Source organism: Pleurodeles waltl, chromosome 2_1 (genome assembly GCF_031143425.1).
Source record: "Pleurodeles waltl isolate 20211129_DDA chromosome 2_1, aPleWal1.hap1.20221129, whole genome shotgun sequence".
NCBI lineage: Eukaryota > Metazoa > Chordata > Amphibia > Caudata > Salamandridae > Pleurodeles > Pleurodeles waltl.
In genome coordinates, this window is record NC_090438.1 from 238361104 (window position 1) to 238433192 (window position 72089).

The 72089-nt window shown below is 46.0% G+C and overlaps 1 protein-coding gene across 4 annotated transcripts; it reads left to right on the plus strand.

The window, feature by feature from the left end:
- The first annotated feature begins 36590 nt into the window (after nt 1-36590).
- Nucleotides 36591-44878, plus strand: SLITRK4 (SLIT and NTRK like family member 4). 4 transcript variants are annotated; one of them, XM_069212423.1, is made up of 3 exons: nt 37020-37274; nt 37779-39384; nt 40977-44878. In XM_069212423.1, exons 2-3 carry the CDS (start codon nt 39382-39384, stop codon nt 43536-43538), a joined length of 2565 nt encoding a protein of 854 aa, XP_069068524.1. In that variant the 5' UTR covers nt 37020-37274; nt 37779-39381; the 3' UTR covers nt 43539-44878. The 4 variants fall into 4 exon arrangements, with proteins under 4 accessions (XP_069068526.1, XP_069068524.1, XP_069068525.1 ...); XM_069212425.1 differs by lacking the exons at nt 37020-37274; nt 37779-39384 and adding an exon at nt 36591-36808 and having other exon boundaries at nt 40977-44598; XM_069212424.1 differs by lacking the exon at nt 37779-39384 and having other exon boundaries at nt 37075-37274; nt 40977-44598.
- Nucleotides 44879-72089: the final 27211 nt, after the last annotated feature.

Consider the following 72089-nt stretch of genomic DNA (forward strand, 5'->3'; position numbering starts at 1 on the left):
GATTCCAACCGGTACAAGGAAGCCTTTCAGAAAATGTTCGCCAAACACCTCTTCGTGCAAGCCAGTGAAAATGAGTTGCTGAATTTGCGCCAGAGAAACAAGGATCTACTGTCCTATATCACCGCTTTCAATCGGCTGGTGGCAGAGACTGAGTGGCCCGAGGAGAAGAGGACTTCCCGCTTCTATCGTGGCCTTCGGGACGATCTCAAGGATGTTATAGCCCAAATTGTGGAACCTCCTACGGAGGGTTCCGAGTTCATTGACCTGGTGGTACGATTGGCTTGCGTGAACGTAAGGGAGAAAAATTCCGGGGTGACACACACTTAGTGGTGCTCAAAACTGAGAAAAAGGAGTCCACCATTCCCACTCATGATACACCTGAGCCCATGCAAATTGGCAGTGTGCGGGGCCCACTATCTAAGGAAGAGAAAGAATGTAGGAAAAAATGTAAACTGTGTTTATATGGAGGTACGGCAGGGCATTTTGCTCAGGAATGTCCTAACAAGCCTACTGCTCCAAAGAAAGCCATCGGAGCGGTAACAGAACCTGAATTCTCTCTTCCTGACCAGGCAGAAAACTAACTGGCTCGATAACTTCGGAGACCAATTTATTGAGCGCTTCTTTCAATATGGTCTCACATCTTCTGGCTAATACCACCAGTCCAGTACCTCGACACCTAACTCTTATTGTGACGTTAGTGTTGTCCCCTCAGGTTCGCAAGGTCATTCCCATATTGCTTGACTCTGGGGCTACCGGAAACTTTTTAAACTTGGGTTTGGCTAAAACCCTAAATATCACCACTGTCAGAAAAGACGTCCCTGAACCAGTCAGAGCCGTGGATGGCTCAGAATTCTCTTATCGTTTATCAAACAACACCCATGTCCATGCTTTGTGCAAACAAAAATACAGAACAAATTCAGTTTGACCTCATAGATACCCCAGTATTTGCTGCCATTTTGGGGATACCCTGGCTTCAGTTACACAATCCCAAAATTGACTGGGCAGCAAGGACACTGACATTAGACTTTAAACATTTCTGGCACTCCTGTTACCAAGACAAACCATTACTAGTGACACCCTTGCTTTGTGGGTCTACACATAGTACGGCCATCAAGCCGCATGACACATTGACCACTCCTGCACTGTATAAAGATTTCCATGGTGTCTTTAGTGAACAGAAAGCCACCCAGCTGCCGCCACATAGGTCATACGATTGTTGTATAGACTTGATTCCAAGGGCACCATTTACATGTGGTGGGGTGTATGCTCTTTCTGAGCCTGAGAATCGATACCTGCAAGACTACCTGGATGATCTATTGGCTAAAGGTTTAATTCATCATTCAATGTCACCAGTATTGTTGTTCTTCATGCCCAAGAAGAATCGCGAGCTGCGCTCCTGTATAGATTATCACGCAGTGAACAAAGTGACCATAACAAATCGGCATCCACTTCCGTTGATCCTGGTACTTTTAGATCAGGTACGTCAGTCGACCATTGATACTAAACTCGACCTCTGGGGCGCCTACCACTTGATCTGAGTGATGAAGGGGGATGAGTGGAAGACGGCATTCCAAAGTAAATTCGGACTCTTCGAGTACACAGTGATGCCCTTCGGGTTGTGTAATGCTCCTGCAGCGTTTCAATTTTTCATCAATGAAGTGCTGCCGGAGATTCTGGATATCTGTGTAGTGGTATACATAGACCACATTTTGATCTATTCGTCTTCCACTGAGGAACATAAAGGGAATGTAAGAGCAGTTTTACAATGGCTTTGAGAGCATCATCTCTTCGCCAAGCTGGAAAAATGTGTTTTTCAAGCTACAACTGTAGAATTCCTGGGATATGTGATTACTCCTGATGGAATTGCCATGGATAGGTCCAAGGTACAGGCCATCCTGGATTGGGTAACCCCAAGATCCATCAAGGAAGTGCAGCAGTTTTTGAGTTTCGCAAATTTTTATCAGAGATTTATAGCCCACTTTTCTACTGTGGTATCTCCTCTAACTCGTCTCCTTTGAAAGGGGGTTAAGTTCCTCTGGCATGCTGAAGCTGAGAAAGCCTTCCAACATCTTAAAAACACATTCACTGAAGCACCCATTTTCCATCATCCCGACCCGGCTTAGCCATTTTTTGTGGAAGCAGACGTTTCCCAAATGGCAGTGGGTGGTGTCTTGTCCCAACGAGATCCTTAGTATGGACATTTCCATCCAGTAGCTTACTTCTCAAAGAAATTGCTACCCGCAGAGCAAAATTACTCAGTGGCGGAGTGGGAACTTCTGGCCATCAAGCTTGCCTTCCAGGAGTGGCACCACCACCTACTAAGAGCTAGACACACCATAACTATTTACACAGATCACCGTAACTTACAGTTTTTTCAAGTGACCAAGGCCCTGACATCTCGTCAATTACGCTGTCTTTTATTCTTTAACGAGTTTGACTTCGTAATCACCTATCGGCCCGGTACTACACAACAAAAGGCAGAGACATTGTCTAGGATGGGTTTCTCCTCTGATGTGGTGCTAGAACAGGTCAGAAGCATTATACCCCCAGAAAAAATTGTGGCTGTGTGTACTTCCCAAACGTTCCTTGAGAAAATACGGGTAGCCCAAAACCAGGTTCCCTGTTCAACTGATGTGTATGAAAAAGAGGGTTTACTATCCCATGCTGATCAGTTGTACGTCCCTACCAAAGAATTATGGGATACAGTGTTAGATTAGGATCATGATTCTGTCCTTGCAGGTCACCCGGGTGAGAAAAAGATGTTAGATCTCTGTCAAAGATGGTTTTGGTGGCCTACACTTGTGCAGAATGTCAGAAGCTACCTCCAGACTTGTTCCACCTGTGTTCGGGCTAAAACCCCACATACTCCAGCCACAGGATTGTTACTTACCATGCCAATTCCGGTGGCCCCATGGCATACCATAAGTATGGATTTTATTTCTGATCTTCCAGCTTCCAATGGACACACTGTCATATGGGTGGTTGTAGATTACCTAACTAAAATGACTCATTTTGTTCCATTAAAATGCCTCTCTACGGCTTCCAAGCTCTCTGATTTCTTTGTCCAACACATTGGACGGCTTCATGGGTTGCCCACCACAATTGTTTCTGATCGTGACCCCCAATTTATATCACGGTTTTGGCATAGCTTCTGTTCTTCTATCGTTATGGACGCCCTCTTGTCTTCTGCATATCATCCACAAATGGATGGGTAGACGAAACATGCCAACCAATCGCTGGAGCAAATCCTGAGATGTTACATTGACACATGGTCTACTGAGTGGGATAAGGCTTTACCTCTTCTTGAATTTGTATATAACAACCGTGTCCACATGACTACAGGAGTATCCCCATTTTCCTGTTTGTTTGGTCTGCACCCAAGAATGCTACCTATAACTGGGTCCCAAACATCCACAAGAGTGCCATCAGTACAGAAACACCATAAAGAGTTACAGGAGATTCAAAAACAAGTACAACACCATTTAACACTCTACCAAGCTCAAGTAAAAAAACAAGCAGAGAAAAGAAGGAGACCTGCTCCCTCTTATCAGATCAGAGATCAGGTGTGGCTCTCATAAACAAATCTCCAACTTGTAGGATCCAGAAAATGAAACCCCCATTTTCTAGGCTCCTTTCCTATTGCGAAAATCATCAATCCTGTAGTAGTAGAACTGACATTGCCATATGATTTCAAGGTATACCCCGTGTTTCATGTGTCGTTACTCCGTCCCTATTCCTGTGATACCCGAGATGCCCCACTACCTCCCCCGGTAAAAGTACAAGGGTAATGGTATTTTGAAGTGGCCAAAAGTCTTTAATCCAAGCGAGTCTGTGGTGTTCTATACTATTTATAGGCTTGGAAAGGCTATGGGCCTGAGGACAATTCCTGGGAGCCCGCATTCACAGTTCATGCTCCACGTCTTACTAAAAAATTCCATCTCCTGTACCCTGCCAATCCCCGACATTTGAGAGGGTCCTTGGCAGGGAGGACTGTCAGGAATCCCCAAGGTGCCTCCTGCGTTATCTGTCAGCATCCAAAGGAATTAGGGTTAACTCATATCTCTTTTCTTGGTTAAACCTTCATGTTTCTAAGTAAACATAATGTGCTCTGTTACACACTTGGTTTTATCAATGCTTGTTTTACCAATGCTTGTTTGCTAATGTAAGCAGTGTAGGAGGCTGGCCTGGCTTATAGTGGGTACCTGATGGTACTTACACCTTGTGCCAGGTCCATTTATCCCTTATTAGTAGATTAGTAGTGTTCTAGAAGCTTACACTGATAGAGGTAGCTATAGCAGAGCAGCTCAGGCTGAACTAGGAGTCATGCAAAGCTCCTTCTATACCACTTATATCCTATTGGTACTATATCACAAGAAACACAATATTAAGAGTTGCTAAAAATAAAGGTACTTTATTTTAGTGACAATGTGCCAAAAATATCTCAGAGGATATACTCCCTTAGGAGGTAAGTGAAATACACAAAATATAAAAACAAACCAAAATCAGGTAAGTAAACAGTTAGAAAAATAGGGCAAACACTGTAGAATACAATAGGATCCAAAAGGCATAGGGCCAACAAAAACCATATACTAAGAAATTGGAATGCAAACCACTTAGGGACCCTTGGCCTAGTGTAGTATGTAGAGGGTCTCTGGGAGTATAAGAAAACACTAAAAGTGTCCAAAATACCCCATCCCAAGACCCTGAAAAGTAGGAGTAAAGTGATACTGCTTTCCCAGAAACACACTAACCTTGTGATAGGAGTTCTGCAAAGACCACAACAGACTGCAAAGCACTGAAGACAGATTCCTGGACCTGAGGACCTGCAAAGGAAGGGGACCAAGTCCAAGAGTCACAAAAGTGTCCGGAGGGGGAGGGGGCAGAAGCAAAATGGCTGCCTCTGGATGGAAGAAGCTGAAGATTTTGCAACAACGAAAGGTGCTAGGAACATCTCCTTTGTGCAAAAGATGTACCATGTGCTGGAGGATGCAGAGTTGTTTCTTTGGAGAAAGTCTGCAAAAAAGCCTTGCTAGCTGCAAAGGTCACAGTTGAAGAAAAAGGGTGCTGTCTGAGCCCAGGAAGGACCAGGAGGTCGCCACTTGAAAGAGGAGACAGAGGGGTCCCTCAGCAACACAGAGAGCCCACACAGAAGAAGGCGGCACCTGTAGAAGTACTTGAACACGAGTTCAAGAAAACTGAGCAAGGTGGTCATCTCAACACCACAAAAGAGGGTCCCACGAAGCCGGTACTCAAATCAGTGAGTTAAGCAATGCAGGAAGGAGTGCTGGGGACGTGGGCTAAGCTGTACACAAAGGATTCCTTGCAAAAGTGCACAGAAGCCCTAGCAGGTGCAGTTCACGCAGTCTACAGGATTACTGTCTGGCGAGGGGACGCAAGGACTTACCTCCTCCAAATTTGGACAGTTGGACCACTGGACAGTCAAGGTCACTTGGGTCTACCACCTGTGTTCCAGGGGCCATGCTCGTCAGGATGAGAGGGGTCCCAGAGTACCAGTGATGATGACTTTTGGTGCCTGCTGGAGCGGGGGAAGATTCCTTCGACCCACAGGAGATTTCTTCTTGGCTTCCAGTGCAGGGTAAAGGCAGACAGCCCTCAGAGCATGCACCGCCAGGAAACAGTCCAGCCGGCATGATTAGGTGCTACAATGTCGCTGGTAGCCTTCTTGCGACTTTGTTGCAGTTTTGCAGGCATCCTGGAGCAGTCAGCGGTCGATCCTTTGCAGAGGTCGAAGAGAGAAATGCAGAGGAACTCTGGTGAATTCTTGCAAGTCGTTATCTGAGGAAAAGCCCAGAAAAGAGACCCTAAATAGCCCTCAGAGGAGGATTGGCCACCTAGAGAGGTAAGCACCTGTCAGGAAGGGTCTCTGACATCACCTGCTGGCACTGGCCACTCAGAGGCCTCCATTGTACCCTCACACCTCTGGATTCAAGAGGGCAGAGGTCTGGGACACACTGGAGGAGCTCTGGGCACCACCCCTGGGGTGGTGATGGACAAGGGAGTGGTCACTCCCCTTTCCTTTGTCCAGTTTGGCCCCAGAGCAGGGACTGGGGGTTACCTGAACCAGATGCAAGGACTTACCTCCTCCAAATTTGGACAGTTGGGCCACTGGACAGTCAGTGTCACTTGGGTCTACCACCTGTGTTCCAGGGGCCATGCTCGTCAGGATGAGAGGGGTCCCAGAGCACCAGTGACACTGAATTTTGGTGCCTGCTGGAGCAGGGGGAAGATTCCTTCGACCCACAGGAGATTTCTTCTTGGCTTCCAGTGCAGGGTAAAGGCAGAGAGCCCTCAGAGCATGCACCGCCAGGAAACAGTCCAGAAAGCCAGCAGGATTAGGCGCTACAATGTCGCTGGTAGCCTTCTTGCTACTTTGTTGCAGTTTTGCAGGCATCCTGGAGCAGTCAGCGGTCGATCCTTTGCAGACGTCGAAGAGAGAAATGCAGAGGAACTCTGGTGAATTCTTGCAAGTCGTTATCTGAGGAAAAGCCCAGAGGAGAAACCCTATATAGCCCTCAGAGGAGGATTGGCCAACTAGAGAGGTAAGCACCTGTCAGGAGAGCTCTCTGACATCATCTGCTGGCACTGGCCACTCAGAGGCCTCCATTGTACCCTCACACCTCTGGATTCAAGAGGGCAGAGGTCTGGGACACACTGGAGGAGCTCTGGGCACCACCCCTGGGGTGGTGATGGACAAGGGAGTGGTCACTCCCCTTTACTTTGTCCAGTTTGGCACCAGAGCAGGGGGTTCCCTGAACGGGTGTAGACTGGCTTATGCAAGGAGGGCACCATCTGTGCCCTTCAAAGCATTTTCAGAGGCTGGGAGAGGCTACTCCTCCCCAGCCCCTAACGCCTATTTCCAAAGGGAAAGGGTGTAACACCCTCTCTCAGAGGAAATCCTTTGTTCTGCCTTCATGGGACTGAGCTGCCCAGACCCCAGAAGGGCAAAATCCTGTGTGTAGGGTGACAGCAGTGGTAGCTGCAGAGAAAACCCCAGAGAGCTGGTTTGGCAGTACTGGGGGTCCATAGTGGAGCCCCGGGTTGCATGGGATTGGCACCCCAATACCATATTTGGCATGGGGGGCCAATTCCATGATCTTATAAATGTTACATGGCCATATTCAGAGTTACCATTGTGAAGCTGCATTTAGGTATTGACCTATATGTAGTGCACGCGTGTAATGGTGTCCCCGTACTCACAAAGTCCAGGGAAATCACCCTGAACTATGTGGGGACACCTTGGCTAGTGCCAGGATGCCCTCACACTTAGTAACTTTGCCCCCAACCATCACTAAGTGAAGGTTAGACATATAGGTGACTTATAAGTTACCTAAGTGCAGTGTAAAATGTCTGTGACATAATGTGGACGTTATTTCACTCAGGCTGCAGTGGCAGTCCTGTGTAAGTATTGTCTGAGTTCCCTATGGGTGGCAAAAGAAATGCTGCAGCCCATAGGGATCTCCTGGAACCCCAATACCCTGGGTACCTAGGTACCATATACTAGGGAATTATATGGGTGTTCCAGTGTGCCAATTAGAATTGGTGAAAATGGTCACTAGCCTATGGTGACAATTTTAAAGGCAGAGAGAGGATAAGCACTGAGGTTCTGGCTAGCATAGCCTCAGTGACACAGTTAGTCACTACACAGGTACAAACATTCAGGCCACAAACTATGAGCACTGGGGTCCTGGGTAGCAGGCTCCCAGTGAGACAGGCAAAAACAAACTTGCATACATGTAAAAATGGGGATAACATGCCAGACAAAATGGTACTTTCCTACAAGCAGGTGTAGACATGTGCTTCTAATTGGGTGTGGTGTAGACATGTGCTTCTAATTGGGTGTGGTGACTCATCCACATGTGGAAACTCAACTGCTTTACTGATTGGCTATAAATAGCAGAGTGAAGCATGCCTCCCTGCTTGGCTTTGTTCTGCTTCCTGATCTCAGCATCTGATTTGGCAGTCCTGCCCCTGCTATCATCCTCGTATTCAGGACTTTTGAGGCAATTTTTTTCTTCGTTCCTGTACCAGCTCATACAAGGCGTTCCTCCAGCACTCCAGAAAAGACTGCCGCTAAGTGACTAGTATTCTCCAGGGAGTTTGTTCTTTGAGCGCTGCGCTTTCCTAGAACAGCTGGTGTATTTCAGACCTCGTATTTTGGCAGAGTTCTTATCTTGAAGAGACAAATGCACTTCTGAACATTCTACATTATTATTATAGTTGCTTGCCTAAATGTGCTTCAGGAAATCCGCTTGAGCTCAAGTACTACAAAAAGTGACAGTGCAATTTCAAAAGAGCATTTACATGACTTTTCTTGTGTCATTCATGCCTGTGTTTCAGTTTTGAGGAATTTGATTTTGAAGGGTTATTCACATACACAGTGAAACCAAATCAAACTGTGCCACCCTAACTGTTTAAACCCAGAATGGAGTGGACATTTGTATTTCTTGGATTGTTTTTGTTCCTTTTAGTTTAACCCTATGCATGCAGGAAAGTTGTACGTGATATAATGAATGCCCTTGTTTGTCTTTCTTGTGCATGATAAGTGCCACCACAGTTCTAATTGTAGTGTGCAACAGTGAATCTCTGTGAAGCCAGCCCCAGTGTCGCAGTACTTATTGTTATGGTACTCAGGCCCATATTTATACTTTTTTAGCGCTGCTAATCGGTGCACCCTTACAAAATACAATTGTATTTTTGTAAGTGTGCGCCGCATTTGCAGTAAAAAACGGCACAAGTTTGGCGCTAAAAAAGTATAAATATGGGCCTCAGTTTGGGTTATTGGTAATACAGTGTTAGTAATTGTGCCAACAGTTATTATTATCCAAGAAGAGTGTTGGAGCATCCCGGTGTTCTTCTACCGCTCCCGTGCCCATATCAGAAAGAGAGATTCAGTTTCACGGAAGTTGAGTGCACTAACTCTACTATCACTCTGTCAACAATGACCTGCCCCCCCCCCCCGAAGATACAGGGTGCCTGGCTGGACCGGTAAGACGTGGCAGTGTTTTGTCTATTTCTCTTACACTCCCCCTTTCCTTTTGGGACACCTGCTGGAGTTTCTGTGTCCACCAGGAAGTGCCGAGAGGTGTTCCAGGAGGTTGGGGCATACCATCGCCCCTGCTCTTCAGGTGAGTTACCCATCTTGACAGGTGGCCAATGGAAAACACACTCACACACACAGTGGCCACACAAAAGAAGGCATGATACCACTGAAGAAAACACTGCCATTAATTCAACAATGCCAAACACATAAATTATCTGAGCTATGAAAATTTCACAACAACACACATCCCCCAATGGCATTAAATATTACCCCACATATACACTTTTTGCAGAAAATAAAAATGCAAACAATAGCCAACATTTTTTATTTAATCCACTGCTGTCCCTGCTCTAAATGAAATTTCGAAAACATATACCACAAAAACAGTTCTTTCATGTACTGATGACAACTAGTACTGGGTCTGCTAGCTAGATGATGGAAATCTAGGCCACGGAGTAAAATAAATGAATGTTGCAAATGTAACAAACATGGAGAAACTGAATTGTGCAACATTTTTCCTTTATAAAAGATGAAAAATGAAATGCAAACAAATAACTAGCTCCCTACTTAAACTCCATGCCACCCAATGAAATTTAAAAACGAAATAAAAGTACAAAGAAATAAAAACAAACAAAACCATTATACAACAGTTTTATTAATGTACTTTTGTGATATCATAAAAACAAAGTTCTCAAATCAAAAGGTATATATCTAGCAGACAAATAGAGTGATCCTTCAACCTCAAAATCCAAGTGAGAAGTGACCAGGAAATAGACGAAGTACTGGAAGGAGACTACTGGACAGGAACTGGAAACTGGAATCTCTGGGATACTTCCTTCCTTTTTTAAAACAACATTTCAAAGAATGCTTCTCGCACTAAATAACAATCTGAATTGATCATTGGAGAAGAAAATCCACTTGAAAACCTCTTTTTGAGTATATTTAGCTGCTTCTTGAGTGGAAAATCTATTCAAAGTGCATTTTTACTTGCGAGCAGCACCGTATTGGCGCTGTTGCAGCTGGAAGCCATGCATGCGGGCGTGAAATCTAGCATGCTAGCGGCCAGAAAATATCATGGCATTCATGAGCAAGTACCAAAACAAATCTTGCACAAACAGAAAAAATTTCTGCTTCATACAGGATGGCAAAATTCAGGAACTCTACGCTTCTCTGCATACTACAGTGTCCCTGAATTCTCAAAGACTGTGAAGGACTCTGAGCGGAGCAGAGTTTGTTGCACAGGCCTACTTTTACCTTTGCCCAACCATTTGGTACATGCAGCTTGAATTCTTGGTCGAATGACTAGCTGTAGCTGGCAGTTGTTTTCTGTGTATTGCTCCCAGACTGTGTGACAAAGGAGGATGTTAGAAACTGGGGCCCTGATTTATACATTTTTGTGCCGTATTTGCGTCATTTTTTGACAAAAAAGTGGCACAAACTTACAAAATATCATTGTATTTTGTACGTTTGTGCCGCTTTTGTGTCAAAAACTGACGCAAATGTGGTGCAAAAAAAGTATAAGTCAGGGCCTGGGTCTCTAGTTGGTAGAGGTATGCACTCTGTCCAAGTAGGGACCGCAATCCTATTCAGAGTAAGTCATAAAACAACCTAAATTATTCTGTGTTAATCTTCCAGTAGCTTGGCACAGAGAAGGCAGGCTTAACTTTAAAGGCAATGTGTAAAGTATTTGAGCAATAACTCATACAGTAACACAGTGAAAGCACCACAAAAAGTATTCCACACCAGTTTAGGAAAATATATAATATTTTTTCTGAATGAAATAAGATTAAAATATCAAGAATGTACACAAGTAAAAAAAAGTAATTTGTCAAGGTTAAATCCTATTACAGTGCTTAGAAACAAAATAATCCAAATGGGGATATTACGAAGTTTTGACGTAGTCGTTCCCAACAGTCTGATGCCGCTGGTGAGGGAGTGCAGGCCGGTCATGGAGTCACACCAGCCCCAAGCACAGTACCTGGAAAACGAGGAAACAAAGACGTTGCACAGAGTTGGAGAGCTGAGGTGTCACTGGAGCTGATGAGGTCTTGGATCATTAATGCCAAGCAGGGCAGGTGATGCACTCTTCTTCTTATGTTGTGTTTCATTTTATAACTGTCTAACGTGCTGTAGAAATACTTTATACATTGCCTCTAAGTTAAGTCTGATTTCTTTTTTGCCAAGCTATTAAAGGGTGAAGGACAAGTTAATGTGGGATTTGCTTGTGGCTTCTCCCTGACAAGGATTGTTGTTGCTGCCTAAGCAGGGTTTTACCCTTCTTAACCAGTAACCCAATTTCTTACCTTGGTGCTGAGCAGTGAGGATTAGAACTTGTTTTTGTGCAGTGCTGTACAATGATTGGGTGTATACTGAAAATCCTATATAAGTAATCCAAGACCAATTCAAGCCTTTTTAAATTCTCTCTGTTTTTCTGATTGGTGGTCTTTCCTTTGTCTAAATTTAAAAATTCCCTACCTCTTTGTCTTGTACCATGGAGATGTTCAATTTGGAAAATCTCAGCAGGGCTGAGGTGCAAACACTCTGCAAGGAGAGGGTTGTGCATGCAGCAAAGAAGACCACAAAGCTGGACCTTCATATAGCCCTCTGTGAAGGGCCCAAGGGTTCAATCCAATCCTGAGGAGTATGTGGAGGAGGATCTTAATAAGAAGGATCCTGATGAGGAGGGACTTGATTTATGTATGTACGTATGTATGTTTATATTTATAAAGCGCATTCCGGCTCACAAAGAGCATCGAAGCGATAGCATAGGTAAAAACGACACTGAACTCATCAGGAAACCCCCAACCCGCAGAAAGAAAAACGAAGATTAGCTAGGAGAAAGAGCCATGTTTTAATCAATTTCCTAAAGCATAAATAACTAGTTTCTGCCCTAATGTTTAGAGGGAGGGTGTTCCAGCACTTGGCTGCAGCTACAGTGAAGGCTTTATCACCCCACTTCACTCTATTAGTCCGGGGAACCTGAATATTGTAGGCTGAGGATGATCTAAGATGTCTCTTTGGTTTGTACCAACATAATTCAGCGGACAAGTATTTTGAACCCTGGCCATGCACTGCTTTATAAGACAAGCAAAGAGATTTAAAAATAATCCGTTGAGCCACCGGAAGCCAGTGTAATTGTCTGAGACTACTTCTCACTGAGGTCCAACGAGAGAGATTAAGAACAGCTCTGGTGGCTGAATTCTGAATCAGCTGCAGCCTATAGAGGAGGCCTTTATCTTGATTAAGAAACAAGCCACTGCAATAGTCTACTTTAGACACTACCAGAGCTATAGAGGCAGCAACCCTCCATTTGTTCTGAAGAAAAGGAAAAACGTTCCTTAGCATTTTAATCAACCACAAACATGTTTTAACCGTGTGGTTTACCTGTTATTTGAAAGACAGTTGATCATCAAACATAATACCCAGGTTTTTACCAACATTGGTAAGGATAGGAATGGAGCCACAATCTGATGGCCACCAACGTGGATTCCAATATTTAATACCAGATCCAAAGCAAAGAATTTCAGTCTTAGAAGCATTCAATTTCAGCCAGTTGGTCCCCATCCAGTTACTGACCTCCTTCATACAGTGGTTAAAACGGTCCGCCACCTCCTCCCAGTTTTTATTAACTGGGATAATAAGCTGTGTGTCATCTGCATATGAGGTGGGGATAAAACCAAAAGATCGGACCAAGTTAGCCAGCGGGTCAACATAGATATTAAACAAGGTAGGGCTCAGTGAGGAACCCTGTGGAGTCCCACAAGGTAATAGATAGGGTGTGGAGTCAAAATTACCACATCTTACAGTGGTCCATCTATTAGTTAGAAAGGATTCCAAAAGTTTCAAGGCCCTACCTTTGACGTCTACTTGATAAAGACGGGTCATCAAAATCTGAGGAGATATAGTATCAAAGGTTGCCGACAAATCAAATAGGACTAGAATGGCACCTTGATTTAGAAGTGGAGATGGCCCTGAGCAGGAGCTCCCAGGGCTGGGAGATTATCTGCCCACTGAAAGAGAGCCCAGTGTGAGGGAGTGAGCAATGTGTCTTCAAGGAACTTGTCACCAGAGGAAGTAGAGGACAGGAAGGCAGAAATGGAGCTCAAGCTGGGATTGTCCAAAATGTAACTGGAAGCAGAAGAAATGAAGGCTGAGGATGAGCAGGGACTTGGCAGAAATTAAAATGCTGCTGGAGCATGAGATAAGCCCGAAGGAGAAGGAGTTCAAAGCTCAAAGCCTCAGGGTCCAGCAGCAATGGTGGCAGTGTTAACCCGGTGACCACTGGAAGAATAGGGCCCTCATCCCAAAAGATATGGGGCCTCATTTACTAAGTTTTGGGGGCAGGGCAGCACTGCAAGCCTTCTTACTGCACTGTCTTGCGTCAAAAGAAAAGGGCAGGAATGAGCCGTATCTTTACGATACGGCACACCTCTGTCCTATTTCATAGAGCTGGAGCTCAATTGGCTGCCACACGCCAATGCAGACACCCATGCACCATGGCACAAGGGTGTCTGTGTTGTAGGGATGATTGATTTTGTGCAGGAAGGGACACCTTCCTAGACAAAAACAATCAACGTAGGTGAAAAAACAAGGAGAAATGTTATTTCTTTTCATTGTGCCTCCCTTACACCTACTCTGAGGAGGCATAGACTTTTGATCCATTCCCAGGTTTACAGCATGTTGTAAATCTGGGAATGTGTCAAATGGCATAGGTGTTAACTGGTAACACCCACTGTAATATCCATGGCACGCCTCCCTATTGCATTGTAAGGCAACGCAGCAACCTATGCTGTTTTGCATCACCCCATATCTGCAAGGGTGGCTTCATGTAGCCTTGTAGATATGGCTCTGCAGTGATGATCCCGCAGTACACAGGGCTTGTAAATAAGCCCCACTCTGGTGGTTACCTTTGTTATGAGTGATGATATGGACAAGGCCTATATTAAGTTACCTTAGAGGTGAACAATGTCCCTGAGGATGATTGGATGGCCGGTCTCAGGAGGCATATTCCCAGTGAAGGGAGAGATGCTCTGTTAGCACTAGGAAAAGGGCACATGATGAGGTATCCCCTCATGAAGGAAGATCTGGCCAGGTGGGTGGTGGTCCAAGGTACCCCATTTCCATCTCTGCTGCTTTGATTGTTTGCAGTTAAGACACAAGGAGGGGGTACTCTGTCAGCCCTAAGAAACTACAGGGGTGGCCAAAATGACCTTAGGCGTAAGTAATCCCTAGGGAGTAGCAGGGAGTAGACCATGCCCTCATCTCTCTTATTTGGGAGGTGAGCTCAAACAGTAGACCTTTGATCCCTGAGGGGTGGGTTATCACTTCCACCCAGTCAAGGTGAATGGGGTATCTGTCATTGCTCAGAAGGATACCAGGGCCAGCCAGTCCATGTTAGTAGAAAGACTGGTTTCCCCAGTGTAGTACACCGGGTCATAGTTAGTCCCAGATGCTCACTGACTCTATCCAAGCTTAACATGCGGGAGCCCAGATGGAGGTGCAGGGTGAGGAGAGTCTCACCGCTTTCACCTATTCATTTGCAGGGCATAGACCCTGGGATGAAAAGCTAGTCTCAGGACACCACCAATAGACGAGTGGGAGGTAGAGTGTGAGTAGTGTGCCTCCCCTGCCAGGGCTATAACCCCCTACTCTGAGGAGCTTCAGAGGTCAGAGAACCCTGGATGACCTGGGGCATGTTTCTTGATATTGAAAGCTGTCAGTGGCCTCTGTTGGTTGCTGTTCTTAAGGGCAGAGTTTTACTTGGGTTGGGGACCAAAGTCTGATCCCAGAGGTGGAATGGGCCACATCATTTTGTTGCCCATGGTGGTATTGTCTGTCTACTGAAATGCATCTGTTAGGCCAATGATTAGCAGAAGGAGAGTAAAATGGAGTACTGAGAAATGTCCACATGAACCCCCTCTACTGGAAGATATCATGGACAGATTTGGATCTATAATTATAGATTTCCTGTGTGTTGACAACGAGAAAGTGATAGTAGGTGATGGTGGAGGATGAGGCAGCACTATGGTCCAAAACCTTTGGAACTAAAATTATGGACTCTAAGGGAGGGAGATGAAATGCCAGGGCTAGTTAGAACGATGATGAATGTTATAAAATGAAGGGAGCTGTTTTTCTCACCTTTGTACGGTGTCATTCCAGCCCCAAGTGCAAAGTGTCATTTTGGGAGTGCCGGGGGGATATACAAGCACCTTCTTATAACTAGGAAATTAGCACTCAGGAAGGATCTGACGGGGCCTTACATGGGAAAGATATCAGAAGGTTTTGGGAATGGGTAACATGGGTCGAGAAGGAAGCTGTAAACATTGTAAGAACCCATATTGGTGCAGTGGTGTGAATCAGTCATTTTAGCTCCAATCCCACAGCTCCGTCAGGCCCTAATCCACTTCAGGAGAGTGTTTGCATTGGCCCCCATGCAATAGATATCCTTGTACCTGAGGTTGAGAGAGCACTGAAAGAATTGATAAAATTGAAGAGACACAAGGCCCCTGGCCCTGATTTAGTGCCTATTGATATCTATCGCGAGGAGCCCCACCTCTGGACCAGCATCTTTACCAAACTGTTCAATGTTGCATTAGCTGGCAACACCACTCCCTCCTTATAGCATTCCACCATTACTGTGCCAATCTATAAGAATTACTGCCCGATCTCGCTTGTGGACAGGGTGGGCAAAGTGTTAAGGAGTTTTCTGTGAAATCGCCCTCAGGGATGGGTAGACGATCATAAAATCTTACAGAAATTCAAGCTGGCTTCTGGTCGCAAATAGGGACCATTGACCAGGCACTCAGCCTCTACATGATTGCTTATAAAGTCATGATAGTTAGGAAGCCATCATTGTACCTTACATTTACGGATTTGAAAGTGGCTTTCAATTTAGTTGGTGGGGAGAAGTTATGGCAATCTCTGGTGGATAAAGGAGTAGATCCAGCACTGGCAATGGCTGTAAAGGCTCTTCACACTAGGAACATGGCTAGAGTCAAGTACAGTCCTGGTGGGGAATTGTTGGAGGCATCACATTCTGATTGGCTGAGGCAGGACCCTAGCCAGGCAGGACCCTCAACTCCTGCCAAGAGTAGGTGATTACACTTACTGAATAACCAGGGCTCATTCTTAGGTAGCTTTGCACAAAGCAGTATCACAGAGGCAATGTGTAAAGCAAAGACACAGCACTACCCTGCCACCACCTCACTGCAAAGCACAAAGGAGACTTCACACACAGTGTATTTATAAAAAAGATTGCATTCAACATAAACCTTCTCAACACAGTGAAGGTATAATGTAACTCTGGACCTATGTCCCAATTGCGATGGAAGTCGCGATATGAGGCCCAGCTGTAATAAACACTACAATTGTATGCACACATGAGGAAAACTATATGGCTCCTCCCCACACCCACATAAGGTGCCAAACTTTGTAAGCACAAGACCCAACCCACTGTAGAATTTCCCACAATCAGTGTAACACATAAATTCAGGGTGCACCCCAGTTCCCAACACTAGCAGCAAAATGTACACACAAGGTTTATAACACTTTCGCGTAGCACTGCCACTGAAGTCGCACTAGTAAGACATAATGCCAACTGTAAGAACTGACAGGTACTGCCTTCGCACTCACCCACAGTAATTTCCGCACATCCACTCTTCACCACTGAGCAGTGCCACAGGTATCAGCCGGCACGTACACACACTCACTCTAGTCACTCACTTCCAGCATCCTAATGTGGTGCCCTAAAATCCGGATAGTGGATGTCACTGTTTTTGCAAGCAGCCTGGCCCCCAAACTGCCCCTCACCCACCAGCTAGCTTCAGCTATCCCACCTCCCATGAGCCAAAGATCGCATCAACCTTTCCCTGGTTACTGGGTCACTTACAGCTAGGTGACCTGTCTCAGGGTTCCGGGATCAAGGTGGGGGAATGGAAAGATAACAGTCGGTAAACAATTAAGCCAGAGACGTTCAGCCTCCTCACTGGAGGTTCGCTCAGAAGTCTGCAAAACACTGGTGGAGGGTCACTTCGGCTGCCGTTAGACACTGAGATACCCAGCCCAGCCAGATAGTTCAATGTTACCAAATAGTTATCAATTTCAGCACCTTGGAACGGAGAGGCACAGTTGGAACTTGTTGATGAGAGTAACCCTCGATACTTCCAGTGGCACATGACAAGTTACTAGGCCTGCACCACCTGTACCAGGAGACGCATGCGGCATCTGGGGCACAGAGACTCAAATGACCCCACACAGTTACATTTCCATGTGAAAAGTGCTCAGTGCTGTACCTCCACAAAAAGAAGGCACAATGTCAGGTGTCCGCTGATCTGAGTCACCCTGACCGTATGGTCATTCACAAGCCAATTCCTAAGGTGGTACCTTCTCAGGCAGAGGCACCAGTCTCATGCATAATAATTTGAACTGCATCAGACCCTCCTGGACTCCCCCACAAAGGATGTAAATCACACACCCCTCTGGGAAGCACAACATTGAGTACACAACGATTTAAGTCACACTACAATATCTGATCAGACTTGGAACTTGGTTTCCGTACCTCTTTGGAATGAAGCGCGCTGCCTAGTACACAATGACTTGTAGTCGCACCACACTCTCCTGTCACACAATTCCACGCAAGTTCAGTCATGCCTTATGAGGCCAAGTACAGCACAACTCATGGTGCACTCCAAACCTCCAAGGTTTGCAACAAATGAACAGTGCACCTCACACAATGAGCATGCAGCTGAGACTTACAAAAGAGAAATGCAACACACTTGACAAAAGCAGCCCCACAGGGTCCCGCACCAGGTGATCATGTTCACACCAGCAATACATTTCCGTGTATAGTGGTCCCCATGGTGAAGGCCCACTCACCTGAAGTGTGGGCAGTCCTTGGCAAGCTCGGCACCAGGACATTCTGGTCTCCAGACACAATACTAAGGCCATGCTAATGCCGCTCCGAGGTGAACTCCAGCAAATGATGTAGACGCAGCTGAGGGCACAGCTCTCCAGATATTACAGGTCATCAATGTGAGTACCTCTCAGGAGGCATTTGATGTTTCTGAGACCTCCTCAGAAAACAGGGGGAAAGCCAACCTGCTCTTGAAGAGTTATCCTTTGGGATGCTAGACAGCAGCAGGCAATCAGCCCCAGGCCAGTTTCTAAGCAGGAGAGGAGCGCAGATCCCCTCCTTGGACAGTTATCCTCCTGGGCACAACAGATTCCTCTGACATTATAGCCACATGGTCCAGCAGCACTGGTCCTGCATTGCCATAAAGGTTACTTTGCCATGCAGACATTAAGTACCCCTAGTTATACTAGATGGTTCATTTGAAGTTGGGGGTGGTTTAAAGGGTTCTCCTTTGAACCACAGATCCACCCCTAAATGTCCTCCTTGTCCATCCTGAGGCTCTGGAATGCAGATCTTTATCTTTAGTGGGGCCATGCCCTGGCTTTGAGAGGCCAAGTGTCACAAGCCTCTCTCTCAAATCTATCTATCCAGGCCCCAAATGGCAGGGATCTGTCATTCTGGATGTCCGGGTTTTATAGCGGTCACGTGGGAAATGCACAAATATGCTCTACCCCCGTGACCTGTAGAATGAAGCCTAATTTACAAGCCTAATTTCAGCACCTAGGAATGCCCACTTCCTAGAAGTGGCATTTCTAGGACATTGAAGACAAAACCACCTTTAACTCAGAAGAGGGTCTTCATTCTGAAATCAACAATACTAAGCATCTTGAGGTCAATTTTCTGCACTCCACTATTGTAGCCAGAATTAATAAGACTCATTCTCCCATGTTACCTTATGGGAAGATCAGCACTCATAGTGCGAACACACATGGGTATTCGGCATTCCTTAGGGCACATATGCCCTGGCGCACACCATGTTCATTGGAGCATGTGGGACACTTTTATTAAAGCCACCACAAATTTGCCAGTGCACAACTATTGGCCTGTTCTATTAGGCTCAGTTCCTAACTAAGACTATACATGCGCAAATGTGCATATGCTGGCAAATAAAGCCAGTTCCAGTACCTGTATAGGAAAACCACCAAGGCAATAATTGCACACCCAGGTGAGTGTTATTTCCAGGTTGATGGAAGGATTGTGCCTGCATTTTCACATTGTGTTCTCAGTGGGGAAGTGCCCAGGGTCAGTAGGCACTTTGCAAGAACCAGCACAATCATCCTAGAGAAAAGCAAAACATTTGGAGGAACCAAGTCTAACAGGAATGTACTGATCACTTTCTGGTGAAGAAGGACATCTGGCTAAGGTGCATGCTGGAACCTTTGCTTTTTAGCCTCTTCTTGAATGACACAACAGAATACCTGATGGACAACACTTCAGACATCCCCATTATAGCTTGAAAAAGGTGCTGTACTTTATACAGATGTTGTAGTATTAATGGTGCAAAAAAGGAATGCCACCTACATATTATTACAGTGCTTCAAAAAATACTGTACTAAGAAGTCATTGACTACTAATGATAACAAAACAAGAAGTATGGTACTCAGGCCATTTCCTAATTTTAACCAGATCCCCACGATTGAGGTTGTACCCTTGGAAATCATAAGGCAGTTTGACAACTTAAGTATCCACTTTTCAGAAAACTTACAGTGGTGTAACCATGTGCAGACAGCAGCCCTAGTCCTGCGACAAATGGCAGGTACAGTACAGAAATTTAGGCATACAGCCAGTGCCAGAAGCATCACAGTATTTTTCAAATATATAAGCATAGGGCAGTGGCAGTTTCACTCTATGGGGCAAATCTCTGGGGGTATGCAAATGTGAGATCACTTAGAGAGGCTTAGAACAACTTCCTTAGGGGTTTGTTAAGGCTGGGGCCGGGTACCCCCCTAGTGGTACTCTATAGGAAGTTACATTTCCCTCCAATTTCAGAAATTGCAGCATTAAGACCCCTTTATTGGGTCTGGTTGATAAGAAATTCCAAGGCAGCAGTTTATTTTAAAATCTTAGAAGAATCTATCCTTAGTAATGAGTGTAGGGGGAGAACATGGTCATTTAATGTACAGAATATCTTAAATTATCTGCAAATGGAATCCCTACGGGCAGTCCCCAGTAGTTAGGCCGGACACCCCAGACTTAATTGAAGATTGGTATTGTGTGCATATATTGACGAAGAAGTGCCTGGAGTTGAGGTCAGGGTCTATTTCATACAGTTCAATTAGTACTATTCATGGTTCTATGTGCACTGGGTACCTGGATGTGGTATACCCCAAATTAGAAAGAACGGCGTATGTAAAGTACAGGTTGGGTATCCTGCTGACCAGGCATTACCTAACCCGCATCTTTCGGTTTGCCACAGGATCAGAGTGCTGCAGTTATAGCTTTGGTGAGGTAGATAATGTAACCCGCTTTCTACTGTTCTACAACAAATATGACTGTGCCTGGTGGCGTTTGCTTATCCCATCTTTAAATTTTATGCAGTCAGATATGTTAAGTCCGCAATGGCACTGTGCATCAGGTCGGATGACCAGTACGTTGTCAACGCAGTAGTGTCTTTCCTATAGGTTGTGTGGCCCTATTTGAGAGAAATGCCCACTGTGCTAGGGATCAGTTCAGCCTGATAATTCAAGAGGCTCTGCACATTTTGTACCACATGCAGTACTACTAGCCCTGGTTTGTATGTCTTAGTTATATACATCACACATGCTTCTGGTGATAAGGTTGACTACTCCTAGTGGGACAGTATATATCACCTACGTGTCTTATTCCCCAAACTTGCACGGTTTGTACATTTCACAAACCTGTTTTCTGTTCAATTGGAATGCTATACTGTGCTTAATTGTGAGTTGGTATATATCATCCTAGTGTTTTCTTTCTGCATTTGCACTGATATATATCCCATAAATGTATGATTGTCATACTGGGATGTAATGTTGTGTTTAACTGTGATTGTGTTTAATAGACTATATTTCAAATGTGTTTTCACTGTCAGGACATGTAAAACACATCAGAACATGTCCCAACTCTGCACCCTCAGGACATGTAAAACACATCAGAACATGTCCCTACTCTGCACCCTACCCATGGGACTATGTAGGACCTACCTTAGGGGTGTCTTACATCTATGAAAAAGATAAGGTTTAGGCCTGGCAAGTGGGTACACTTGCCAAGTTGAATTGCCAGTTTAAAACTGCACACACAGATACTGCGGTGGCAGGTCTAAGTCATGTTTACCGGGCTACTGATGGGGGTGGCACAACCAGTGGTGCAGGCCCACTAGTAGCATTTGATTTAAAGGCCCTGAGCATGTCTAGTGCACTTTACTAAGGACTTTCTAGTAAATCAAATATGCCAGTCATGAAAAGCCAATTGCACATACATTTTACATAGGAGCATTTGCACTTTAGCACTGGATAGCAGTGGTAAAGTGCCCAGAGTATCAAAAACAGAGTCCAGCACATATCAAAAACCTGGGAAACAGAGGCAGAAAGTTATGGGAGACTCCGCCAAGGATGCCAAGTCTAACTTTGGCATTTTCCCGTCAGAACCATTTGGTGCCCATAGCCAGTTTGTGAGATATATGACCGGGTGTACTTGATTGTTGGACTTTGTTTATTCCTCCCACACACAATAGATGAATAGTGGAATGGAAAAGATGAAGATGATTTATCAAGCAGACCTATCCCAGACACAGATCTGACTGAGATGCTCTTTGGTAGTCGTGAGAGAACAGGGCTGATTGCAGAGGCCCCCTAACTTGTTGCCCCCATTTTCACTTTTCACTGGTGTTTTCCTGACTCTGATGGTGCCCTGGGAACTGCTAACCAGTCCCAGGGCCTGTGCTCTGTGTAAAATCAGTAGGCAAATTAGGCTAATTATAATTGGCGAAGTCAACCTACCTATAAGTCCCTAGTATATGGTAGGGCATGTAGGTTTATGGACCCCAGCATAGGTAGTGCACCCATAGGTGCACTGCTCAGGTGCCAAGTGTCATTTTAAAGGCAGGGCTGCCTTGTTGGGTGCTTTTACATTAAAGTTACATACAAACTCTACTTTGGAATTAAAAGTAGTTCCAAAGCCTTAAACTACCTTATTTTTACATATAAGTCACCCCTAAGGTGTGCCCTATGTGCCCCTAGGGCTGAGTGCCATGTAACTATAAGCAGAGACCTTATAAAAATAGTTTTATAAGCCCTGGTGAGGTAAAACAGACAAATTAGTTTTTCCCTCATTGTAGTGGATGGCCTCCATGGGCTAGAGTGGGGAGACTTTATTTTAATTTTTAAAATCCCCTTAAGTAATAGGTACTACAAATTTGGTATCAAATTAATTGTTATAATACATCCCACAACTTCCAGTTGTTGGATTTAATATAACTTGTTGAGGTAAAGAGTTTTAAACTTTACCTGAAAAGTTGCCAACTTCAGCCCTGCAGTGTTTTTGCTGCTGTGCTCTGATTGGCCAGGCTGCCTTGATGAGATGTGAAGTGGCCTGACTCAACACAACGAGATGTGCCTGGGGGAGGAGATCTTCCCTCAGCAGATGGGGAAGCAGAAAACTGGTCTTCAAAGGCAGAGAAGGACATTTGAAGCAACCCAGCAACACCCTCACATCCTGCAAAACCAGACAGTTAGGTTCCCCCCTTGATTAGATTAGGAGAAGGCAGGAGAGGGGTGTGTTTAGGATTTGTAGCCACACCAGTGGGTGGGCTCAGACAGATGTAACCTCCAAAAATCACTTTTAGCCATGATGGATTTTTGAGGAATGTTGCTCCCTGGGATTGATTTTTGCCACACTTCCCAGGAAGTGGTCATCACAGGGGGAAAGACCCTGCTCCTGATTGGAGAACCAGGACCCCCTGTTTTTCACCCAGAAGCAAGGATAAAACTGGCAGACCTGCACCCACACCTCAGTTCCCTACCAGATCTCTACCAGGAGTGTTAGAAATGGGGTCTTTGGTTGACAGTCAGGTTACCCCCTGTTCAAGCAAGGACCCTCACTCTAGTTAGGATAAAAGAGAATCACCCTCAGCTAACCCCTGCTTACCCCCTTGGTAGCTTGGCAGAGCAGTAGGCTTAACCTCAGAGTGCTGGGCGTAAAGTATTTGTACCAACACACACAGTAACTCAATGAAAACACTACAAAATGACACAACACCAGTTTAGAAAAATAGGAAATATTTATCTAGACAAAACAAGACCAAAACGACAAAAATCCAACATACACAAGTCAAGTTATGATTTCTTTTAAGGTTTAAAATAAAAAGAGTCTTTAGGTAGTTGTAACAACACACTAGCGCTGCTAGCGTGTAAATGTACCTGGTTTGCGGCAAAAATAACCCCGCACGGGCGGTGTGCGTCGAAAATAACCCTGCACGGGTATATGCGTTGAAAACAGCTCGGCTCGGCGAGGCGCGTCGAAAAAGCCAGCCACGCGACGGTCCGAAGTCCCGCGGCGCTGGTTGCGATCTCTCAGCCTTCGTCAGCGATGCTGCGCGTCGTTTCTCCTGCTCCGGGCGTCGATTCTCCGGTCGCGTCTCCAGCGGCGTCGTTTCTCAGCTGCGGAGCCGGCGTCGCGTCGTTTTCTCAGCCGCGATCGGATTCGCGTCGATCTTTTCTCCGCACGGTGCGCGGTGCGTGTATTTTTGTCCTTAGGCTGCCAGCCTCTCCTTTCAGGGTCCCAGGAACTGGAAGGGCACCACAGAGCAGAGTAGGGGTCTCTCCAGAGACTCCAGGTGCTGGCAGGAAGAAGTCTTTGCTATCCCTGAGACTTCAATAACAGGAGGCAAGCTCTACATCAAGCCCTTGGAGATTTCTTCTTCAAGATGGAAGGCACACAAAGTCCAGTCTTTGCCCTCTTACTCAGGCAGAAGCAGCACTGCAGGAAAGCTCCACAAAGCACAGTCACAGGCAGGGCAGCACTTGTTCCTCAGCGATCAGCTCTTCTCCAGGCAGAGGTTCCCCTTGATTCCAGAAGTGTTTCTAAAGTTTGTAAGTTTGGGTGCCCTTCTTATACTCATTTTAGCCTTTGAAGTCACCTTCCTTCAAAGGGGACTCACACCTTCTTGTGAAATCCTGCCTTGCCCAGGCAAGGCCTCAGACACACACCAGGGGGCTGGAGACAGCATTGTCAGAGGCAGGCACAGTCCTTTCAGATGAGAGTGACCACTCCACCCCTCCCTCCTAGCAGAGATGGCTAATCAGGAATGCAGATCACACCCCAGCTCCCTTTGTGTCACTGTCTGGTGTGAGGTGAAAAACAACCCAACTGTCAACTGACCCAGACAGGGAATCCACAAACAAGGCAGAGTCACAGAATGGTTTAAGCAAGAAAATGCTCACTTTCTAAAAGTGGCATTTTCAAACGCACAATCTCAAAATCAACTTTACTAAAAGATGCATTTTTAAATTGTGAGTTCAGGGATCCCAAACTCCACCTGTCCATCTACTCTCTAGGGGAATCTACACTTTAATCATATTTAAAGGTAGCCCCCATATTATCCTATGAGAGAGAGACAGACCTTGCAACAGTGAAAACGAAATTGGCAGTATTTCACTGTCAGGACATATAAACCACATTACTATATGTCCTACCTTATCCATACACTGCACCCAGCCCTTGGGGCTACCTAGGGCATACCTTAGGGGTGCCTTACATGTAAGGAAAGGGAAGGTTTAGGCCTGGCAAGTGGGTACACTTGCCAAGTCGAATTTACAGTGTAAAAATACACATACAGGCACTGCAGTGGCAGGTCTGAGACATGATTACAGAGCTACTTATGTGGGTGGCACAACCAGTGCTGCAGGCCCACTAGTAGCATTTGATTTACAGGCCCTGGCACCTCTAGTGCACCTTACTAGGGACTTACTAGTAATTCAAATATGCCAATCATGGATAAACCACTTACATACAATTTAAACAGGAGCACTTGCACTTTAGCACTGGTTAGCAGTGGTAAAGTGCCCAGAGTAACAAAAACAGCAAAATCAGAGTCCAGCACACATCAACAACCTGGGGAACAGAGGCAAAAAGTTAAGGGAGACCACGCCAAGGATGAAAAGTCTAACACGTGTCCCCCCCAGCTAAAAGTGGGGAGCAACTACCCAACCTCATGGGAGTTCTCATCACTAAGGCGGAAGAACCTGGACAGACCATCAGCATTGGCGTGTTCTGTACCGGGTCGATGTTCCACCGTAAAGTCCATCCCCTGTAGGGAAATGGACCACCTCAACAGTTTTGGGTTCTCACCCCTCATCTGCATTAACCATCTGAGGGGTCTGTGGTCGGTCTGAACTCGGAAGTGAGTCCCAAACAAGTAGGGTCTTAGCTTCTTCAGTGCCCAGACCACAGCAAACGCTTCACGTTCTATGGCACTCCACCTACGTTCCCTGGGTAGTAACCTCCTGCTAATGAAGGCTACGGGTTGATCTAGGCCCTCTTCATTCAGCTGTGAGAGTACTGCTCCAATACCATGCTCTGAGGCGTCTGTCTGTACAACAAACTCCGTGGAGTAGTCAGGTGCCTTCAGCACCGGTGCTGTGCACATGGCAGCCTTCAGGGCATCAAAAGCGTTCTGGCAAGCCTCTGTCCAGATCACTTTCTTGGGTTGCTTCTTAGAAGTCAACTCAGTTAAGGGGGTAACAATGGTACCATATCCCTTAACGAACCTCCGATAGTATCCTGTGAGACCTAAAAAGGCTCTCACTTCAGTCTGGGTCTTGGGAGGCTCCCAAGCCAGAATCGTGTCAATCTTAGGCTGGAGGGGTGCCACCTGGCCACTCCCCACCTGGTGTCCTAAGTACACAACAGAACCCTGCCCTATTTGGCACTTGCTCGCCTTAATAGTGAGGCCTGCCTTCTGCAGGGCCTCTAACACTCTCCAGAGGTGTTGCAGGTGTTCCTCCCATGTGGAACTAAACACAGCAATGTCATCCAGGTAGGCGGCACTGAACTCATCCAGTCCTGCCAACACCTGGTTGACCACCCTCTGAAAGGTGGCAGGGGCATTCTTCATCCCAAAGGGCATCACATTGAACTGGAAGTGCCCATCGGGGGTAGAAAATGCTGACCTCTCCTTTGCCCCTTCAGTTAAGGCAATCTGCCAGTACCCAGATGTTAAATCAAACGTACTGAGGTACTTGGCAGCTCCTAACCGATCAATGAGCTCATCAGCTCGGGGGATGGGGTGTGCGTCAGTCTTGCTGACCGCATTGAGACTCCGGTAGTCCACACAGAACCTAAGTTCTGGAGTGGCACCAGGAGCAGTAGCCTTTGGGACCAAGACCACTGGGCTGGCCCAAGGACTGCTGGAGTGCTCAATAACCCTTAGGGCTAACATTTTGGAGACTTCCTCCTTAATGCACGCCCTCACCCTGTCAGTCACCCTGTAAACCTTATGTTTAACAGGTGTACTGTCCCCAGTGTCCACATCATGTGTGCACAGGTGTGTGACTCCTGGGATCAGGGAAAACAGTGAGGCGAACTGTCCCAGCACGTGGCGACAGTCCCTCTGCTGTTCCTCAGTCAGGGAGGGGGAGAGGATCACTCCCTCCACAGACCCATCTTTCTCTCCTGCAGACAGGAGGTCAGGAAGAGGCTCACTCTCTTCCTCCACCCCGTCATCTGTCGCTAGGAGCATGGATAGCTCAGTTCGCTCAAAGTGGGGTTTGAGGCGGTTGACATGTAGGACCCTCAAGGGGTTCCTGGGGGATTGCAAGTCTACCAGATAGGTGACCTCGCTCTTTCTTTCCACCACCTCAAAAGGCCCAGTCCACTTATCTTGGAGAGCCCTAGGCTCTACTGGTGCCATGACCCACACTTTTTGTCCAGGCTGAAACTCAACCAGAGTGGCATTCTGGTCGTACCACCGTTTCATGTCCTCCTGGCTTGCTTCCAGGTTCTCCTGAGCGAGACGCCTGAAGCGGGCAGTCTGGTTTCTTAGTGCCAGCATGTAGCTAAATACATCCTGGGGTGGTTTACTAGGAGCTTTCTCCAAAGCCTCCTTCACCAGACTGAGCGGTCCCCTCACAGGGTGGCCATAGATGAGCTCAAAGGGGCTAAAGCCAAGTCCCTTTTGAGGCACCTCCCTGTAAGCGAACAGAAGGCATGGCAAGAGGACGTCCCACTTACGCCTCAAGGGCTCTGACAGGCCCTGAATCATGCCTTTCAAGGTGCGGTTGAATCTCTCAACCAGACCATTACTTTGGGGGTGGTAAGGGGTGGTGAACTTGTAGGTTACCCCACACACCTTCCACAGAGACTTCATATAAGTGGATATGAAGTTTGTACCCCTATCAGATACTACCTCCTTGGGGAACCCCATGCGGGTAAAAACCCCCATCAAGGCACGTCCCACCACGGGGGCGGTGACCGTCCTTAGAGGAATAGCCTCTGGGTACCGTGTGGCATGGTCCACCAAGACCAGGATGAACCTGTTGCCCAGGGCTGTCTTGGGATCCAGAGGCCCCACAATGTCAATTCCTACCCTTTCAAAGGGAGTACTGACTACCGGTAAAGGTTGGAGGGGAGCTTTGCATTTCCCCCCACTCTTGCCACTTGCCTGACAAGTCTGACAAGATCTACAATAAGCAGCTGACTGCTTGTTCATCAAGGGCCAGTAAAAGTGGGAGCCAAGCCTCTTATAGGTCTTGTCCTGCCCTAGATGTCCTGCCAAAGGCACATCATGAGCCAAACCCAGTAGGAAGGTCCTGAAGCCCTGGGGTACCACCAGCATACGAGCTGACCCCGGCTCAGGAACCTTAGGCTCACTATACAGGAGGCCATCCTCCCAATAAATCAGGTGAGTACCTGGCGCCCCGCCAGCCGCCTGGGCTGCAGCCTGCTGCCGCAGTCCCTCAAGAGTAGGGCATTCCTTCTGCGCTGTGCAGAATACTTCCCTGGTGGGTCCCCCTTCCTGCTGCCACTGCGACAGCTCAGGGACCTCCCCCAGTTCAGCCACCTGTTCCCCTGTAGGTTCCGGGGCATCACCCTCAGGCTCTGCCTCCTCCCGGACCGTGGGAACTTCTGGGGCGGGTTTCCCGCGCCTCCTGCCTCTCCTCTTCTTGGCGGTCCCCTGGGCCACTGTTTCAGGCTCCAGGGGCTCTTGACTACCCTGATTGGCTGCCATAGACCGGGTGGATACGCATACCCACCCAGGCAGACCCAACATCTCCAAGTGAGACCTGTGTTCCACCTCCTTCCAAGGGGAATCCTCCAGGTCGTTGCCTAGCAAACAATCAACAGGCATGGTTGGACTCACAGCTACTTTCCAGGAACCTGAGACCCCCCCCCATTCAAAGGGAACCTGCGCCACTCTGCAGAGGCGCTCAGAGTTGTCTACTGCAACTACTTGGTGAAGTACCCGGGGATCAATCTGCTCTTCAGACACCAGGTGACTCCTCACTGTAGTCACACTGGCTCCTGTGTCTCTCAGAGCCTCCACCCTCTGTCCATTGATGGTCACCCATTGCCTGTACTTCTTAGTGTTATCAGGCACTAGGTTTCTCTGGACCATCTCACTGTCCCCTAGTGAGACAAGGGTCATTTCTGCTGGTTCCCACCCACCTGAAACCAACTCCTCCCCAAGCGCTACACTGGCCAAACCCTGGGACGGTGCACCAGTGGGTGCCGGTGTACTTTTGGGGCATTTGGGGTCCCCCCTCACATGACCCACCTGGTCACATGAATAGCACTTACGTAGGGGACCACCTGCCATTGGCTTCCCTTTGGAGAACCATGGCCTCTTTTCACTGGGGGGTTGGGAATCCTTACCCTGGGAATCAGTTTGGGGCCCTTTAGAGAACTCATCCTGTTTGCCCTTACCCCCCCCTTTCTTCTGAGAGGGACCCTGCCCACCCTTGGCGTGGTCTCCCCCATACCTCTTTTGGACCCTGGTGCTCTCCCAGCGGTCCGCTTCCTGTGCAAGCTTCCTGGGGTCAGTCAGCTTGCTGTCAATGAGGTGCTGGCGCAGCTCTGGAAAACATAAACTGTACAAGTGCTCCCAAGCAATTAAATTGTAAAGCCCCTCATACGTGTTTACCTTACTGCCCTTCACCCAACCATCCAGTGACCTGCAACAAGAATCAACACATTCCAACCATGTTTGGGATTCCTTTCTCTTGTAGGATCTAAACTTCTCTTTGTACTGCTCAGGGGTGAGACCATACCTGGTAAGTAAGGCCTCCTTCATGGCAGGGTAGGTGAGACTCTGAGCATCCCCTAAGGCCGTCAGTGTGTCCCTCCCCTCTGCCTCAAAATGCTTCCACAAGGCTGCCCCCCAATGAGCTTCAGGGACCAGGTTCATGTGGAGAGCTGACTCATAACCCTTGAACCACAAGTAGATATCATCCTCCCTCTTATAATCCCTCACAAGGTCTTTTGGGATGTGTACCCTTCTCTCAGGCTGCACTGTAGAATTGCTGCCACCATCCCTACTGGACTGACTCCTCTGATCAATCTCTTTTAAACTGAGCTCATGAGCCATGTTTATCTTCCTTTCCTCAAGGGCCAGCTTTCTCTGTTCCACCTCAAGGGTCAGCTTTCTCTGTTCCCCCTCAAGGGTCAGTTTTCTCTGTTCCACCTCTAGACTGAGCCTTTTCAACTCCAACTGGTACTCCCTCTCTGCCTGTCTGTCCTGAAACTCTCCAGGTGTCAGACTCTTGGAGGACACACTGCTACCTGCCCTGGAGATTCTCCCCTGAGACATAGCAGGCCCACCCACTACATCAGTGTGAGTGACTTGCAACTCCTCTTCCCCCTCTGGCTCCTCATCTGTGTGCCCCTCAGCTGCTTTGGCTGCCACCCAGGCCCTCAGCGCCTTTTGCAGCTCAACCTTCTTGGATGAGCTCTCAATGGGACAGCCAACATTCCTACAAAACTGCTTCAACTGAGCCACCTTGTAGCTCTCCAATTTCTCCAAATCAAAAGCAGTTTCAGCTAGGGCATCTCCAGACTGAGACATGATGAGAGGTTAAAAAGAAATATGCACAGTTCCAAAAACAGAAAAGCAAGTTCTCAAATGAAGTTTCAGCAAAGTCAATCCCGGGATCAGTGAAAAAAAAAGAAACTGAATGCAGAGAAAAACAGTCCAAGTAAAAAACAAAAATCACAAGACTAGTAGTATGTGGTCACGTAGTGGTCTGAGATCAAAACAGTAGTGTACACTTAATTACTGTATGTCAAGTACAAATACAAGTCCAAATCCCGACCGCTGGTCACCAATGTTAGAAATGGGGTCTTTGGTTGACAGTCAGGTTACCCCCTGTTCAAGCAAGGACCCTCACTCTAGTTAGGATAAAAGAGAATCACCCTCAGCTAACCCCTGCTTACCCCCTTGGTAGCTTGGCAGAGCAGTAGGCTTAACCTCAGAGTGCTGGGCGTAAAGTATTTGTACCAACACACACAGTAACTCAATGAAAACACTACAAAATGACACAACACCAGTTTAGAAAAATAGGAAATATTTATCTAGACAAAACAAGACCAAAACGACAAAAATCCAACATACACAAGTCAAGTTATGATTTCTTTTAAGGTTTAAAATAAAAAGAGTCTTTAGGTAGTTGTAACAACACACTAGCGCTGCTAGCGTGTAAATGTACCTGGTTTGCGGCAAAAATAACCCCGCACGGGCGGTGTGCGTCGAAAATAACCCTGCACGGGTATATGCGTTGAAAACAGCTCGGCTCGGCGAGGCGCGTCGAAAAAGCCAGCCACGCGACGGTCCGAAGTCCCGCGGCGCTGGTTGCGATCTCTCAGCCTTCGTCAGCGATGCTGCGCGTCGTTTCTCCTGCTCCGGGCGTCGATTCTCCGGTCGCGTCTCCAGCGGCGTCGTTTCTCAGCTGCGGAGCCGGCGTCGCGTCGTTTTCTCAGCCGCGATCGGATTCGCGTCGATCTTTTCTCCGCACGGTGCGCGGTGCGTGTATTTTTGTCCTTAGGCTGCCAGCCTCTCCTTTCAGGGTCCCAGGAACTGGAAGGGCACCACAGAGCAGAGTAGGGGTCTCTCCAGAGACTCCAGGTGCTGGCAGGAAGAAGTCTTTGCTATCCCTGAGACTTCAATAACAGGAGGCAAGCTCTACATCAAGCCCTTGGAGATTTCTTCTTCAAGATGGAAGGCACACAAAGTCCAGTCTTTGCCCTCTTACTCAGGCAGAAGCAGCACTGCAGGAAAGCTCCACAAAGCACAGTCACAGGCAGGGCAGCACTTGTTCCTCAGCGATCAGCTCTTCTCCAGGCAGAGGTTCCCCTTGATTCCAGAAGTGTTTCTAAAGTTTGTAAGTTTGGGTGCCCTTCTTATACTCATTTTAGCCTTTGAAGTCACCTTCCTTCAAAGGGGACTCACACCTTCTTGTGAAATCCTGCCTTGCCCAGGCAAGGCCTCAGACACACACCAGGGGGCTGGAGACAGCATTGTCAGAGGCAGGCACAGTCCTTTCAGATGAGAGTGACCACTCCACCCCTCCCTCCTAGCAGAGATGGCTAATCAGGAATGCAGATCACACCCCAGCTCCCTTTGTGTCACTGTCTGGTGTGAGGTGAAAAACAACCCAACTGTCAACTGACCCAGACAGGGAATCCACAAACAAGGCAGAGTCACAGAATGGTTTAAGCAAGAAAATGCTCACTTTCTAAAAGTGGCATTTTCAAACGCACAATCTCAAAATCAACTTTACTAAAAGATGCATTTTTAAATTGTGAGTTCAGGGATCCCAAACTCCACCTGTCCATCTACTCTCTAGGGGAATCTACACTTTAATCATATTTAAAGGTAGCCCCCATATTATCCTATGAGAGAGAGACAGACCTTGCAACAGTGAAAACGAAATTGGCAGTATTTCACTGTCAGGACATATAAACCACATTACTATATGTCCTACCTTATCCATACACTGCACCCAGCCCTTGGGGCTACCTAGGGCATACCTTAGGGGTGCCTTACATGTAAGGAAAGGGAAGGTTTAGGCCTGGCAAGTGGGTACACTTGCCAAGTCGAATTTACAGTGTAAAAATACACATACAGGCACTGCAGTGGCAGGTCTGAGACATGATTACAGAGCTACTTATGTGGGTGGCACAACCAGTGCTGCAGGCCCACTAGTAGCATTTGATTTACAGGCCCTGGCACCTCTAGTGCACCTTACTAGGGACTTACTAGTAATTCAAATATGCCAATCATGGATAAACCACTTACATACAATTTAAACAGGAGCACTTGCACTTTAGCACTGGTTAGCAGTGGTAAAGTGCCCAGAGTAACAAAAACAGCAAAATCAGAGTCCAGCACACATCAACAACCTGGGGAACAGAGGCAAAAAGTTAAGGGAGACCACGCCAAGGATGAAAAGTCTAACAAGGAGGAACTACAGAAGAAGAAGGACTGCCCTGCAGGACTCCTGACCTGCACCTGGACACTGCACTCTAAAGGACTGCACCAGCTGCACACTCAGGCTTCACCACAAGAAGGACTTTGCCTGGCTTCAAGGAGGGACTCCCTGTTTGCTACAGGTGAAAAATTGCTAACCAGAGTCCCCTGCACCAACTTCTGAAGAAACCAACCAGCTGACCACTGTCCAGTGGCCAAAAAGAAGTTTGCACCAGGTGCATTCTGGGAGTTGTAGTCTGCACCCTCAAGGAGCATCTCAGAGCTTCTGGAACCTTGGGGTTGACTGTGGACCTCAAATGAACCTTAAAAGAACATCTGGAAGAAGATCCAGAAGTTTGGAGAAGTTAGGAGTACTTTTGGAAAAAATCTCCATAGAGGGACCAACCCGCTGCGGCAACTCTAGCCGGCTTGCCTCAACCATGACCAGGCCTGACTTGCAGGTTCATCTCACTGAAGAAAATCTCCAGAAAAACAACTAAGTCCTATGGTAAACTTTCGACCGAGGCCTCCCGTGGGCTTTAGCCGAGCCGGGCTCCATCTCTGTCGGCCTTAAACTTTGACTTTGCCCCGGTCGAGGTGTGACCAGATGACCAGATTGACGCTTTTTGTTTCTATGCGCTAGAAAGCAATAATTATTTTAAAATTCATATCTCCGGTTCCCCTTATCTGATTTTATTTGTTTTGGTGTCATTTTAGAACTAAACATATTTCCTTTTTTTATAAATTGATTTTGGATTTTTAACCTGTTTCCTGTGTTTTATTTAATTACTGTTTTGTGATATTTGAATGCTTTATGCTTTGTCTCCTAAGTTAGGCCTTGTCAATCGTTGCCAAGCTACCAAGGGTTGCGCTAGGTTTAATTTACTGAGACCTGACTGGACCTAAGTGGAGGTTAGTGGCTTTTTGCTAAGTGTAGGTACTTACCTGCCCTTGCCAATAACTCATTTTCCAACAGTAGTCAAGCACATTGTTTGGTTTTTGTGTTCATCATCTATCTATTCTGTGGGTTTTCTTGTGGTAACCGAATAACCACCATTGCACTGCATTGTGACAAATGATTTGAGTGGCTATTGCTAGCTTCTTTCCCTTTGGGTGCCCTGTTACCTTCTCTCCACTGAACTGTGGGTTTCCCCGGTGTCAGAATCCCCTCTTCTATTCCCCAGCATCTGCTCTCAATTTAGTTTGACTCCAAAACACCTTGAACTCATTCTGGAGCTATAACCTTTCTCTGGGCTTCCTAGATATATCCCCACACTTTAAGAACATGTAAATGATACAACTGTTCTAGACCACACTTAACATTCCCTGTGGATAGACTGTGCTTGTCTTTCTCAAGCTTGACCTTTGCTGCACAGTGTGCAAAGTAGTTCTTCAGATTAGAGGTGGTCAGTGAATCTACTATGCAGGGTAGCACTACATTCAACTTTTAAGCTATTGCAGATCTACTAAGTAATTGGCCCTAAAAGAATAAAAATCTTAAAGAGGCATTTAGAGAGCTGAAGATTGGTGCATCCAGATGTGTCATTCTGCCAAACTTGTGATTTTCCCAATCTATTTTGAGAGTGGGGAATGGGTTGGTTTCTGTCAGCAGAACCTCAGACCGTTGTCCATCCCCACTGTATTACAGTAACAGTTATCTTGCTTTAGGGTGGGGCAACCACTACCAGTTTTCCTTACCCAGGACTGGCAGGCACATCATGGTGGTCACCAGTAGGGAAGTAGCAAATTGACCCCTACAATCATTGAGAAACATTTATGTGCACTGGATCATTTCATTTTTATTTTGCTCTGCAAGAAAAAATGTCCACTTTGGAAGCTTGCATAACAAAATAGTTTCCTAGGCTGGTGCATCAAACACCTAGCGGGAAAAGGATCAGTGACCTCAGTGGAGCCACTGCAGTGGCGCAGCCACTGAAGGGACACAGATCCTTGGGGCGTGTAAGGGATTCCAAAATCTGGTTGGTGGTCCTGTGGTGGAGTGAGGCCTACTGGGGGACAGATTTACTAGCATTTTGCATTGGGGCAGCCATGACGCAAAATGGAAGTCGAAATTTACAAAGCCACGCAAGGGCAATTTGAGCCTCCACCCATTACTTTGTAAAGAAATGTAACACAATGCAGCGGCTTGCGTTGGCTTGCATTATGTTTCATTCTTGGAGGCGTTTTATTGGTGGAGAATGGGCATTAGCATACATCCACCCCTGGATTTCGCACAATCCCAGATCTACAAAGGCTTGTAAACCTCATATTGTGTGAAATCGCTACGCCTCCGAGGGGATGGTGTAATGAAGAGAAAAATATTTTTTCTCCACGTTATTTTCTCTTTCTAGTTGTTCTAAATTCTGCAGCTCACATAGTAAAAATGAAAATGTCTCAAGGCATTGTCACTGTGTAGGAAGGTATCTCTTCCCGCAGAAAAACAAATTGCCTTGTAACATAGGCACCCTTACACCCTTGCAAGGGTGCCTGCTTTGGAGCTAAGCTGCCTGAAGTGCACTAGCAGTATGAGAGAGCAGAAGTGTGTGATATCTTAGTAGATATGGTGCATTTCTGCTCTCTCCCTTTCATGCAACACAGAGCAGCAGTTTGCCTTGCTGCACTGCGTTGTGTGAACTATTAGTAAATTTACTCCTATGGGGCATATTTATCAACATTTTGTGTTGCCCTTGCACCACGCAAGGTAACACAAGGGAGACACAAAACCTAGATAGGTTTTCCCAAGCCATGCAAGGCCCCCTTGCATGGCCCTGCAGGCTTTTTACATCTGGAGTAATGCAAGGCAGCACAACTCACTACCTTGCATTACTCTGCCCCAGGAAGGCATTCTATGGACAGGGCATGAGTGTTCCCATGCATCCACCCATGGATTGTGAAACATCACCAGATTTACCAACACTGGTAGACCTCGGAATGTGTCAGAATGCTACGCCTCTCCAAGGAAGGTGTAACAAGGAGAAATATCTTTATTTCTCCTTGTTTTTAACTCTTTATATGTGTGCTACATTATGAAAAGTGAAAAAAAGCCTCTGATGATAACTTTGTGCAGCACAATGTCCTTTCCTGCACAAAAACAATCCTGAGTGTAACGCAGGCACCCTTGCACTATGGTTCAAGGGTGCCTGCGATGGCACTAGGCAGCTCAGGGAGAGTGCAGGAATATTCATATCTTAGTATATATGGCACATTCATCCTCTCTCTCTGTTATGCACCGCAGCACAGCAAGTTGTCTTGCTGCTTTATGTGACAATTTGAAAAATCTGGTCTGTAACTTGCTGCATAGTAGGTAAGGGTTTATTATATCTGCGTTTTCATCATTATATGGAGTTCCATTAGTATCTGGGTACTGTGGTCCCATGGTCTAAAGCCAATACTGGCAACAAGGGTTGTCCTGTTGCCACTGAGTTGCATAGGCCGTGGGAGAACTCACCTGACAGAGGACGTCATTTGATGTAAATATAGTTTGCATCAGTTTGATGCAATACATGTTCAAATGAAGCTGATCTATCTGAATTGCTTAATCCAAGCACAAAAATAGTAAACCAATCCAAGAAAGAATTTTGTCTGTTGGGGATAATGAAATATTTAATTGGTCAGTCAAAGAGAGTAAAACGATGGAACGGTGTAGTAGTTTTCAAAATCACACAGGTCCATCGTTCACATGTAACAAGTCGTTAGCAAGGTGGAGTGTTATTGTCGATGAAATATTTATTTTTATATGATATATTTTTTTACAGTATGCTTCTGGCTGAAAGATGCTCCGCGTCACTGCTTCCGGCATTCCCTGCACTGTGGCTTCTTCTTGAGGCCTGATTTACACCGTCCACGTCCTTCTAAAGAATACCGCCCCTTCACCCCCAGAGACCTGCCCCATGCATTCCACATCATTTTTAGGTTTTAAAGCATTCTGTGATATAAAAGCGATGGGCTTTCTTCGTTGCCCCGAGCTCCTTAGCGACTAACAGAAGACGCTTGTGCGCTGCAGCGGTTAGCACATGCCACGGGAGTAGGCCGCCTAGCGCCTGCGAGGGCTGCGCTGACATTTTATGTATTCACGGCCATCGCTCTGCAATATTCCCCTTTAATGTGCGTGCACTAGGTTACAGAGCAGGAAGGTAACCGCAAGCATCCCTTCGCATCGATCTGCCTCCGAGTTATGTCGACGTCTTGAGGGAATTGTTTCTCTGGGAAAAGGCTCGTCGTGGGGTTGGGGGGGCATCAGAAGTTCAACGGAATCCACACGTACGTGCTTTAGAACAGACAGCAGGTTGCCTTCTCAAAAGACACGGCACACACTGACTGCTCTGCTTACCACTGTAAAGCCCACATCTCCACTTGCCTCCAAGCCAAATAAAAAAAAAAGCAGTCGGGAGATGTTGGCGGTGATCACCTGCTCGCACAGGTAGGAAGAGGGGGGCTCCGGGCGCTCCCCTAGCCCCTGCCTGCGTCCCCTCGTCTCTGCGGCGACAGTATTAGTGATAGATGGAACGGGTCCCCGTCATCGTGTGTGTCTACGGGGGTCTCCGCAGAGGGTACCTGACCCGCAGCACCGCTAGCCTGTCTCATCCATCTCCCTCGGCGCCTCACCTCGCTCCCCCGCCCCCGTCGCTGCGCATCTCTTCCTTCTGTCTGTCTTGCTCTTTCGGCTGGTGTCCCGCCTGGCGGTGTGAGCCTGTGCGACTGTGGGTATGCGGGTGAGTTGTGTGTGCCTGTGCCTGCCCCCCTCCCATGGTAGAGACTCTGCTCTGTGTGAGATGGAGGCAGGGGGGTGGGGGAGGCTGAGAGCACAAACCGAGATCTTGCCGAGACAATCTTAGGAACTGCAGAGCATGCAGCAGCGCGGGCGACCATGGTTTTGGATTTGAAAGGTACGTGGGGGTTCCATCCAAATACACCCCTCTGGGGGGTTAGCGCGAGTTTTTGTGCTTCCTTCTAACGTTGGAGCGCTGATGGGGTTCTGAAACAGTCAACATGCGGTTCCTCTCTGATCGAACATTAAAATTCGTTTTGGTTGCGCTACCCTGCTAAATTAATGGCGTTCCGACGTCACAAAAATGAGCGAGCCCTTTATTTTAAGTGGAATTAATAGCTTTCATTGGTGATAACGTTCGAGATTTTTAGTAAAATTATGTAGCTAATTTGCATAAAACGTAGCTAAAGTGTATGGGATTTTCCGATGAGAAGCAACACGCCTCAATGAGAACAGGGGGTGGGGGTAAACGAGTATCACACTATGTATGCGGTAACACGCGTCCTAATTGGGGTAGCTATTGCTTTCCACTGTGGTTATATTCCGATTTTTTTTTGCCGAAGGATTTGGTCCCAGCTTCCTGTATCACTGCATCAAAATGGCTTTTCTTCTGTTTGTGTAGGCAGATGGAAGCCGTCCCTAGACGCGGACGCCTTGCGTGAGTCAATGCGCTCCGGCGTGGGAAGTAGCTGAGCTCGTTCCAACCCCGGCCCATGGGAAGCAGCAGAATCCCTCCAGCCTTGGACCCCTGCAGGCTCTCTTCATCCTCTGATCCGAGGAAGCCCCTTCCAGCCGCGGATCAGAGGAACCTCCATTAGTCTTGAACCAGGATACAGTCTCTCCTGCTTTGGGTTCAGAGAAGGTCCGTCCAGGCTTGGACTTTGTGAAGCTCACTTCTGATGTTGACCTTTGAACTTCCTGCCCTTTACTTGGCCTTTGGAAATAGCAACTCTGGATTTAAGGGAGCTCCTGTCAGCTTTGGACATGCGGAAGCTTCTCTCGGCCCTGGACTGAGAGAGGCTCTCTCCAGACTTGTACATAAGATAGCTTCTTTCATCCTGAGAGCCAGGAGAACTCCAGCCCGCATTGGGTCCGAGGAAGCTCTCTCCTGCTTGGGACCTAAGGGAACTACCCACAGAGTTTGACCTTGGATTTAGTGAAGCTCCTGTCAGCCTTGGTCCCAATAAAGACCCCTCAACTCTTGGGCCCAGTGATACCTGCTTTAGGTAGGCCCACAGTAGCTCGCCGGGCCTCGTAGCACCTGAGGCATATGACAGCTTAGGGCACGGGGAAATCAAATAAAAAAAAAACTGCATTTCCACTTCACGCAGCACACGCCCTTTCACTTTGGGCCCTGTAATAGCCTGAGATTCCTCTTTCTTTGGATACTGGCAACACTTGGCATTATCTTGCTTTAGATGTTGGCAGCAGCAGAGATTTTCCTGGATTGGATGTTACCAGCAGCACATCTCACTGGTGCCCTAGATACTGGCAGCAGCACATCTCTCCCCTGCTTTGGAATCTGGCTACTAAGAAGCTTGCGTTTGCTTTGGGTCGGGGGCCGCAGGGGTAAACTCTGATTTGGTTTCTAGGGAAGCAGGGCTCCCTCTTACTTTGGATTCTGAGGGGAGTTGAACTTCTTTTTATAATTCTAGGGGCAGCAGAGCTCCCCTTTACGCTTGATCCTGTGGTAGTAGAGCCCTGTGTTGGGTCCGGGGGCATCTGAGCTCCTATTGTATTGGGTCCTAGAATAGCAGAGCTCCTTTCTACGTTGTATCTTGTGGAGCTGAGCTGGTCCCTGTGTTGGGTCCTGTGGCAGGAGCCCTTCTGCCTGTGCTGGTTCCTGGAGCAGCAGAGCTCCCTTCTATGTTTGGTCCTGTGGCAGTTGAGCTCGTCCATCTGTTGGGTCCTGGGGCAGCAGTCCTCCTGCCTATATTGAGTCCCAGGGGCAGTGGAGCTCTCTTCTGCTGTGGATCCAGGCAGCAGTAGAGCTCCTCCGTGCGCCGTGCAGTGCGGCAGGAGCAGCTCATAAACTCTCCACGTCTGCTCAGCACCGGTGACAGCAGCGCGCTCTCTGACTGCTCCCGTCTCCACCGAGCGCACTCCTGTCTCGCTCCCTCTCTGCGCCCATCGGACCTCGAACTGGATTCGGGGAATATGCTGCGGCGAAACATTGTGGCATCGCTCATGAGTCAGAGCGGGGACGCCAGGACATACACCGCTCTATGGTAGGTAACATCCAACTGCTGTTGTCTGTGTTTTAATTCCTCGCAAGTATTTGCTCTGCCCCCGTCGCGCGCTTCGTGCTGTCATAATGGCATAGCTGTTCACACGTTTTTACACATGGGATGAGACGCTCATATGGAGTACACGGGTGGACGAGTGCGCTTTCGCGTGTGCATGTATGTAGGCATCGTGAGGAAGGCGCACAGACGCACTGCGAGCCCGTGCCCTCCGTATGATTCATGCTGCGGGAGGAGAGTGCACGTTGTGGATGGATGGTGGTGAGACGGCCGGAGAGTGGGAGAAGAAGCAGGCGGATAAGAGGTCATGCGCTTGGAGTTGAGCGTTTTGATTATGTCAGTGCGTTCATGTACCCGCACCCCTGGCATTAGTAGAAGAACTGCCTACCGTTTACCCCAAAAGCTCTGAAGAGAACACGGATAGCGACGAGTGTTAACATGGCCGTATGCACGAGAGCTCGAAAGAAGGTGCCTGCCGTTTGTTTAATAGCAGTTTGACTATCCACATATATTCATCACAGCATTCATTGCCCTGCGCAGGGAAGAGGGCTGTACACGCACGGCTTGTGTGTTAGTGCGGATGAGCACAGGCGTGGGTGTCAGTATTGGCATTTCCCTTATTGTGTGATCTGTGAGCAGTGTCTGTATGCGATTGAGTGTGTCTGCGCGCCTATGTGTGTTTCTATAGGTGTGTGATTTGTATGTGTGAGCGTGTGAAACCGTGTTTGTATGCTTTCTGTGTTCTTATATGTCGTCTATATGCGCTATTATATATATGGATCTGAGTGGACATGAGCAGGTACTTCTGTGTCCGTTTCTGTTGGTGTCTGACCGTGTGCATTTAGTTACTACATGAGCGAATATGTATTGCGTATTAGTGTACGTCTTCGTTGTGCTCGTTGGTGGGTGAATGTTGTGTTAATAGCTGTGTGTTTGTTCTTCTGACTCTGTCTCTACATGTGCGAGTAAGCCAATGCGTTTGTACCCTTGTGTCACGAGTGAGGTAGTGAGCACATGTATGTGAGAGTGTGTGATAATGTAAATGTGTGTGGTGACCTTCCTCCGATAAGTTTGTGTGTGATATGTATGTGTGTGGCCTGTTTGTTGTAAATGTGGGTGGTGATTATCTTGTGATGTGTTTGTTTGTGCCACCTGTATATGTTTGCCTGTGTTTGTGTAAATGTGTGTGGTGATTTTGCGATGTGTGTGCCAACTGTGTATGTGTGCGGTCTATGTGTGTATGTGAACGTGTCTGGCGACCTTCTTGCGATGTGTTTGCGTGTGCCAACTCTGTGTGTGTGGGTCTGTATGTGTTGTAAATATGTGTGGTGACCTTCGCGCGATGTTTGTGGTGCTGACTGTGAACTTGTGTGGTTTGTGTTTGCGTGTGCTCGTGTGCTACACAAGGGTTTGTGTGTGTTTATTGTACGTGTGCGACTTTGAGTGTGCCCTCTGAACGCTTCTTGGTGTGTCCCCTCAGCACCTGTGCTGGGACACCCGGGCAGGGCACTAAAATACAGAGAATGCGCGCCAGAGACCAAGCACTGAAACCCTACTCTTTCTCTCTCTATTTCTAGAATAACATTCCCAGGAGGGTGAGAGCTGCTTCAGATTCAAAGAAGATGTTTCTGTGGCTGTTTCTGATTCTGTCCACCCCAATATCCTCCACAAACCCAGATTCTGAAATATCCATGGAGATCTGCGACGTCTGCTCCTGCCTGTCATTGGAGCACGTGCTCTACGTGAACTGTGAGAAGGTGGCCGTGTACAGGCCAAATCAGCTCAACCCTCCGCTCTCCAGCTTTTACCATCTCAACTTTCAAAACAACCTGCTCATCATCCTTTACCCAAACACCTTTTTGAATTTTACGCATGCCGTGTCCCTGCAGTTGGGCAACAACAAGCTTCAGAACATCGAGGGCGGAGCCTTCCAGGGACTGGGTGCGCTCAAGCAGCTGCACTTAAACAACAACGAGCTGAAGGTCCTCCGAGCCGACACGTTCATTGGCATCGAGAACTTGGAGTACCTCCAGGCGGACTACAATCTCATCAAGTACATCGAGCGCGGGGCCTTCAACAAGCTGCACAAGCTGAAAGTGCTCATCTTGAACGACAACCTGATTGGTGTCATCCCAGACAACATCTTCCGGTTCGCCTCCCTCACCCACCTGGACATCCGGGGCAATCGTATCCAGAAGCTGCCCTACATCGGGGTATTGGAGCACATCGGCCGAGTGGTGGAACTGCAGCTGGAGGACAACCCCTGGAATTGCACCTGTGACCTGCTGCCCCTTAAGGCCTGGCTTGAAAATATGCCCTACAACATTTTCATAGGAGAGGCCATCTGCGAGACCCCTAGCGACCTCTATGGGCGGCTTCTCAAGGAGACCAACAAGCAGGAGCTGTGCGCAATGGGGACAGGCAGTGATTTCGACGTGCGAATCCTACCTCCACCACAACTGGAGTCAGGTTACACCACCCCAAACGGGCACACTGCCCAGACACCCCTCAACCGCCTGGCCACTAAGCCACCCAAGACCACCAACCCGTCCAAAATCTCTGGCATAGTGGCAGGGAAGGGCCTATCCCCTCGAAATCTCAGCCAAGTGGTGTCCTATCAGACCAAGATACCACCTCTTACCCCGTGCCCTATGGCCTGTGTCTGCAAAACTCACCCCTCTGATCTGGGCTTAAGTGTGAACTGCCAGGAGAGGAATGTGGAATCCATGGCTGAGCTGCAGCCAAGGCCCCTGAACGCCAAGAAGCTCCATGTGAACGGGAACTACATCAAATACGTGGACAGCTCCGATTTCATCGACTTTGAAGGGCTCGACCTGCTACATTTAGGCAGCAACCAAATTGCAATCCTAAAGGGGGAGGTCTTCCGCAACCTTACCAATTTACGGAGGCTGTATCTCAATGGCAACCAGCTGGAACGGCTGAGCCCCGAAATATTCACCGGCCTTTACAACCTGCAGTACCTCTACTTGGAGTACAACGTGATTCGAGAGATCTTGGCGGGCACCTTTGACGCCATGCCCAACTTGAAGCTGCTCTACTTGAACAACAACCTGCTCAGGAGCCTGCCAGCCTATATCTTCGCCGGCGTGCCTCTGGCCAGGCTGAACCTGAGGAACAACCACTTCATGTACCTGCCGGTGAGCGGCGTCCTCGACCAGCTCAGGGCGCTGACACAGATGGACCTCGAGGGCAACCCCTGGGACTGCACGTGTGATCTGGTGGCGCTCAAGCTCTGGCTGGAGAAGATCAACGAAGGGATTGTGGTGAAGGAAATCAAATGTGAGACCCCGGTGCAGTTTGCAAACATCGAACTGAGGGCCCTAAAAAATGAGATTCTGTGTCCCAAACTGATAAACAAAGCGTCCAGTCTAGTCACCAGCCCCATGCCCTCTGTGACTGTCACAGCCACCCAGGGTCCGGGCAGAAGCCCCCCAGGAGGGCCGGTGCCTTTGTCCATTTTGATACTAAGCATCTTAGTGGTGCTCATTTTGACGGTGTTTGTTGCCTTTTGCCTGCTGGTGTTTGTGCTGAGGCGGAACAAGAAGGCCTCGGTGAAGCACGAAGGCATGGGGGGCCAGGAGTGCAGCTCCATGCAGCTGCAACTGCGGAAGCACGACTCCAAACTGCACAAGAAGGACGGGCTCTCGGCCGAGACCTTCTTCCCGCAGACCATCGAGCACGTCAGCAAGAGCCACATCTGCATGGGCGCCGACGCCGAGGCCGGCTTCTCCTTCTCGGACGCCCACGGGCAGAAGGTTGTGCTCAGGAGCCTGAGCGACAAGGACCACGACCTGCTGCACGCCGAGAGCCGGAAGCGCCTCAGCACCATCGACGAGCTCGACGAGTTCTTCCCTGGCAGCAGGGACTCCAACCTCTTCATCCAGAACTTTCTGGAGAGCAAAAAGGAGTACAGCAGCATTGGGGTGAGCGGCTTCGAAATACGCTACCCCGAAAAGCACCCGGACAGGAAGAACACAAAGTCCCTCATAGGTGGCAACCACAGTAAGATCGTGGTGGAGCAGAGAAAGAGCGAGTACTTTGACTTAAAATCAAAGCTCCAGGGCACTCCAGATTACCTCCAGGTGCTCGAAGAGCAAACTGCACTCAACAAGTTATAGGCCAGGCGTAGGTGCATACATGACCTTTTTTGAATGACGAAAGTGCCTTTTTGTCGACATTTAACTTCCAAATACTAGTGTGCTTATGCATTCAGGAGAGTGGCGCACAGGGAGTCTCTCTATCTAAACTGATTTACCACTGGCCGGAAATCTGCGCCGGAAATATTCTCAAAAGCTATACCCGTGCCATCCTGTAAGGGTACCCCAAACTCTATTGCCAAAGGGATCGTTCATATTAACAAGGGGTGCACCATGTGTTCCCTGTGATTTAGAGGCCCTGCTTAGTTTATTCTCCCACATACAGATCTTTACCCACGTTTCTTTTCCAGAGCAGACACATGGACTAAGTTACTGCCACTTTCGTACTGATTTCCAATGGGTTCTACATCTTGCACGTGGATTGAGCTGGTAAAACTGGATTCGTGAGGTTGTGAACCACTGTTTTAAAAGAATATGTGAAAAGTAAAAAGCATGCAAAGAGAGAACTTTTAATAGTTTGTGTAAAACAGTTACCTCGTTGACCTGCATCTTGCAACCCCTGGATTTATAATGTCGAAAAAGTGGGGATCGTTTTAAAATGAACCCGAGGATGCATTACAATCATATGGAATGAATGTCAGCACGGGAAGCATACCTGTGTGTATATATATCCCTATCGATGCTACAGCAAGTGGCGTCTTACCTCTGCCGGAGGAAGGGAATAGGTCAGAGCGCAGGCGGCGAACATCCAAAAAGGTCAGAGGTCATGCTCAGTTACAAGAACCATTTGCAGCCCCAAAGGTGTGCCCAATATTGTCGAAAATGCTTACTATGCAAGCGTGCCAGAAAAAATATTTTTGTAATATAATTCATATTTATGAAACACTTTGTATAATAAATAGCAATCTATGTACTCCTTAATATGTATTTAATATGCCTGACTTGTTTTCCCAATCCTAATGCATTACGTTTTGAGTATACATGGAAAAACAGAAAAAATATACCAAACTGAGGCTGGTGAAAAGTGTGTAGAATTCTCTTGGTTTACGTGATCAGGTAAAAAATAAATAATTTGTTCTGCGCTATACTTTTGCTGTACTTTTCGTAATGTAATGCCGGGTCTGCTACAAAGATTACTATGTCTTATATTGGTTTAATTGATAGCTGTTACTGTCGTTGCGCGGTTGTTTAAAGGTGTGCACCTTGTGCGGTCAGCTTGGGTTTGGTCAGGTAAAGGACACCATACACTCACGTCAGGCATGAGAAGCGAGATACATTGCGTCAGGCACGTGACTTGCCGCGGATCGTCCGGGCGCAATGCAGTGGTCCGCAATTATGTGAAATATTGGAAGATTAACTTTAAAAAAAAATCAAAATACCATTCCTTTTAGTGACTGTGCTACAAGTGTGTAAAAACAACGGTCACCTTTTCTTCCAGGGCGAGTGAAGTATATTGTCAATTACTGATTTATTATCTCGTTTTTCTGTGTTATATGCGGTAACCTGCTCAGTAAATACAGTTGTCCCCGCCAAGGGAAGAGCGTACTGTTCCTTTTCCCTATTTAGGCCCTTAAAAGAGGAAGCCAATCAATTCCCCTAGCAGGAAGGACGGTCCTTTTTTAAACCCGCTGCTTCGAAATGCAACCATCATTTCAGAGTTGAATCTACGCGCTTCACCCGGTCTATTGTGAGCCTTTGCTTTTGAATTGTGTGGTGTGTATTTAGAGAATGCCATAGCCCCTGTTCCCAGCGGGCGGTTGCAGCAGCCCCATAACGGTGACTCAAAGACAACGTTCCCTTTGGTGAGTGCAATTGACCCCGATCTCCACCAGGGGGAGAAGCGAGAACTAGTCACCTCAGCTGTGACTCACGGACAAAAGCCCCCTTTCTATTTTCAGGCACTTCAAAAATAGCGTGTCTGGGGTGGTGAGAATACACACGATATGTTACTATTTTACAGATGTTCTATGAAGGAAATGTGTCATTTTTATGTAAATTAATGCACACCCATTGTTATTAGGCATCACAAGTATTCGGCATCCACTTATTGATGTATTCAATTCTTTTTACATTTGCATGTGTTTTCATTTTCCATGGTGTGTTTATTTTTTAATAATTTTATATTAAAACGTGTTTTGCACGGCGCTAGAAGGTGGCTATCCCGTCGCTCCAACGCCTGTTTTCCTGATTTCTCTCGATCAGAGTCTCTCGAGATACACCTGCCACCCCTGGGCCACCCGTAGACCGCACACTGCAGCTCTAATCATTATGATAAGTACATTTCTATAAGAAAGCTCCCTCCCCCTATATCTTCCCCTCCCTTCTCCCCCCTTCCGCTCGGCCGCAGCGCCTCGCGGGTTCCCACGTGAGGTGGATCACAAAGCAGTGTTTGTGGAAGGTGACCCGGCGCTGCGGCGGGCCGTGTTTAGGGAATTAAAGGAGCTGGGACGTGATCTGTCCTCTTGGTGCTTGTGCCGCACAGCGCCGGCGGCTCGCGCTTTCTGTCTCGTGCATTATGCATCATCTGGATCTGATACTGTAACACGGAGCCAGTAGCAGCCCCAGCAGTCCAATCACTGCCTTAGTAAAATGTGTCCGAGAGGGAGCCCGGGTTCCCTGGTCATGGCAGGCTGGAATTCCTCTATATTTAGCAAAGGGAAGGAAGCTCTCCAGCAGGCGCCGAAGCAGCGCTCCTTTCAGCGCATCAGCAATAGACAAACGCAGCGACCGCAGCGCCGTCACTCAGCGCGCATGAAACATGGCTCGTGTTGTACAGGCTCCTTCCTTAGGCGCCTATTAGGCAAATAATTCAAACCTGTATGCGGGCTTTTTCTCCCCAAATACCCTGCACGTAGATTCAAGGTAGAGGCTGAGAGCTTTGGAAAAACACGAGAGCACTGTCACTGTGGTGATACCTTCATATGCAAACAGAAGTTAGGCGCCATTTCTTTTGACACTGGACTGTGGATGCTTTTGTACTTAGCAGAGTGACATTTTCAAAGGAAAGGACAATTCAAGCGCGGATCGTGTTATCACGTCCTGCATACTGTTAATGTTTCACGGGGGTGCATATGCAAATAACAGTGACAGCAGCCATTGTTTTCAGACGTTCGTCCAATTTCACTTATCTTTAATCTCCACAACTCCAAAGAAATAATTTTGCTGCGCCAGGGACAAGTGTTCTCGACCACTATCTCCCCTCCTTGATCAGTTTCAGAAGAAGCACATTTATGTATTGCTATCTGCAATAACATCTGATATTAAAGACGACAACGAGAATGGCTTTAAAATGATATCAAATGTATATTAAATAATATAAAACTTGCAGATTATACAAAATGAAGTGTTCAATGACACCGGAGCCGCTGAAATACAGCGCATGCATCCATCATTTCGAGTTTGAAAGGTGAACACTCTTATTTTCATTTTGCCAATGCAAGTGGACATTCATATTGGGAAATCCACAGGAATCTAAACTCACTTGTTAGCCCTACAGCCACTTGTCAATGCCAGGAGTTGTGTTCTGGCACCTATTAACGTCACCTGTCGTGTTCAACCAGCTGTCAATAAGGTATACAAAAAAGTGATGGATTGAATGCTTGAATTAATCTCAGCCACTGGTAATTATTCAAACACCATCCCAGTCCATGGGTTATTTTGCACACTTCAGTTTGGACTCAGCCAATATGGAAATCTGTCTTGACCCAGCCTTGAATTGCTTGTGTTCCAGTTCAGAGAGAACATGACTTCAGTCTGTACTCTTCTTATTGGACCAGGGTCACAACTGATTTGCATATGGCCAGGTCTAATATGAGGTGGTATTTTAGGCAAAAGAACAATGGGGTGTAATGCTACACTAAATAATTGCCAGTGGTTAGAGTTATTGCAAGCATCCTCACCATCCCCTTTTGTGTGTTTGATGTACCGCCCTAGGTATTCAAGGGTGTCCCCAAACACAGGTCACCTGCTCATTGTGCCACTGGAACCATGTTACACCCACTTGAAGAGTTCCATTCACATTAAAACTTGTTTTGGATTGCTTACGTTCCAGTTCGGAGATGACTTGGTTTGGCAGTTTGCACTGGATTGTTCTTATTGAAACAGAGGCGACTGATTTGTATATATGGCTGCATCTAACCTGGATGGTATTGTCAGCAAAAGAGTGATGGAATAGAATGCTTCCCAAAGTTATTAGCCAGCCCCCAACAGTGCTCCTGCACATCCTCTGGGTGTATAAGGGTGCCGTGCTGTGTCCATTTACTAGATATAACTCTGTAGTCAGGCGCAAGCAGTATTCATGTACATCCTCTGGGTGTACTAGGTTGCTGTGTTGTATGTGGAACAGAGTGCTGTGCTGCATGTCTGCACCAGATATAACTCTGGTGTCAGTCACCAGCAGTGCTTGTGTGCATCATCTGAGAGTACCGAGGTACCTTGCTGTATGACTACCACGATGCCATGCTTTATGGGGACCAGAGTGTGGTGCTGTGTGTCTTTACCTGTCATAACTCTGGGTTCGGGCACCAGCAGTGCTCATGCACATCTTATAGATTTACAAGGTTGCCGTGCTGTATGCATTTTCCATATACTACTCTGTGGTGCTCGTGCGCATCCCTCGGTATACTAGGGAGCCGTGCTATACGTGTACACGGGTGCGATGCTGTATGCGCACCAGGGTGCCATGCCGTATTCATTTACCAGGCACAACCCTGTGGTCAGGCACCGGCAGTGCTCATGTGCATCCTCTGGGTGTACCGGGGGTCGTGCTGGTTCCATTTACCAAGGACAACTCTGAGGTCAGGCACCAGTAGACCTTGTGCACATCCTCTGGGTGTACCGGTGGGCTGTGCTGAATGTCTACCAGGGAACCACGCTCTGTGTGTACCAGGGTGCCGTGCTGTATGCACCTACCAGATAGAACTCTGATATCAGGCACCGGCAGTGTAATGCACCACCCTTGGTTGTACCGGGGTGCTGTGCTGTATGTCTACTAGGATGCGATATCCTGCAGCATGCCTCCATCAGATATGACTCTGTGGTCAGGCACCAGCAATGCTCTAGGGCGCCGTGCTCTATGTGTACCTGGGTGCCATGCTCTGTGTGTACCAGGGTGCCATGCTGTATGTGCGTGTGACGGGACACAAAATGAATAGTAACTGCTTCGCTGTCCAGTCTATTATTTTGTCTCTGCATAAATACTTCTGTATTTTTAAGTTTGTATTATGCTTAAAGCGTTCTCCCACCCCTTCTTCTGGGTCTAGGTCAATCTTTATATACATCTAATCGTAAAAACAAAAATGCTATTGAATATATCAGAGTGTAATATCGGAGATGTATCCTAGCTGTCATTTATACAGTCGACACTGACGCAGACGCTATAAGCTGGAGCAGCAAAAGTCATTTTCTAATTTGTCACGAGGAGCCAGGCAAAATCATGTAAAAAAGCCATGGTGTAGTGCCACATTCTGTCACTAGAGGACAATGTGGCGCAAGACACAGTCAGTTCATACAGTCTCAATGGGTCGCTGGATGGCGCCGTGGAATAGTATTGATATCACGCTGGAAAAAAGTAACTAGGAAATAACGGCGTTGGAACGGGGCTACGGCCTCAGAAGACGATTGCGTTGTTCGCCTTTATCCCAGTAGCGTTATTTCTTCGTAAACGTTTCTGAGCATCAAGGTACTTACGTGAACAACTCAATCTATAGTCATTGACATTTTGAAAACAAAAAGGTATTAGCGAGCCTTATTTACTTACATGTCTCATGGAAAGTCTATAAATTATCCAACGCTAAACTTGACCTCCGTTTCTTACTTTTCAGAAGTGTCTGTTTCATAAGTGGGTGGCGTTGGTTAAATTTCATCCAGTTACTTTCATACCAACACATCTCATGAAATGGAGCACTTGACACCGTGCCGTGCGGAGGGCATCTGAATGAATACACAGCAAAGCAAGTTCATGTGACATGCAGTTCCATAATGTTCACCTGTTTCTCATCTCGCGCTCAAAACAACTTCACCGTTTCTCTTGTTAGCAACGCAGACAGATAATAAATCCTGCATTATGTTAGGGTTCTACTTCTAATTGTGCATACATGCACATTGTAATCATCATACAGTTGCATGCATATTTAGCTATACACTGTATATTTCGCTTTATAAACAACCGCATAACTTAACAAAATAACATCAACATTTATTGTTCAATATAATTATTATTTTTTAGGCCTGGCCTTAGTCGGACTTTTTTTTTTTTTAATATAAATATATAATCTAAACCTACATGCTTACAAAGGCTTTCAGTCTCGCCTCTTACCATTGGTCTGTTGTAATGTAATTCCCATTTTGCTGCCACCCACTATACATTACAGAGTGACAGCATTCTGCTGCTGCACAGTGTGCAGATTCACAAAAAAGTAGCCTCTTCAGTGCCAGGGTCTACTGGTGCAACGCATGCTTTTACATTTAAAACATATATTTTAGCTTTTGGAATTTTCTTATTTTACTCTGGCGAGAGACAAACAGCTCCCCAAACATTGCTACTGGGTCACTCGTGAATTGTGTGTATTCGCCCCAAAACATTAAAATACTAACTCATCACTGATAAAGCCAAAAGGTCAACATCCAACATCAAATATATTAGCTTTGTCAGCTTTTATTATATAAATGTTTGTACTGCATCACAACGTTCTGTGTTAGCGAGTACAGGGTGGTGTGACAAGCAAGATATCGTATAACAGTTCATAGTGATCTATAGTAGAAAATACACCTTCGACACAGCTATTACTACACCAAAACAAACAAAAAAATCCTTAGAACCTTACTTTAGTGTTTATGTAAATTAAGGTACACACCAAACGTGAAGTTGTACACATGTGCATTGAGAGCTGTTCAGAGGTAATCTTCAAGGAGTGCACGTCAAAGCCCAGGCTGACATCCTAATCTACAATGTCACCACAGTGCACATCTGTTTTGGGGTTAGAAAAGGATGATGACCTATAAGAGCGGGTCTTACCCTTTTGGCTAACGTGGACCATACTGAACCCCTTTTGGAAGGCAGGGACAACAGATGAAACGGTGCCTGTGATTGGAACCTCAACCCAATACATAGATATGCAGAAACAAGTACACATTTGACAAATGCACACGTTACGAAAGAAAATAAAAAAATAAGTTGAATGGGAAGGTTGGCTCTTTACATTTTTGATTTCTAAAAGTTCAGGTGCTATGCTACACTCTAGAGTATCACTTACCTTTTTTTATGCTAATTTATTCACATTTATAGAACATTTAAAAAACCTGAATGTATCATTATGTTTTTTGCATATTGTGTTATTATTCTACTAACATGTGATTTCCATAACAGTTGCAGACCCCCTGGGTAGGTACTGTGGGCCCTCTGAGAAGGTATCGTGGACCACCAGGGGTATGTGGACCACAGCTTAAGAAATACCTACCAATGGCATTCTGAAAATCAAGGGAAAATGTAATTTCCTCCATAAGTGTAATTTCCCGTGGTGGATTCTCTGACAGATAAGTTATCATCGCTATGGCTATTGTTGCAGCAGAGAATCATCCAGTAGAAACCTTAGGCACGGAGGAAATGACACTAGTGCTGTTTGTAGGTGGATTGGATCTGCTACTCTTCTCCAAAGCCGATCATGAACCGAGATCTCTCAGCTCTGTCTAGCAATCACAACGTTTTCCATTCTGTTTGGAGCTCAGCACTAGAAGATTGTCGACATCCTCGGAGAACATTGAAGCTCAGGATTGGAGCTCTCCACTGGAGGGTTGTTGGCATGTACAGAGAGCAATGAAGCCCAGGGTGGAAGATAGTTGACATGTTGAGGGATCATTGAAGCTCAGGGTTGGAGCTCCACCCTGGAAGTTTGCTGACATGTTTAGAGAGTAATGAAGCTCAGGGCTGGAGTTGAGCACTGGAACATTTTTGATAAATTGAGAAACGAATGAAGCTCAGGGTGCTGACATGCTAGAGATCAATGAAGCAATTTAAGGTTGGAGCTCAGCGCTCAAATGACTTTGACATGTTTAGAACTGATCGAAGCACAGGCTTGGAGTTCTATGCAGAAAGGCTACTGACATGTTTAGACATATCTCATGTAATGGAGCACTGGACACTGTGCTGTGCTCAGCCATAGCCGCTCTGTGTGGAGGGCATCTGAATGAATACACATGTGACATGCAGTTCCCTAAATGAATGTTAACCTGTTTCTCAGCTCGCGCTCAAAACAACAACCTAATCTTTCTCGTATTGGCAACGCAGACTGATAATAAATCCCGCATGATATGTAAGGGTTTACCCATCTAATTTTGCGTACATGCGAATTGTAATCATTATACAGATGCATGTATATTTATATGTACACTGAATATTTCACTTTATAATCACCCGAATAACATACAGGGAGTGCAGAATTATTAGGCAAGTTGTATTTTTGAGGATTCATTTTATTATTGAACAACAACCATGTTCTCAATGAACCCAAAAAACTCATTAATATCAAAGCTGAATATTTTTGGAAGTAGTTTTTAGTTTGTTTTTAGTTTTAGCTATGTTAGGGGGATATCTGTGTGTGCAGGTGACTATTACTGTGCATAATTATTAGGCAACTTAACAAAAAAAAAAATATACCCATTTCAATTATTTATTATTACCAGTGAAACCAATATAACATCTCAACATTCACAAATATACATTTCTGACATTCAAAAACAAAACAAAAACAAATCAGTGACCAATATAGCCACCTTTCTTTGCAAGGACACTCAAAAGCCTGCCATCCATGGATTCTGTCAGTGTTTTGATCTGTTCACCATCAACATTGCGTGCAGCAGCAACCACAGCCTCCCAGACACTGTTCAGAGAGGTGTACTGTTTTCCCTCCTTGTAAATCTCACATTTGATGATGGACCACAGGTTCTCAATGGGGTTCAGATCAGGTGAACAAGGAGGCCATGTCATTAGATTTCCTTCTTTTATACCCTTTCTTGCCAGCCACGCTGTGGAGTACTTGGACGCGTGTGATGGAGCATTGTCCTGCATGAAAACCATGTTTTTCTTGAAGGATGCAGACTTCTTCCTGTACCACTGCTTGAAGAAGGTGTCTTCCAGGAACTGGCAGTAGGACTGGGAGTTGAGCTTGACTCCATCCTCAACCCGAAAAGGCCACACAAGCTCATCTTTGATGATACCAGCCCAAACCAGTACTCCACCTCCACCTTGCTGGTGTCTGAGTCGGACTGGAGCTCTCTGCCCTTTACCAATCTAGCCACGGGCCCATCCATCTGGCCCATCAAGACTCACTCTCATTTCATCAGTCCATAAAACCTTAGAAAAATCAGTCTTGAGATATTTCTTGGCCCAGTCTTGACGTTTCAGCTTGTGTGTCTTGTTCAGTGGTGGTCGTCTTTCAGCCTTTCTTACCTTGGCCATGTCTCTGAGTATTGCACACCTTGTGCTTTTGGGCACTCCAGTGATGTTGCAGCTCTGAAATATGGCCAAACTGGTGGCAAGTGGCATCGTGGCAGCTGCACGCTTGACTTTTCTCAGTTCATGGGCAGTTATTTTGCGCCTTGGTTTTTCCACACGCTTCTTGCGACCCTGTTGACTATTTTGAATGAAACGCTTGATTGTTCGATGATCACGCTTCAGAAGCTTTGCAATTTTAAGAGTGCTGCATCCCTCTGCAAGATATCTCACTATTTTTGACTTTTCTGAGCCTGTCAAGTCCTTCTTTTGACCCATTTTGCCAAAGGAAAGGAAGTTGCCTAATAATTATGCACACCTGATATAGGGTGTTGATGTCATTAGACCACACCCCTTCTCATTACAGAGATGCACATCACCTAATATGCTTAATTGGTAGTAGGCTTTCGAGCCTATACAGCTTGGAGTCAGACAACATGCATAAAGAGGATGATGTGGTCAAAATACTAATTTGCCTAATAATTCTGCACTCCCTGTACAAATAACATCAACATTCATTGTTAAATGTAACTTTTACTTTTTAGGTCTGGCGTTAGTAGGACTTTTTTTTAATACAAGTATGTATTCTACAAATACATGCTTAGAGGCTTTCAGTCTGTCCTCTTACCCATTGGTCTGTTGTAATGTCATTCACGTTTTGCTTCCACCCACTATAGTACAGAGTGACAGCATTCTGCTGCTGCACAATGTGCACATTCACAAAATAAGTAGCCTCTTCAGTGCCAGGGTCTTCTGTGCAACGCAGGCTTTCACATTAAAAACATATATTTTAGCTTTCGGTACACACCAAACGTGCAGTTGTATACACGTGCTATGTGAGCTGTTCAGAGGTAATCTTCAAGGAGTACACGTCAAAGCCCAGGTTGACATCATGACCTACAATGTCACCACAGTGCACATGTGTTTTGGGGTTAGAAAAGGATGATGACCTATAACAGCGGGTCTTCCCCTTTTGGCTATTTTGGACCATACTGAACCCCTTTTGGAAGGCAGGGACCACAGATGAAACGGTGCCTGTGATTGGAACCTCAACCCAATACATAGATATGCAGAAACAAGTACACATCTGACAAATGCACACGTTCTGAAATAAAATAAAAAATAAGTTAAATAGTAAGGTATATTACATTTTGTATTTTTAAAAGACCAAGCAGTACGCTGGGATCTAGCATATCACTTTCCTTTTTCATGCTAATTTATTCACATTTATGGAACATTTAAAACAAAATGAATGTCATTTTTGTGTATTGCGTTTTTAATCTAACATTTAGGGGCATATTTATACTCCGTTTGCGCCGGATTTGCGTCGTTTTTTTCGACGCAAATTCGACGCAAAACTAACTCCATATTTATACTTTGGCGTTAGACGCGTCTAGCGCCAAAGTTCATGGAGTTATCATCATTTTTTGGCGTGAACACCTTCCTTGCGTTAATGAGATGCAAGGTAGGCGTTCCCGTCTTAAAAAATGACTCCCAGGCATGTGCGTGGTATTTATACTCCCGGGCAAAAATCACGCCCGGGAGTGGGCGGGGCAAAAAACCCCACATTTGTGCCTCTTTTTAACGCCTGGGTCAGGGCAGGCGTTAAGGGACCTGTGGGCTCAGAATGAGCCCAGAGGTGCCCTCCCCTGCCCCCAGGGACACCCCCTGCCACCCTTGCCCACCCCAGGAGGACACCCAAGGATGGAGGGACCCATCCCAGGGAAGAAAAGGTAAGTTGTGGTAAGTATTTAAAAAAAAAAAAATTGTGGCATAGGGGGGCCTGATTTGTGCCCCCCTACATGCCACTATGCCCAATGACCATGCCCAGGGGACATAAGTCCCCTGGGCATTACCTTTGGGCAAGGGGGCATGACTCCTGTCTTTGCTAAGACAGGAGTCATGTTAATGGCGTCTGGGCGCCCCAAAAAAATGGCGCAAATCGGGTTAAGACGATTTTTTTGCCTCAGCCTGACTTGCCCCATTTTGGGACGCCCAAACGCCATTTTTCCCTACGCCGGCGCTGCCTGGTGTACGTCGTTTTTTTTCACGCACACCTGGCAGCGCCGGTCAGCTAACGCCAGCTAACGCCATTCAATAAATACGGCGCCCGCATGGCGCTTCAGAATGGCGTTAGCCGGCGCTAATTTTTTGGGCGCAAAACTGCGTTAGCGCAGTTTTGCGTCAAAAAGTATAAATATGGCCCTTAATTTTTTTAAAAAGTTTCAGACCCCCTGGGTAGGTGTTGTGGACCCCCTGAATAGGTCATGGACCACCAGGGGTACGTGGACCACAGGTTAATAAACACTGACCCATAGCATTCTGAAAATCAAGGGAACATGTAACTTCCTCCTTTAGTGTAATTTCCCCTGGAGGATTCTCTGACAGATAAGTTATCATCGCTATGGCTATTGTTGCAGCAGAGAATCATCCAGTAGAAACCATAGACACGGAGGAAATTACCCTAGCACTGTTTGAGGGTGGATTGGATCTGCTACTCTTCTCCAAAGCCGTTCATGAACCGAGATCTCTCAGCTCTGTCTGACAATCACAACGTTTTCCATTCTGTTTGGAGCTCAGCACTAGAAGATTGTCGACATCCTCGGAGAACGATGAAGCGCAGGATTGGAGCTCTCCACTGGAGGGTTGTTGGCATGTACAGAGAGCAATGAAGCCCAGGGTGGAAGATTGCTGGCATGTTTAGAGATTAATGAAGCTCAGGGCTGGAGCAAAGTACTGGAAGATTATTGATATGTTTAGAAACGAATGACGCTCACGGTTTAGAGATCAATGAAGAAAGCTCAAGGTTGGAGCTCAATGCTGAAAGGTGTTGACGTGTTTAGAAGTGATCGATGGCCGTTGACGTGTTTGGAACTGACGAAGCTCGGCTTTGGAGCTCACCACTGAAAGGCCGTTGGCATGTTTAGAAATGACCGAGTCTCAGGTTTGGAGCTCAGCTCCGGGAGATTGCTGACATGTTTGGAAGTACTCGAAGCTCAGGGTTGGAGCTCAGCACCGGAGGGTTGTTGGCATGTTTACAGTTGTCCTGGAATCATTTTTGGGGTGGGTGTGCTTGCCAATGCCATCGCTTCACTAAAGTTAAAGGGATTTGTGAGGTTCTGTGCTTGGGGAAAAAATTCTGCCAGGAGAAAGAAAATGTGAAGGTCCCCTTTACTGCTTGTTCTCTATCTATACTCCTTCAAAGTGTATGGGGGTGCTGCTACAGCTTCTGCACCCCAGTGCCAGCGCCACTGCATGCTTACAGAGCAGTTAAGCTCCGGATTGGAGCTCGGAGCTGGAAGGTTGTTGAGATGTTTAGAGAAAAGTAAAAGGACCGAGTACCTTGATAAGTGAAGTATTTACGAAGGAAGAAGTGCATCGGCAGTTATATTTAACAGAAAATATATTTCCCACGCGGACTTTCACATTATTAAGAAAACATATAGAGAACACTCTATGGTTATTCTGAAGGCAGTTTCACTTTAAACATGCATTTGTGTGACATTTAAATTTGGTGTTTTTTTCAACTAACGTGCTCGTACATACATGAATGGAGCTCTTTTTACAATCCCTGCATGACAGGCTAGTCAGAATGTTTTTTTTTCTTCTCCATTTTCGAAGACAAATTGCTAACTCAGGAGCCTTTTTTAAGTCAATGTACTTAAAATGCTGGGAGTTGGCTCAAACGATGTGGGAAACATTGCCTTTCCTGAATGGAAATACTGTGCTATGTATGGTGGAAGGGAAAAATGTCAAAGGCCCTGATTACGGGTGTAGGTGGTATTTATTGCACATGAGAAATAATGAAACCACGGGCATTTTTTATCGAATGCGATAAATACTACCTATTATGAGTTGCTGGTGTTTAACACAACAAAATCCACATGACACGGCACTGTATGGTTTCCCCTGTTAAATTTTAGGGGGTTTGACCTGCTGAAATTTGAGGATTGTTGAGTTATTTAATGAATCCGATAAGTATTCAAGTGATAAGTAATTAACAACTCATAACTCCAACCAGTGCATGAAAAGGGGTTTACACACATGTCTGAAATAACTGCCCAACTTATAATCAGGCACGGAAGGTCGTATTTATAGGTCCCTAGCACCACAGGACCGTATTTACGTATTTTGTGGCTTTACGCCACCTTGCAAATACAGCTCCCTCCCACACAGCACTGTGCGTGGAAGGGGCGTGCAATGAGTTTTTCTGTGGGCGTGCCACAGCAACACACATTGCATTTTGACACTGCCTCAGATTTATGAAATCTTATAAACATGAGGCAGTGCCAAAATCTACCACCACCCCCAGGGGTGGCATTAGCAGGGCGCATCAAGGAGGAATACTTTTATTCCTCCTCGTTGTTTGTTTTTTCTATGCATGCTGCATTGTACTGCATGCTTAGAAAAAGCAAAATGCCAGAAATGATTGTTTATGTGCAGGGAGGTGTCACTTCCTGCACATAAATAATCATTTGAAAATGATGATTTGGCACTTCTGTGCATGCTGCTTTGTGCAGCACACACAGAAGTGCCAAAGCACCATTAGTGATTCTTTATGTGCAGGAAGGGACACCTTCCAGCACATAAACAATCACACCCCTCAACACAGACTGCCTGCGTTGGCAGCTAAATTTAGCACCAGAGCAGGGGGAAACACAGGGAGGCGCCGTATTCCCTTAAATACTGTGTATCCCTGCATTTCGCACTGTGCCACTTTTCTTTGAATCTGGTTTGAAGTCACTAAATAGGGCTGACTTTCCAAAGCCATGACACCCAGTGGTCCAGGCACATTAGGGGTGTTTTTGACAGTGCAGCCTGACATTGTAGGTCATTATGTTAGCCCAGGTTTTGACGTGTACTCCTTGAAGATTACCTCTGAATAGTGCAGAAACACAGGCCCAGATTTTAAAAAAAAGTTCTGCTTCATGTAATGAAGTGCCACTTTTCTTTCACCCCATTGCACCCCTGTTAGAAATGGGGTTTTTGGTTGGCAGTCAGGTTACCCCCTGTCCAAGCAAAAACCCTCACTCTAGTCAGGGTAAGTCACACACAATCCAAGATTATCCTGTGCCCACCCTCTGGTAGCTTGGCTCGAGCAGTCAGGCTTCACTTAGAAGTCAATGTGTAAAGTATTTGTGCAATAAATCATACAATACCACCATATAGCACCACAAAAATACACCACACAGTGTTTAGAAAAATATATAATATTTATCAGGATAATTGTAGGTCAAAACGAATAAAGTTGCAATGTGAATTTGTAGAGATATCACTGAAAAGTGATATAAAGTGTCTTAAGTCTTTAAAAAGCAAACAAAGGTGGTCATTCTAACCCTGGCGGTAAAAACCGCCAGGACGAATGACCGCGGTAGCACCGCCAACAGGCTGGCGGTGCACCGCTGGGCATTCTGACCGCGGCGGTTCAGCCGCGGCCAGAAACGGAAAGTCGGCGGTGTACCGCCGACTTTCCGCTGCCCTTGAGAATCCTCCATGGCGGCGGAGCGCGCTCCGCCGCCATGGGGATTCTGACACCCCCTACCGCCATCCTGTTCCTGGCGGGTCTCCCGCCACGAACAGGATGGTGGTAGGAGGTGCCGCGGGGCCCCTGGGGGCCCCTGCAGTGCCCATGCCAATGGCATGGGCACTGCAGGGGCCCCCGTAAGAGGGCCCCACTATGTATTTCAGTGTCTGCTATGCAGACACTGAAATACGCGACGGGTGCCACTGCACCCGTCGCACATACCCACTCCGCCGGCTCCATTCGGAGCCGGCTTCCTCGTGGGGAGGGGTTTCCCGGTGGGCTGGCGGGCGGCCTTCTGGCGGTCGCCCGCCAGCCCAGCGGGAAAGCCTGAATGGCCTCCGCGGTCTTTCGACCGCGGAGCGGCCATATGGCGGTTCCCGCGAGGCGGGCGGCTACCGCCGCCTGCCTCAATCAGAATCAGGCCCAAAGTCTCTTTCAAGCACAAAGTACCTGGTTTGGAGTGGAAAATCTCCTCAGAGGGCCACAGAAGAAAAGATACGTGGAAAAATGGTGTGTGCATCGATTTCTCCCCAGCACACATGGACTTGCATCGTTATTTTTCACGTGGGGAAGTCGTGCGTCGTTTTCCAGAGTGCAGACAGTCTCTTTCTGCTAATCGCGGGGATTACCAGATGTCCCGGGTCTGTGCGTGGATTCTCCTGCTTGTTTTCCGGCTGCGCGTCGTTCTGCGGGGCTGCGCGTCGAAGTTTCGCTCTCACGGCAGGCGTCGCGTCGATTTCTCCTCTGGAGGTCGGGCGTCGTTGTCCTTGCGAGGCCGTGCGTCGAAGTTCTGGTCGTCCCGAAGGCGTCTCGTCGATCAGCGTCGGTGGAACAAGCTGTGCGTCGAAAATTTCACTGCACGAAGCGTCCAAGTGAAAAAGAGAAGTCTTTTTAGTCCTGAGACTTCAGGGAACAGGAGGCAAGCTCTATCCAAGCCCTTGGAGAGCACTTTCACAGCCAGACAAGAGTTCAGCAAGGCAGCAGGCCAACAGCAAGGCAGCAGTCCTTAGTAGAAAGCAGACAGGTGAGTTCTTTGAGAAGCCAGGCAGTTCTTCTTGGCAGGATGTAGTTTCTGGTTCAGGTTTCTTCTCCAGCAAGTGTCTGATGAGGTAGGGAAGAGGCCCTGTTTTATACCCAAATGTGCCTTTGAAGTGGGGGAGACTTCAAAGAGTGGCTAAGAAGTGCACCAGGACCCCTTTCAGTTCAATCCTGTCTGCCAGGGTCCCAGTAGGGGGTGTGGCAGTCCTTTGTGTGAGAGCAGGCCCACCACCCTTCCAGCCCAGGGAGACCCATTCAAAATGCAGATGTATGCAATTGAGGTTGAGTACCCTGTGTTTGGGGTGTGTCTGAGTGAATGCACAAGGAGCTGTCAACTAAGCCCAGCCAGACGTGGATTGTAAGGCACAGAAAGATTTAAGTGCAAAGAAATGCTCACTTTCTAAAAGTGGCATTTCTAGAATAGTAGTATTAAATCCAACTTCACCAGTCAGCAGGATTTTATATTACCATTCTGGCCATACTCAATATGACCTTCCTACTCCTTTCAGATCAGCAGCTACCACTTCAATACTGTATGAGGGCAGCCCCAATGTTAGCCTATGAAGGGAGCAGGCCTCACAGTAGTGCAAAAACGAATTTAGGAGTTTTACACTACCAGGACATGTAAACTACACATGTACATGTCCTGCCTTTCACCCACACAGCACCCTGCTCTAGGGGTTACCTAGGGCACACATTAGAGGTGACTTATATGTGGAGAAAGGGGAGGTGTAGGCTTGGCAAGTACTTTTAAATGCAAAGTCGAGGTGACAGTGAAACTGCACACACAGGCCTTGCAGTGGTAGGCCTGAGACAAGGAAAAGGGGCTACTTAAGTGGTTGGCACAACCAGTGCTGCAGGCCCACTAGTAGCATTTAATCTACAGGCCCTAGGCACATAGAGTGCACATTACTAGGGACTTATAAGTAAATTAAATAGTCCAATCATGTATGATTCAAGGTTACCATGTTTTAAAAGAGAGAGCATATGCACTTTAGCACTGGTTAGCAGTGGTAAAGTGTGCAGAGTCTAAATGCCAGCAAAAACAGTGTCCACAAAGTGGAGGGAGGCAGGCCAAAAGTTAGGGGTGACCACCCTAAGGCTGTCAGGTCTAACAACCCCCATGTGCATTTCATATTTAGCATAGTTCGCACCATGGTACACCTTAGAACAATAGCATCATAATTTCTGATGCTGTTGTGGTACTTTGCAGGATTAGAGCCAAAAAGTTTGGTGCTAATCCTGCAAAGCAAATTGAGGCCCATCATAAATAATGGAGTGCCTCATGTTAACGCCTGCTCTGAGCAGGCGTTAAACATGGCGTTAGAAAGGGAACAGTGGAATCTCATAGATTCCCCCGTGCCATTTTTCTGGGCCTCCTAACAGGGGAACGCTTCCCTTGCATACATTATGCCTGCCACAGCCATAATGTGGCATAAGGGTTTACAAAGAGGCACAATGCAAGCATTGCACCACTTGGTAAATATGACGCAGCGTTTTTGCCAATCTAGTACCACATTAGCATCAGAAAAATGACGCAGAAGGGGAGCTAGTTGGTGTTAGGCCCTTTTAAAATTTGGGCCACAGTTCTTTCATTCCTAAATGTGGCAGGGTAACACAGAGATTAGTAAATGTTGAAATTACCAATTTGTTTAAATGTTGTCAGAAATAAGAACGTCGCTGGAAGACTTTTATGCTTTAATGCTGTTTTTGTCTGAGGCACATTAGTGTGACAGTTTGACATAGCTTGAGAATGATACAGTGTAATGGAAAACAATTTTCCACACTTTCCCCTAAACCAATTTGCTTACGGACTCAATATAAAAATTCAGTTTTTTACAGAAGATTTTGCCTAGTGCATTCTCACCCGAAAGGCTCTTGAACTTAGCTTCAAGATTTCAATGAAACGGTCAGGAAAATGGAACAATTGACAGTTGTATATTTAAATAAAATATTTTTGGTAACCACAGATTATAAAGCCTGAAGATACAGTTCACTATCGCAGATGATGTCTTTTTTTGCAGGTCTGGCATTTTTTCCACCCCCTCCCAAAGGAGTAACACCCCCTTTGCATGCATTATGCCTGGTGCTGGCATAATGTAGTGCAAAGGATTACAAACTGCTGCAATGCAAGAATTGCACCGCTTTGTAAATATGGCAGGACATTTTTGGCCATCAAATGCCACATTAGCATAAAAAAAGTGACGCTAACGTTGTGTTAGAATGACGCTAGGCCCTCTTAAATCTGGGCTTACGTAGATCCCTCAAGCACTAGGGATTATTAGAGCAATGCATGCTTTTTAATATAAAAAGTATTTTTACTTTTAGACAATTGTGAACATGCCCAACACAGTAACATTTTGAAAAAAACAAACACAACAAAACAAAACCTGCTTTGACACAGCAAAAAATCTGGTGGCCAACACCAGAGCTATTGGCTTTGCAAGTGCCTGTTTTAATTTACTAGCTAATTAACGGAAATCATTTGAAAGCTATAAGGCAATTGAACAGTTCATACCAAGCAACCTCAATGATAAAAACAAATAGTTAAAATATAAACTTTTTGTTCTGGCTCTTGGAAGATATTCCATCTTCAAACCTATACTAGTTTCAGCCACACTATTAGATAACGTGCTTACAGGTCAGAAGTAATCACTATGAAAAAGCAAGACAATGTTGCATTGAATGCTTTGCCTGGCTTTATGCCAGCCAATATTTATACTCCTTAGTGCAGAAATGTAGGGTACCTGGAAGGGGAGATGCAAATTATGGGTCAGATTTACAAGAAACTGGCGCAGTACAGTGCTGCGTCAAAATTAGCAGCGCCACGCTGCACCAGTTTTAAAACACAGGAATGTGGAGTATTTGCAAGAATACAGCACACCCCTTCTTTTCCTCCTGCACCAGCGCTAAATTAAGCAGCCTGTGCCAACGCATTCATCCCTGCACCATAGTGCAAAGGTGTCTGAGTTGAGGGGTATGATTGTTTATGTTCAGGAAGGTGTCCCTTCATGCACATAAACAATCATCCATGGCCTCTGCGTCTGCTATGTGTGCTGCAGAACGCAGCACAAATCGAAAAAACATAAATCGACGAGGAATACAAGTATTCCTCCTCATTGTGCCATGCTAATGCCACCCCTGGGGTGACATCGGTTTTTCATGCTGCCTCAGATTTATGATTCTTGTAAATCTGGGGCAGTGTCAAAAGCAATGGGTGTTGCAGTGGAGTGCTTACTGCAACTCCCATTGCACGTCCCTCGGATGCAGAACCATGCATCAGAGGGGCCCATATCAATAAGGAAGCGTAAAGCCACAAAAAGTGGCATTACACCTCCTTCTAACTATGGAGAAGTGGTTAGTGCCACTGGAGCATCACAAAAAGTGACGCTCTAGTGGCGGTAGGGCTTTGTAAATCTTGCCCGATGTGTCAAAATCCGTGATACAAGGACATATATGTCCAAGTCATTTGTGATTAACATAAACTTTAATTATTGTTATGGTTTCACTGATGCTTTTACAATAGTTGTGATGCTGTATAACATATTCTGAAATCACATTTTTACAGTTGTTTGTGGTGTATTTGTTTATTGATGCAGATTTGGTTCTCTATGCTTATTGACTAGAGGACGTTGATAGTAGATTGATTGGGTATGAAACAAACATCAAGGTACACTGTTCCAAAAAAGAAAAAAGACAGGAGAATGAGAGAAAAGGAGTCCTAATATTTAGGAGCAAAAACCACACACACTGAAATGGGTGTCATGCTTCATCATCGGCGTTGCTCCTCGTCAGACCAGCACTGCAATGTCTGACGGGCACACCCCAAAGGGGGGCTCTTTGCCAGAGATCTTTTCTCGATGATGCCACGACCCCGAAAGTGGGTTCGAGAAGGTAGAAGAGAAAGGAATACAATAGGATAAAATTGGCTCACAGCCCTGATCTCAGAGTAACAGATTTATTAGTCCATACAGGGTATGGGCCAAGATTAAAAACGATAGGGAGAGTGCACCTGAAGCAATGATCAGGTACTCTCAATTATACTTGTTGCAATTTTAGGAAGGTCAGGCAGTACCACACATTCCCTGAAAAAAGGGTCGACATGTTTCGCGTCTCTGTGGTCCAGCCGGATCCCATGACGCTTCTTCAGGACCAAAAACAACATAAACTTCTCCTACTACAAATTGTTGAAATGATAAGGCTCCTATAACTTACAACCATTAGTTATAATATCTCCAGTCACTTACATAAAGTGTGAGGTAGTATAGAACTTACTAATCCTACACGTCGCCCTGCAAACAAATGAACACAAGTCACTTGTGAGGCTCAATAAAAGTTAGTTAATATCAGTTCATTAATGATATTGTGCAACACACATGTGTAAATCTGTGAGCAATCAGATGATGGTGCGGAAGGTGGCATACTAGTGTAAGTATGTCGAAAGAAAGAGAAAAATGCTTACCCCCCCCCCCTAATTTGAGGAACGCGCTTCATGGGATTGCATGGGCCACTAGTCGGCCGTCAAAATTACTAATAGTCGAGTAGACAAAGAGAGAGATACAGCCTTAATTATAACACATATCAGGAATTGATGGCTGTCGTATAATTGAAACAAAGCCAATGGTCAGGTGGGTATTAGTACTGAAACAACTAAAAAACATTTAAGTAAAGCCACCAGGTTGAAGTTATATACATCTAAAGGTACAAAGAGTAATTCTGCAATTTACAAGGACCCACAGGTCCAGAAAAACAGGAAGGGGACAAATCAAAAATATCTGTACTCTCCTCCCTCTGTATATACAACAGATCTAGTGATAGGTAAACATGCCCAGACTAATGAAACTGTAATAATCGCAGTAATCCGATAACAGTATGGAAGAGCTTTCCAAAGCATTTTGGATTGATTGGGTATGTCATTTGTTTGTGTGTGTATGCACATATATGTATATTCACTTATAAAAACAAAGGTTACAAGAAGGAGATAGTTAAGCTCACATTTTAAACGTACACAACTGTTAGACCTGGCAGCTCTTAGCGTGGTTTCCCTATAGTTTTTGCTTCAGACCTCCTGTTTGTGGACCCTGTGCTGCAATTCGTTTTGGCTGGTTTTTCTACTCTGGGTACTTTACCACTGCTAACTACAGGGAGTGCAGAATTATTAGGCAAATGAGTATTTTGACCACATCATCCTCTTCATGCATGTTGTCTTACTCCAAGCTGTATAGGCTCGAAAGCCTACTACCAATTAAGCATATTAGGTGATGTGCATCTCTGTAATGAGAAGGGGTGTGGTCTAATGACATCAACACCCTATATCAGGTGTGCATAATTATTAGGCAACTTCCTTTCCTTTGGCAAAATGGGTCAAAAGAAGGACTTGACAGGCTCAGAAAAGTCCAAAATAGAGAGATATCTTGCAGAGGGATGCAGCACTCTTAAAATTGCAAAGCTTCTGAAGCGTGATCATCGAACAATCAAGCGTTTCATTCAAAATAGTCAACAGGGTCGCAAGAAGCGTGTGGAAAAACCAAGGCGCAAAATAACTGCCCATGAACTGAGAAAAGTCAAGCGTGCAGCTGCCACGATGCCACTTGCCACCAGTTTGGCCATATTTCAGAGCTGCAACATCACTGGAGTGCCCAAAAGCACAAGGTGTGCAATACTCAGAGACATGGCCAAGGTAAGAAAGGCTGAAAGACGACCACCACTGAACAAGACACACAAGCTGAAACGTCAAAACTGGGCCAAGAAATATCTCAAGACTGATTTTTCTAAGGTTTTATGGACTGATGAAATGAGAGTGAGTCTTGATGGGCCAGATGGATGGGCCCGTGGCTGGATTGGTAAAGGGCAGAGAGCTCCAGTCCGACTCAGACGCCAGCAAGGTGGAGGTGGAGTACTGGTTTGGGCTGGTATCATCAAAGATGAGCTTGTGGGGCCTTTTCGGGTTGAGGATGGAGTCAAGCTCAACTCCCAGTCCTACTGCCAGTTCCTGGAAGACACCTTCTTCAAGCAGTGGTACAGGAAGAAGTCTGCATCCTTCAAGAAAAACATGATTCTCATGCAGGACAATGCTCCATCACACGCGTCCAAGTACTCCACAGCGTGGCTGGCAAGAAAGGGTATAAAAGAAGGAAATCTAATGACATGGCCTCCTTGTTCACCTGATCTGAACCCCATTGAGAACCTGTGGTCCATCATCAAATGTGAGATTTACAAGGAGGGAAAACAGTACACCTCTCTGAACAGTGTCTGGGAGGCTGTGGTTGCTGCTGCACGCAATGTTGATGGTGAACAGATCAAAACACTGACAGAATCCATGGATGGCAGGCTTTTGAGTGTCCTTGCAAAGAAAGGTGGCTATATTGGTCACTGATTTATTTTTGTTTTGTTTTTGAATGTCAGAAATGTATATTTGTGAATGTTGAGATGTTATATTGGTTTCACTGGTAATAATAAATAATTGAAATGGGTATATATTTGTTTTTTGTTAAGTTGCCTAATAATTATGCACAGTAATAGTCACCTGCACACACAGATATCCCCCTAACATAGCTAAAACTAAAAACAAACTAAAAACTACTTCCAAAAATATTCAGCTTTGATATTTATGAGTTTTTTGGGTTCATTGAGAACATGGTTGTTGTTCAATAATAAAATTAATCCTCAAAAATACAACTTGCCTAATAATTCTGCACTCCCTGTAATGCTCAAGTGCAAGTGCTCCTATCTAAATTGTATTAGTGATTGGTTACCCATAATTGCCATATTTGATTTACTAGTAAGTCCCTAGTAAAGTGCACTAGAGGTGCCCAGAGCCTCTAAAAATCAAATGCTACTAGTGATCCTGCACCACTGATTGTGCCACCCACATGAGTAGCCATGTAAACTTGGCTCAGACCTGCTACTGCAGAGTCTGTGTGCACAGTTTTAAACTGCCCATTCAATGTTGCACGTGCACCCACTTGCCAGGGCCAAACCTTCCCTTTTATAGTACGTAAGTTACCCCTAAGGTAGACCCTAGGTAGCCCCATGGGCAGGGTGCAGTGTATTTAAAGGTAGGACATGTACTGATGTGCTTTTTTCATGTCCTGAGAGTGAAATACTGCCAAATTCATTTTTCACCATTGCAAGGCCTATCTCTTTCATAGGTGAACATGAGGACTGCCTTTGAATATCTTTTAAGTGCACTTTCCCATTGGGAGCATATAGACATATAGAGTTTGGGGTCTCTGAATTCACAATTCTAAAATATACCTTTTGGTAAAGTTGTTTTTTAGATTGTCAGTTTGAAAATGCCACTTTTAGAGAGTGGACATTTTCTTACTTAACTATTCTGTGCCTCTGCCTGCATGTGGGACCCACATCTGGGTCAGACTGACGGGTTGTTTGTGAATTCCCTCTAGACAGTGACACAAAGGGACCTGGGGTGTAGCCTGCATATCCTGATTAGTCTCGTGGACTGGAGTGGGGAGGGAGGAACTGACACTTACATCTGAAAAGGCTGTGTCTGTCCTCACACAATGCAGTTTCCGACCCTCTGGTGTGTGTCTGGGTCCAGTCCTGGGCAAGCAGGATCTTGTCAACAACAGAGACTTTCCTTTGAAGGTTGCCTACTTCACAGGCAGAAAGGAGTATAAGTAGTGGACCCAAAACCCCAGACCTTTAGAGCACTTCTGGATTAAGAGGAACCTCTGCCATGGAAAAGAGCTGAAGAGCTGGAGGAGGAGTTCTGTCCATTTGCTGTGTGTGCTTTGCTGGGTTGGCCTGAAGTTGCTGCTTCTGGCCTAGAGAGGGCAAAGACTGTACTTTGATGTTAAGCTCACATTCAGAAGATTCTCTAAGGGTTTGGACTGAGTTTGCCCCCTGTTCTGAAGTCTCAAGGACATTATAGAGTTCATCTGCCAGTGTCTGGGCTCTTTTGCTGGGGGTCCTGACTTGCTAAGTGGTGCCAAATCCAGTCCCCGGGCCCTTAGAAGTGGAAGCTGGTAACCTGAGGGGAAAAATCCATGTACAGCTGTGTGAGCATCAGAAAAATCGACGCACGGCCCATCCCGTGTATGATAACTCAACGCATCGCCTGTTCTCACCCAGACTCTTTGCACATCGTGTCGGAAATTTCCTCGCACGGATCCTGGGCGTCAAAGTCTTCTGCATCCCTGCATGGACTCGAGGCTGTGTACCTGAAATCGATGCACGGCCTCCGTTGTGATTAAATAATTGATGCACGGCCTCTGGTGTGAGTGAAGAATCAACACATGGCCTCACTTGCGAATAAGGAATCAACGCATCACTTGTTTTTCTGATGCACCGTTGCTCTCACAACTTTATTTTTGATGCATACAAGATACTTTGTACTAAACTAATGCATACGTTGATTTCCATGGGTTAAGACTGTTTTTATTTTAAAAATTCATATCTTTGCTTGATTTTGTTGGATTTTTGTCATTCTGATCTTGCTTAATTTCGATAAACGTTTGCTATTTTTCAAAACCTGTGTTATGTCATTTTGTAGAGTTTTCACTGCGGTACGTTGTGTGTTTTGTACAAATACTTTACACATTGCCTCTTCAATAAGCCTAACTGCTACTGTCAAGCTACCAAGAGGGTGAGTTCGGGTTATCTAAGCTGCCACCACCCAGGGCACTAATGAAAACTAATGTGGGGGGGCTGTCTCCCCACCCACAGCCCCAGGGACACCCACCTAATGCTGTGGGGATTTCCAGCCCCGCAGCCACAGGTACTGCCATCACCCTGGGGCACTAATAAAAAGTAATCCTGGGGCCACTTGGCTCCCAAGCAGTCCCGGGGACCACATCTCCTCAGGGCACTAATGAAAACTAATCACGGGGGCAAACGGCCCGTCTGCAGCCCAGGAGACACCACCTACCCGGGCCACTAATGTAAACTAACATGGAGGACCGCCTGATCCCCACATAGCCCTGGGGACCGCCACCTCCCCGGAGCAATGATGTAAACTAATGCGGGAGCTACCTTGCTCCCGCAACCATGGGGACCGCCATATCCCTGGGGCACCAAAGTGAAACTAATGTGGGTGGGCTGCCTGGCCTCCCCCACAGCACCAAGGGCTGCCACCTGCCTGGGGCACTTATGAAAAGTAATACAGGGGGCTGCCAGGCCTCCCCCAGTCCCGGGAACCACCATCTCCCCAAAGCTAATTTAAAAAAGAGATAGGGGGTCCATCTTGGATCCTCAGGCCCCAGGGAACACCACCTCTTTGGGGCTATTTTAGTTGGAGGAGACATGCAGCCCCTCTCGAGGAGCCAATAAAGGCCCTGGGTACTGCACCCCCCATGGCCGACTCCTGCTATGTCCCGGGGTGCCCACACCTGGGACATAGCTGTTTGCTGTGACTTGGTGGGAGCTGTCAGCAACCGATATGGTTATACATAATTATAATTTTTGAAGAAATTTAGCGCTATTTTTGGTAGCATGATAACAATGGTTAGTTTAAAAATCAAAAATCTAATTTGAAATTCAATATAATTTCCATTAATAATTTGTATACATATTGACACATGCATTTATAATAGATTGTCCACCCCCTTTTGCATACAGTCATTGAGGTTAGAATAATGTTGTTTGAAAAGAATTGACTTATGCCCTCTTTTTGAAATGTAATAACATTCACATATATATTATTTCTGCTTGTTTTTTGTTGTGATGTAAGGTGGAGTGGTTTGGAACCACGAGTCCCAACAATCACTGCAATTAGCACTGATTGTCACTATAAATAGAAGCTGTAATAGTAACAAGATTTTTCGAACTCGAGAAAGACCAGACGGTCGAAACGCGTCGTTCGTTCTTTGTTTCCAGCTTGAAATGAAATAAATGCTAGATTCATTATCCCTAATGGAGTGCACTGCTAATCCTTGATTGACACATTGTTTCGGGTTTGGCTCGCCTTCAGCAGTAGCACCGGTAATTGGAGCATGGTGCCTTTGAGAGCCGTTTTGTTTTTCAAACATTGCTTCTGGCTAGACGCGCCCGGCAACAACAATTGAACGTTTTACCCGATAAACAGCACGGCACAGAAACCAGCGCTCCCGATCGGAGTCGAAGGACGCCGGTAAGGATAAGCACTGTGTGAAGGTAAGACCGTGCGGAGATCGGTTGTCTCGTTACGGGTTTTGAAAGAATTGGTAATCAAATATAAGATCACATGTGACACACAATTTGTAGTGTATGTCATTGAATGTCATTGTGGTTCCAAATATATTGGCAGCACAATTTGTGCATTAAAGAAGAGAATCTTGGAACATATAAGAGCAATTACTCATAAGGATTTTACATATGCCACAGCTAGACATTTACAAACCCATACACAAAATGATTGGAGAACCTTGAGGTATTATGCTATTGATCATATTCCTGAACATGAGCGAGGAGGTGACAGAGTTAAAAAGTTAAGGCGACTCGAATCTAGATTTATAATACAGATGAAAACCAGGGTCCCCTTTGGGATGAACAATGATGAAGAACTTTTTGTCCATTTGTAGCCTTTATTCATAATACCCAATGTTAATGTGGAATTATAGATTCTAGTACACAAACATTTGTTTTTATTGCCTTTGCAGCAAGTAATAAGAGTTAATTTGTATATAAGGCGATACATATATTCTTTTGAAACTATTTAGCATGGTTCCTTTGTATCTGTTTTACAATCAATGGCTGTATTAATTTACTGGTAAACCGATATGGTTATACATAATTATAATTTTTGAAGAAATTTAGCGCTATTTTTGGTAGCATGATAACAATGGTTAGTTTAAAAATCAAAAATCTAATTTGAAATTCAATATAATTTTCATTAATAATTTGTATACATATTGACACATGCATTTATAATAGATTGTCCACCCCCTTTTGCATACAGTCATTGAGGTTAGAATAATGTTGTTTGAATAGAATTGACTTATGCCCTCTTTTTTAAATGTAATAACATTCACATATATATTATTTCTGCTTGTTTTTTGTTGTGACGTAAGGTGGAGTGGTTTGGAACCACGAGTCCCAACATGCACTGCAATTAGCACTGATTGTCACTATAAATAGAAGCTGTAATAGTAACAAGATTTTTCGAACTCGAGAAAGACCAGACGGTCGAAACGCGTCGTTCGTTCTTTGTTTCCAGCTTGAAATGAAATAAATCCTAGATTCATTATCCCTAATGGAGTGCACTGCTAATCCTTGATTGACATATATATATATATATATATATATATATATATATATATATATATATATATAGATATAGATATATGCACTGCGCTCTCCTTGAGCTGGTGCTAGCGTCAGGGATGGACCTTCCCCAAAATTAATTCTCCAACAAGAAAGTTCACGATGCGCTCCAGGAAAGTATTTCCTCAGGTTATTCTTTGACCATACACCAAGTTCCCACTGGCAACTTGTTTTGACTACAAGTCTTGCTCAAGGTATCATTATATATTCAAGGTTTATATATATTATGTGACGTACTTGCGGTTGCCAGTAGGTAGTTATAGTTATGACCGTGTTTCCATAGAAAAATGTTTTTTTGCCTTTACCTTTGGCATCGTTTGACTAATCTTCACGAATTTTCCCCAAAAAGTGTGCAGGTGAGTCTAGTTGCGCATGGAAAGTTTCAGGGTGACCTGTCAAATGGGGTCAGAGAAAAAGGGGGTGGTCAAAAAAGTGTGTTTCTCATGTTATTTCTCATAGGAGATTTGAACATGACTATAGCCGGAACCGATGGATGCAATTGCACCACATTTGGCAGAAAACTAGATTTTGTTCTGCAGATTGTGATTTCAAATTTGTATATCTGAAGAAGCCTAAGCACAAATCTCATGGTGAGATCTAAATGGCTGTCATCACTTTATCCAGGAAGTGCTGGCAGCCATCTTTGGACCAATATACAGGATAGCATTGTAGTGAATGGCAGGTTTTCAGGGTCACAAAAAAGAGAACATATAAAGGGTGATAACAAATTTTAGTTGCAATATAAATCATTTTTTGACGATACTCTTCTGATTTTAGGAATTATGATGTGTTCTAATATGATTTTCCCCTGTTTGCATTTCATGAATCATGTTTGAGAAAACCTGTTTTCTCATGATTTTCCAATAGAGGTGATGGAAGGTGCTCCGGAAGCTAATATAAGAACATATTTTTTGTTAATTCACACTATCTTTATCAGTCATATGAGAATGAAGTTTGACATCCTTAGTAAAACATGTACTTCCAAGAGGAACAGCCTGTCAGTTGATTAGCTAGTGTTCTACTGTAGCCTCCCAGAGCATTCTAAAAAAACATCTAAAGTGCTAACAGTCTTACTTGTGACAAAAGTGTGGATCACCTGAAGCCATCTTGACTAAGTCAAACTGATCTAATTTAAAACATTTAGGGCCAGATGTATCAAATGATTTTGCATTCGCAAATGGTGCGAATCGCAGAAATCGGCTGTTTGCGAATGCAAAAACGTGGCCTGCGATGCATGAAAGGCATTTGCAGGCCAAAAACA

What these genes read in the sequence shown, in the direction of transcription:
- SLITRK4 (XM_069212422.1), top strand. Translation starts at nt 39,838, where the DNA reads ATGGCCGTATGCACGAGAGCTCGAAAGAAG. An exon ending in GCACGAGAGCTCGAAAGAAG is followed by an intron (nt 39,868 to 40,976) that starts GTGCCTGCCGTT and finishes CTCTATTTCTAG; the next exon opens with AATAACATTCCCAGGAGGGT.